Genomic DNA, 72,089 nt, shown 5'->3' with positions numbered 1-72,089 from the left:
CTAGAGGGGCTTTGTGACACTACAGGAATTGCTGGAAGAGGGAAAATCCAGGCTGAATTGGACAGAGCATTTGTTCTCTTGGGAAAATTACAAGGCCAAACTGATGTTTTGGCTACAAATGTTACAACTCTGGACTTAGCAGTAAAGAGCATTGTTGAATCTGATAAGGATGCGAAACAGGAAGCCTATTCAACTGGACAAATAGAGAAACCTGAGAGTCTTGAGAATATGGAGAAGGAGACATATGTTGCCCCTGAAGAAAAGGAAGGAGGAGCTGCAATGCTGCAGATGTTAAAGGAGAGTTGTACTTTGAGGCCTGACATGATGGCAATAAAAGAAAATAAAAGTTTGATGTGGAAAGCCTGGCCTGAATTGGATAGTGGAGAACTGAGAGATCTTCTTATGAGGAGATCTGAAGACCGAAGGATTATAAATTTGATTAAGGTGGAAGTTGGAGCTTTGGGGTCATTTGGACTTGAAAGGAGCATGAAACTAGATTTGGAGTACCCCATAGGCTTTATTCTTAAATATGGAGGTCTGGCTGGAAGAAACATGGATCCTGTTGGGCCGGAGCCCCTCCGAGATTTGGGGTTTAACACTAAGGACAATCAAAAAGACCGGCAGAGAGGAATTGAGAGAGAATTAAGTGCCTCGGAGTGAGATCTCCAGGCTAAACAGAAAATTGAGACTGATGGTCATTTGTTGGGGACTGAAACCGGGGAAAGGGTGGGTGGTGTTTAGGAATCCAAAGGGTATACAATTATAATTTGTTCTGCTTTTATTTGGTTTCGCTATTTGTATGGAAATTGGGAAAGTTGTGGAAGGGAAATTTTGGTCGACTTTAGGAAAAATATTTAAGAATGAATAATGAGGTATAAGTATTGATGTTGAAGTTTGGATAAGTTAAAATTGGTTTTTAAAATGGGTTAAATTAAAGGAAAATAAGGTTTGTAAAATAAATGGAGGAAATGGAAGAAAGTAGAAAAATAAAATAACAATGTTAGAATAAATTATTAAATTAAAGTGGAGAAATAAGTTAAGGACTTGCTGAATTGACAATTTAAATTGGAATACAAGAAGGGGAGGTGTGAGGAGGTCTGAGAAACAAGTTATAAGAAAATAAGTAATTGAAACTTTATGTGTTTTGTTTATTTTTTTGTGTATGATTTATGAAAATGCCAATAAATATTCATTAAAAAAAAAAAAGTACAGGAGACTTCCGCAATTCCTTTCACAGAACTGCAGTTTCCAGCGTGGTTTAACAATCAGTCCCACTTTCCAGGGAACTCTGTGCATTGTATTGTAGTAAACAAAAATTGCCCTTTTCCCTTATCCAAGAGCCCATATAGAGTCCTTACATAGGTTCCCTATTGGTAGGAGAAAATAACAGAGGCCAACCAGAGAATATTGAGAAGCAAAGCAGCTAGTAAGCTTGATCTTTATTGATCTGTTGCAACAGGGTGCTCCCCTCACCCGCAGGAGAGGAGGAGGACCCAGAAAAATGGCGTGCAAGGCCTTATAAAGACTTTTGAAATTGCCACCCTGTAGATCAAGACCACCCCCAGAAACATCATACATACATCACAGAAGGGGTGTAACCTAAGACAACCCCTCAGATACATCTCACCTACATCACAGAAAAGGCGGTCTGAAACAGAAATTTGAATGGAGTCTCCTTCTTTGGAGATCTTTAAGCAGAGGCTTGACAACCATATGTAAGGAGTGCTCTGATGGTGTTTCCTGCTTGGCAGGGGGTTGGACTCGATGGCCCTTGTGGTCTCTTCCAACTCTATGATTCTATGAATATTGTTTTTCTCCTGTTGTTGTTTGTCTCCTGTCTGGCAGGTTACTTGATTGGATTGCCTGGGGAGCCTGGCTAGTCTTTTGTAATGATAAATACTTAGTTCCTGGGCCACGGCACAGGCTCACACCCTATTCATATCTTAAATGTGTCCTTAAGGCAGGATTTGTGAGGAAAGAGACAATGGGGAGGTTTCCCACTTTGACCTTGCAGAGAAAACATTTGGTCAGTTTAGGAATCAAAATGGTTCCAGGTTGGCCTTCTTGTGCTGATCTATGTATGTGCTTGGTTGGTACACTTAGGAACATTACCATATATCTAAGACCATAAAATTCCTATCACAGTAGCTGTGTGAGGAGAATAGCAGGAGTCTCTTCACAACCCTCTGCGCTCTTACCAAACTACAGCTCCCCGAGTTCTTTGGGGGAAACCAGAACTGTTTAAAGTGGTATTGTACTGTTTTAAGATGGATGGTGGGAATGTGGCCAAACAGGAACCATTCTTTGCAAGCTAACATGATCCAGGACTTGCTCACACTACTTCTCCTATGTCTTCCACTTGTCTCATGCTTAAACGCTTGGGTCAGAGGAGTTTTTTGTTTCACTTTTCTTGGGGAAACCCATTAAGGTAAAGGTAAAGGGACCCCTGACCATTAGGTCCAGTCGTGACCGACTCTGGGGTTGCGGCACTCATCTCGCTTTATTGGCCAAGCGAGCCGCTTCTGGCGAACCAGAGCATCACACGGAAACGCCGTTTACCTTCCCGCCGGAGCGGTACCTATTTATCAACTTGCACTTTGACGTGCTTTCGAACTGCTAGGTTGGCAGGTGAAGGGACCAAGCAACGGGAGCTCACCCCGTCACGGAGATTCAAACCGCCGACCTTCTGATCGGCAAGTCCTAGGCTCTGTGGTTTAACTCACAGCGCCACCCGCGTCTCTTATTTACCGCTGAATCAGAATGAATGGGGTTTGTTGCGATTCACTGTTAAACAGCCAGGTTTTCCCAGGAAAAGCAGCAGGGTAAATGAAAACCCTTCCACGCTGATGCCCAGAAAAGAAAGGTCCATCAGAAGTGTGTAAGAGCCCTTATTTGGAGCTGAAGTTTTGATGGACTAGAGAAGCCCCTTCATCATTTACAGGGACTGCAGGGATATGCAGACAGAGGGTGTATTGAACCTTTGGTCCTCTGGATGTTACTGAATTACAACTCCCATCAGCCCCAGCTAGGGGGCCCAAAACTTCCACCGCACCCAGCGTTAATTTCATTCGTTCATTTTAATAACTTATATACCACTTGTTGTTGTTGTTTATTCGTTTAGTCATGTCCGACTCTTCGTGACCCCATGGACCAGAGCATGCCAGGCACTCCTGTCTTCCACTGCCTCCCGCAGTTTGTTCAGACTCATGCTGGTAGCTTCGAGAACACTGTCCCACCATCTCGTCCTCTATCGCCCCTTCTCCTTGTGCCCTCCATCTTTCCCAACATCAGGGTCTTTTCCAGGGGGTCTTCTCTTCTCATGAGGTGGCCAAAGTATTGGAGCCTCACCATCACAATCTGTCCTTCCAGTGAGCACTCAGGGCTGATTTCCTTAAGAATGGATAGGCTGGATCTTCTTGCAGTCCATGGGACTCTCAAGAGTCTCCTCCAGCACCATAATTCAAAAGCATCAATTCTTCGGCGATCAGCCTTCTTTATGGTCCAGCTCTCACTTCCATACATCAATACTGGGAAAACCATAGCTTTAACTATACGGACCTTTGTTGGCAAGGTGATGTCTCTGCTTTTTAAAATGCTGTCTAGGTTTGTCATTGTTTTCTCCCAAGAATCAGGCGTCTTTCATTTCGTGACTGCTGTCACCATCTGCAGTGATCATGGAACCCAAGAAAGTAAAATCTCTCACTGCCTCCATTTCTTCTCCTTCTATTTGCCAGGAGGTGATGGGACCAGTGGCCATGTTGTTAGTTTTTTTGATGTTGAGCTTCAGACCATATTTTGCGCTCTCCTCTTTCACCCTCATTAAAAGGTTCTTTAATTCCTCCTCACTTTCTGCCATCAAGATTGTGTCATCTGCATATCTGAGGTTGTTGATATTTCTTCCAGCAATCTTAATTCCGGCTTGGGATTCATCCAGCCCAGGCTTTCTCATGATGAATTCTGCATATAAGTTAAATAAGCAGGGGGACAATATACAGCCTTGTCGTACTCCTTTCCCAATTTTGAACCAATCAGTTGTTCCATATCCAGTTCTAACTTTAGCTTCTTGTCCCACATAGAGATTTCTCAGGAGACAGATAAGGTGATCAGGCACTCTCATTTCTTTAAGAACTTTCCAAAGTTTGCTGTGGTCAACACAGTCAAAGGCATTTGCACAGTCAACGAAGGAGAAGTAGATGTCTTTCTGGAACTCTCTAGCTTTCTCCATAATCCAGCACACTGCCTTGCCGTGGCAAAGGGGCTTGAATGACTCAGAGAAGCTAGGAGCTATGCCGTGCAGGGCCACCCAAGATGGACAGGTCATAGTGGAGAGTTTTGACCACACGTGATCCACTCGGAGCAGGAACTGGCAAGCCACTCCAGTATCCCTGCCAAGAAAACTCCATGGACAAAGACAACAGGCATATACAGTGGTACCTCGGGTTACATACACTTCAGGTTGCATACGCTTCAGGTTAGACTCCGCTAACCCAGAAATAGTACCGTGGGTTAAGAACTTTGCCTCAGGATGAGAACAGAAATCGCACGACGACGGCGCGGCAGCAGCAGGTGGCCCCATTAGCTAAAGTGGTGCTTCAGGTTAAGAACAGTTTCAGGTTAAAAACGGACCTCCGGAACGAATTAAGTACATAACCAGAGGTACAACTGTTCCACTTGGTACAACAAAATATTGAAGTGGTTCACGCAATGTACAATGATGGCATCACAAATGAAAAGGAACGACAGAGCATCAAAATGCAATTAGAACCCATTAAGCAAAACATTAATACATTCATAGGGAAATACTGTATTTTTCGCTCTATAGGACGCACCGGACCATAGGGCGCACTTAGGGGGGGGTTTTGGGGGGGGGAATAAAGAAAAAAAATGTATTCCCCCCCCCCACAGCCCCAAAGAGCAAAGAAGCGAAAGCCTACATTCACTCCATAGGACGCACACACATTTCCCCTTCATATACAGTAATGCCTGTGGTCTATTACAATGCTTCTATAAAAAAAGGGCATAGTGCCCATGTTTAAACCCTAAACTGTGGTTAATCTTAACTGCAGCTTGTTTCTTGCAAACAGTATAGGAAAAAATACAACCATATATAGATGGGGGTTAGGTTGTAGTGTATGGAGGAAGCCTGTTTAACGTGAGGCCCTTCCTCATAGCTCTCTGGGTATGGGAATCTTCCTAATATCTTGGGGTGTCTCTGCTACATATCCTGTATTCTCTTACAGAGTTGGGAAACCTGTATCTGTGAACCATGGAGAACCAATGCCACAAGAAACCTGACTGGGAAGACCTGGAACTCATTAATGAAGTGATAGAGGTGAAATAATCAAGAACTAAAGGCCAATGGCCCATCTAGTCCAGCATCCTGTTCTCCCAGTGGCCAAACAGGGGTACAAGAGCCCTCTCCTCTTCTGTGGTCTCCCCACACTCGTATTAAGAAAAATTTACTACCTCTAAGTGTGGAAGCAGGGGATAGCCATCATGGCTAGTAGTCATTGATAGACTTCTCCTCCATGAATATGCCCAAGAATATTTTCAAGCCATCCAAGTTGGTGGCCATTTAGTTCCCATTTGCTAGTGTGCTGCCAAGGGGTGGGAGTGGGGCCAGGGGTTGAGTTCCCAGTCCCTCTAATGCTTGAGAAGGAGATGTGCAGGCCACAATAGATTAGATACGGTTGCCTCTTCCATATGGTCTGTCTAGTCTTCAGTCTAGTCTTCAGCAAGAGACTCCACATGTGATGTCTTCAGGGTCTGGAGGTCCTGGAGAGCGCTGGGGGTGCCAGTCTCAATATAGCTGCTATGGCGGGTGGAAGGAGCAAGACCCTTTAGGGGGCATTAATGCTGTGAGCCCCTCCATCAGAGGCTCAGGTTGCATAGATGTGTAAATAAACTATTGATCATTAAGATACCACACTCTCAGCTGTCCCTCATTTTGAGGAAATCGAACCCTCTGTAAGCTCCTGGAAACCTGGAATGCCACACCATTTGGAGATTGGGTGTGTGTGCAATAAATGGGTATACTTTAAATGTGTGATATGTAAACAAGCACATCCCTGATTTCTCACTTGTAGAATGTGAGTGAAAGATAGAGATGATGGGAGGTTGTTGCTCCAGCTTGAACAATAGGCTCCTATTGAAATTATTCCTTTCTTCTGTTTCTGGTGATATAGGAGGAGAGGGAGGCGGCTGCAAATTTCCTCACTGCAGGCCAGGCTCCATCTTCAGTTGAGCAGAGGCAGCTGCAGAATGAAACCCAGGAGGAAGAGGATGATGGGGAGGGCAGGATTTGGGGTAAGTTCAGACTCCCCCTATCCTGCTATACGTGCCAAACCCACCTACCCATTTGCCCTTTCCCCACACCTGACTAAAGGCCTCCTTTTATTTCTCACCCCCTTGCATATGCTTCCCCAGCTCACCTGGGCTGGCCAGCTGTTCCACATGCTTCGGTTGGCATGGCCACCTACTGGTCACCACATGAGAATGAAGGAGAACGTTGTGCGATGTTCTCAACGGGGCCTGAGCACAAAGAGATGAATGAGAATGTTATGCAGAGAACTCAGGTGGAAGAGAGACCCTATCAATGCAGCCGATGTGGAAAAAGCTTCAAACACAAGCCGAACTTTTATGCACACCAAAGAGTTCACACAGGAGAGGCCCCCTATTTATGTATGTGGTGTGGGAAAAGCTATAAGACCAGCTCATACCTTGTTCTGCATGAAAGAAGTCACACGGGAGAGAAGCCCTATAAATGTGAGGAATGTGGAAGAAGCTTCAGTCGTAAGTCAGTCCTTGCCTCGCACCAAGTAACCCACACTAAAGAGAAGCCTTATCAATGCTCAGAATGTGGGCAGAGCTTCAGTCACAAGTGCAACTTGAACGTACACCAGAGAACCCACAAAGGGGAGAGGCCACACAAATGCTCAGAATGTGGCAAGTGTTACATTACCCGATCCAACCTTACAGTTCATCAAAGAATCCACACCGAAGAGAAGCCTTATCAATGCTCAGAATGTGGGCAGAGCTTCAGTCACAAGTGTAACTTCAACGTACACCAGAGAACCCACACAGGGGAGAGGCCATACAAATGCTCAGAATGTGGCAAGAGTTACATTACCCGATCCAACCTTAGGAAGCATGAAAGAATCCACACGAAAGAGAAGCCTTAAAAATGCTCAAAATGTGGTCAGAGCTTCGATTATAGCTCACATCTCAACACACACCAGAGAACCCATGAAGTGGAGAAAACATACAAATGCTCAAACTGCGACAAGGACTTTACTTCTCCATTTGATCTCATTAAACATAACAGGATGCACATTGAAGAAGGACCTTACAAATGCTCAGAATGCGGAGAGAGCTTCAGATGCATCACCTCCCTTATGGAACATCAGAGAATTCATAGAGGAGAGGAGCCAGATTTTGGCCTCAGCCATGCTTCTGAACCAAGTCTTGTTGAACATAATGTAACCCGCCCTGAAAAGAAATGTTTCGTATGTTCCATTTGTTCCAGAACATTTGGGTGTAGCGGAAGCCTTGGGTTACACCAACTGAAACATAAATAGGAGACATCGCAGAGCTTCTCAGGCTGAAGCAAGACCCTTTTTTAAATATCTAATTAATCAGCACAAGACAATTCCCACTAAATAACCCACAAGTGTGGGGAAAGCTTTTATGATAGTGCACTCATTTCACGTCAGTTTAATCGGCACAAGACAGCAATGGAGAGGCAGAGAGATCTTGCAAATGCTTCTCTTTCTCCATTCTTCTACTTCAGTGTATTACTCCAATAACAATTACTTCTTTTTAAATGCATGTTTTACTTGGGACTTGCTTCAATAAGTATTTTAATGTGTTTGCTCTATTCATCAATAAATTTTGTATGTTTTTTATTCCTTTTGCTTCTCTTTTTATTACTCTTGCCCCCTGTCGAGGTTGCAGTTTTAAACATACTGCTCTGGTTATGAAATAATTTGTTTAATAAACAGCTTTCCTCATTGCACATGGTTGTGGAAGCTCTGGCTTGTAATGCAATCTGTCTTCCCCAAGCCAGTCCTACATTTCTTTTTTTTAAAAAAGTTCATATGTGGACAATATATAAAAATTAAATTTAAATGTTAAAAAACAACAGGTAAAGGTAAAGGGACCCCTGACCATTAGGTCCAGTCGTGACCGACTCTGGGGATGCGGCGCTCATCTCGCTTTACTGGCCGAGGGAGCCGGCGTGCAGCTTCCAGTTCATGTGGCCAGCATGATGAAGCCGCTTCTGGTGAACCAGAGCAGCGCACGGAAACGCTGTTTACCTTCCCGCCAGAGCGGTACCTATTTATCTACTTGCACTTTGACGTGATTTCGAACTGCTAGGTGGGCGGGAGCTGGGACCGAACAACGGGCGCTCACCCCATTGCGGGGATTCAAACCGCGATCTTCTGATCGGCAAGTCCTAGGCTCTGTGGTTTAACCCACAGCGCCACCAGTGTCCCTTTAAAAACAAAACATAACATTATGGCTATAAATCAAAGTGCAGGAGGGGAAAGAGGGAATCTTGGACTCTCAGCTGCCTGGTTGTTGGTCTTGGCTCAGTTTTCCTCCCTGTGAACTTCATTTCCCAGCAGCCTTTGCAAAACTTTCTGAGATTACCAGCAGCTGGCCCTATTTACCTGAACATGTGCACAGCTGGGGGAGAATAAGTCTGGGATGCAGGAGGCGAGTCATAATGCAGCACCACCTGTGTAAAGCTCAAGAGAAAACGTCATGGGATCCTGTAGGAGAAGCTTAACATAGAGTTCCCATTTCTGCTCTGCTTCCTGGGAGCTGACATCCTAGTTTTAATATTTCAGCCCTACAGTGGTGTTTTGGGGCTGAATTGTAGATCTACATTCCTGGGTGAGCTAAAGGAATTCTTTCATTTCTCCAGAGAAAAAGAGAAGCTGAACAAGTGAGTTGCCTGATGGTGGGGATGCAAATTGGTGAGGAAAGGGTGGTTGCAACAGGCAACAGACCTTAGTTCATATGCACTATACTGAAAAGAAAAAGCCACAAAGGGGGTGAATGTATCCGGGAATGTGAGATCAGTAGTGAGGAGGGGTTTTCCAATTTAGTTTGAGTTTCCTTTTCTTCTTGCTCGATCATTTTCAGAAAAGGAGCTTTGGCATTCAATGTTTCCATCACTAGATGTGCCCTTGAAGCAGGAATATCCCTAATTTTTTAAGGCTGCCCTTTGGGGGGAGCTGGAGCTCAAAGTCCCTGCCAGGAAGTAGGGCCATCCTTTGGAGTAGGTGTGCTTTGCCGGTGTAATAAATGACCACATTCACGTCATCCTTTAAAAGGTACCTCTTTAAACAGTCCTGGCTTCCTCCAAAGAATACGGGGAGCTGTACCTTGATAAAAGTACAGGAGACGCCCGCAATTCCCTTCACAGAACTGCAGTTTCCAGCGTGGTTTAACAATCAGTCCCACTTCCCAGAGAACTCTGTGCATTGTAGCTGTGTGAGGAGAATAGCAGGAGTCTCTTCACAACCCTCTGCGCTCTTACCAAACTACAGCTCCCCGAGTTCTTTGGGGGAAACCAGGACTGTTTAAAGTGGTATTGCACTGTTTTAAGATGGATGGTGGGAATGTGGCTAAACAGGAACCATTCTTTGCAAGCTAACATGATCCAGGACTTGCTCACACTACTTCTCCTATGTCTTCCACTTGTCTCGTGCTTTATACGCTTGGGTCTGATGAGTTTTTTGTTTCACTTTCCCATTATTTACCGCTGAATCAGAACGAATGGGGTTTGTTGCAATTCACTGTTAAACAGCCACTTTTTCCCAGGAAAAACAGGAGGGTATATGAAAACCCTTCCACGCTGATGCCCAGAAAAGAAAGGTCCATCAGAAGTGTGTAAGAGCCCTTATTTGGAGCTGAAGTTTTGATGGACTAGAGAAGCCCCTTCATCATTTACAGGGACTGCAGGGATATGCAGAAAGAGGGTGTATTGAACCTTTGGTCCTCTGGATGTTACTGAATTACAACTCCCATCAGCCCCAGCCAGGGATTGTGGATGTTGTAGTCCAGCACCATCCAGGGGGCCCAAAACTTCCACCGCACACAGCGTTAATTTCATTCGTTCATTTTAATAACTTATATACCACTTGCTGTTGTTGTTTATTCATGTCCGACTCTTCGTGACCCCCTGGACCAGAGCACGCAAGGCACTCCTGTCTTCCACTGCCTCCCGCAGTTTGGTCAAACTCATGCTGGTAGCTTCGAGAACACTGTCCAACCATCTCGTCCTCTATCGTCCCCTTCTCCTTGTGCCCTCCATCTTTCCCAACAGCAGGGTCTTTTCCAGGGAGTCTTCTCTTCTCATGAGGTGACCAAAGTATTGGAGCCTCAGCTTCACAATCTGTCCTTCCAGTGAGCACTCAGGGCTGATTTCCTTAAGAATGGATAGGTTGGATCTTCTTGCAGTCCATGGGACTCTCAAGAGTCTCCTCCAGCACCATAATTCAAAAGCATCCATTCTTCGGCGATCAGCCTTCTTTATGGTCCAGCCCTCACTTCCATACATCACTACTGGGAAAACCATAGCTTTAACTATACGGGCCTTTGTTGGCCAGGTGATGTCTCTGCTTTTTAAGATGCTGTCTAGGTTTATCATTGTTTTTTCCCCAAAAAGCAGGCGTCTTTTAATTTCGTAACTGCTGTCACCATCTGCAGTGATCATGGAGCCCAAGAAAGTAAAATCTCTCACTGCCTCCATTTCTTCCCCATCTATTTGCCAGGAGGTGATGGGACCAGTGGCCATGATCTTCGTTTTTTTGATGTTGAGCTTCAGACCATATTTTGCGCTCTCCTCTTTCACCCTCATTAAAAGGTTCTTTAATTCCTCCTCACTTTCTGCCATCAAGGCTGTGTCATCTGCATATCTGAGGTCATTGATATTTCTTCCGGCAATCTTAATTCCGGCTAGGGATTCATCCAGCCCAGCCTTTCGCATGATGAATTCTGCATATAAGTTAAATAAGCAGGGAGACAATATACAGCCTTGTCGTACTCCATTCCCAATTATGAACCAATCAGTTTTTCCATATCCAGTTCTAACTTTAGCTTCTTGTCCCAAATGGAGATTTCTCAGGAGACAGATAAGGTGATCAGGCACTCCCATTTCTTTAAGAACTTGCCAAAGTTTGCTGTGGTCGACACAGTCAAAGGCATTTGCATAGTCAACGAAGGAGAAGTAGATATCTTTCTGGAACTCTTTAGCTTTCTCCGTAATCCAGTGCACTGCCTTGCCATGGCAAAGGGGCTTGAATAACTCAGAGAATAGCTATGAGCTATGCCGTGCAGGGCCATGGTCTGATGGACAGGTCATAGTGGAGTTTTGACCAAACGTGATCCACTTGGAGCAGGAACCGGCAAGCCACTCCAGTATCCCTGCCAAGAAAACCCCATGAACAAAGACAACAGGCATATACAGTGGTACCTCGGGTTACATACGCTTCAGGTTAGACTCCGCTAACCCAGAAATAGTACCGTGGGTTAAGAACTTTGCCTCAGGATGAGAACAGAAATCGCACGACGACGGTGCGGCAGCAGCAGGAGGCCCCACTTGCTAAAGTGGTGTTTCGGGTTAGGAACAGTTTCAGGTTAAGAACGGACCTCCGGAATGAATTAAGTATGTAACCAGAGGTACAACTGTTCCACTTAGTACAACAAAATATTGAAGTGGTTCACACAATGTACAATGATGGCATCACAAACGAAAAGGAACGACAGAGCATCAAAATGCAATTAGAACCCATTAAGCAAAACATTAATACATTCATAGGGAAATACCGTATTTTTCGCTCTATAGGGCGCACCTAGGTGCTTTTTGGGGGGGAGGGGAATAAAGAAAAAAAATATTTTCCCCCTCCCCCAGCCCCAAAGAGCAAAGAAGCGAAAGCCTGCATTCGCTCCATAGGACGCACACACATTTCCCCTTCATATACAGTAATGCCCGTGGTCTATTACAATGCTTCTATATAAAAAAGGCATAGTGCCCATGTTTAAACCCTAAACTGTGGTTAATCTTAACTGCAGCTTGTTTCTTGCAAACAGTATAGGAAAAAATACAACCATATATAGATGGGGGTTATGTTGTAGTGTATGGAGGAAGCCTGTTTAACGTGAGGCCCATCCTCATAGCTCTTTGGGTGTGGGAATCTTCCTAATATCTTGGGGTGTCTCTGCTACATAGCCTATATTCTCTCACAGAGTTGGGAAACCTGTATCTGTGAACCATGGAGAACCAATGCCACAAGAAACCTGACTGGGAAGACCTGGAACTCATTAATGAAGTGATAGAGGTGAAATAATCAAGAACTAAAGGCCAATGGCCCATCTAGTCCAGCATCCTGTTCTCCCAGTGGCCAAACAGGGGTACAAGAGCCCTCTCCTCTTCTGTGGTCTCCCCACACTCGTATTAAGAAAAATTTACTACCTCTAAGTGTGGAAGCAGGGGATAGCCATCATGGCTAGTAGTCATTGATAGACTTCTCCTCCATGAATATGCCCAAGAATATTTTCAAGCCATCCAAGTTGGTGGCCGTTTAGTTCTCATTCGCTAGTGTGCTGCCAGGGGAGTTGTGGTGGGTCCACGGGTTGAGTTCCCTGTCCCTCTTGTGCTTGAGAAGGGGATGTGCAGGCCACAATAGATTAGATAAGGTTGCCTCCTCCATATGGTCTGTCTAGTCTTCAATCTAGTCTTCAACAAGGGACTCCACAAGTGATGCCTTCAGGGTCTGGAGGTCCTGGGGAGCCTGGAATACCACACCATTTGGAGATTGGGTGTGTGTGCAATAAATGGGTATACTTTAAATGTGTGGTATGTAAACAAGCACATCCCTGATTTCTCACTTGTAGAATGTGAGTGAAAGATAGAGATGATGGGAGGTTGTTGCTCCAGCTTGAACAATAGGCTCCTATTGAAATTATTCCTTTCTTCTGTTTCTGGTGATATAGGAGGAGAGGGAGGCGGCTGCAAATTTCCTCACTGCAGGCCAGGCTCCATCTTCAGTTGAGCAGAGGCAGCTGCAGAATGAAACCCAAGAGGAAGAGGATGATGGGGAGGGCAGAATTTGGGGTAAGTTCAGACTCCCCCTATCCTGCTATATGTGCCAAACCCACCCACCCCTTTGCCCTTCCCCCACACCTGACTAAAGGCCCTCCTTTTATTTCTCACCCCCTTGCATATCCCCCCCCCCCCAGCTCACCTGGGCTGGCCAGCTGTTCCACATGCTTCGGTTGGCATGGCCACCTACTGGTCACCACATGAACTGCAGAGCGTGACAATACCTTACATTCTTATTTATCTAGGAAGGGAAGAAAACCAGGAATTCTGCCAATGCATTCACAATAAGTGATTTTGTTTCATAAGAAAATGAATCCCTGTCCCAGGTTATACAAGCGCTTGTATCCTAATTGTTCTGCCAGAGCATGCAAACCAGCAAACACATCAAATTTCAGCAGTATACTGTTGTTTAATTCCAGTAAACTAATTCTGAAGCCATTAATATTCCCTTCACTCTCTTAAACTCCTGCTTTAGAGGAAAGGAAAGATCTGCTGGTCAAGGTGTCTTTCGGCAGCATATTCTAACACACAAAGCGGAAATAAATAAGTCGCACTATGGGAGACAAACAATTTTAATGAATTCAATGACACCACAACACATTTAGGGGAGAGCCAAAGGAAGGCTTGCTTCTCCTTTGCTGACCCATAAAGTATTTCTCGCCTTTATTTCAGCAGGTGATACGCAGGTGACTGAGAAAGAAGGAGAATGTTGTGCGGTATCATCAGTGGAGCCTGAGCACAAAGAGATGAACGGGAAGGATATACAGGAAACTCAGGTGGAAGAGAGACCCTACCAATGCAGCCAATGTGGAAAAAGCTTCAAATACAAGTCAAAACTTCATCGACACCAAATAGTTCACACAGGAGAGGCCCCCTATATATGTAAGCAGTGTGGGAAAAGCTATAAGAACAAGACGTCCCTTATTAGGCATGAGAGAAGTCACACGGGAGAGAAGCCCTATAAATGTGAGGTGTGTGATAAAAGCTTCAGGTACAAGCCAAACCTTGCCCTACACCAACTCGAGACCCATGGACTACATAGGGTTGCCTCTTCCATATTGTTTTGTCTAGCCCTCAACAAGGGATTCCACATGTCTTCAGGGTCTGAAGGTCCTGGGGAGCACTGGGGGTGCCCGCCTCAAAATAGCTGCTATGGCGGGTTGGAGAAGCAAGGCCCTTTAGGGGGGCATTAATGCTGTGAACCCCTCCATCGGAGCTCAGGTTGCATAGATGTGTAAATAAACCATTTATTATCAAGATACCACTGTCTCAGCTATCCCTCATTCTGAGGAAACCGAGCCCTTGGTAAGTGCATGGAACCCCTGGGAATACCGCACCACTTGGAGATTGGGTGTGGGTGCAATAAATGGGCACACCTTAAATGTGTGGTGTGAACAAACACAGCCCTCATTTCTCACTTGCAGAGGGTGAGTGAAAAAGATGGTGTGGACTGTTGCTCCAGCTATTGAAAGGATTCCTTTCTGCTGTTTCAGTTGATACCGGAGGAGAAGGAAGAGGAGGCTGCAAATCTCCCTGATGCAGGCCAGGCTCCAGTTTTACTTGAGCAGAGGCAGCTGCAGAAGGACAACAAGGAGAATGAGGAGGGCAGGATTGTAGGCAAGTTCGGTCTTCCCCTACCCCTTTGCCCTCCCCCCCCCACTTGACTAAAGCCCCTCCCTTTTGTATCTCACCTCCTTGCATATTCCCCCCCCCTCCTGCAGTTCACCTGGGTCAGCCACCTGTTCCTCATGCTGCAGTTGGCATGGCCCCCTACTGGTCACCACATGAACTGCAGAGCGTGATAATACCTTACATTCTTATGAATCCAGGAAGGCAAGTTAATCTGGAATTGTGCCAATACATTCAGAATACCTGATTATCTTCCATAAGAAAATAAAACCCTGTCTTGGGTTAGACAAGAACGTGGATCCTAATTGTTCCACCAGAGCATGCAAACCAACAAACACATCAAACTTCAGCAGTATAAAAAAGGTAAAGGGACCCCTGAACATTAGGTCCAGTCGTGACCGACTCTGGGGTTGCGGTGCTCATCTCGCTTTATTGGCCGAGGGAGCCGGCGTACAGCTTCTGGGTCATGAGGCCAGCTTGACTAAGTCACTTCTGGAGAACCAGAGCAGAGCACGGAAACGCCGTTTACCTTCCTGCCGGAGTGGTACCTATTTATCTACTTGCACTTTGACGTGCTTTCGAACTAGTAGGTTGGCAAGAGCAGGGACTGAGCAACAGGAGCTCACCCCATTGCGGGGATTCGAACCGCTGACCTTCTGATCGGCAAGGCCTAGGCTCTGTGGTTTAATCCACAGTGCCACCCACATATACTATTGTTTAATTCCAGTAAACTACAAGTCATTCTTAAACCATTAATATTCCCTTCAATCTCTTAAGCTCCTGCTTTAGAGGAAAGGAAAGATCTGCTGGGCAAGGTGTCTTTCAGCAGGATATCCCAACAGACATAGGGGGAAATAAATAACTCGCACTACGGGAGACAGACAATTTCAATCAATGAAATGAGACATTTAGTAGAGAGCCAACGGAAGCTTTCCTTCTCCTCTGGGGTCCCATCAAGACTTTCTCCACTTTATATCAGCAGGTGATATGCAGGTAACTGAGAATGAAGGAGAACGTTGTGCGATGTTGTCAACGGGGCCTGAGCCCAAAGAGATGAACGAGAATGTTATGCAGAGAACTCAGGTGGAAGAGAGACACTATCAATGTAGCCGATGTGGAAAAAGCTTCAAACACAAGCCGAACGTTTATGTACACCAAAGAGTTCACACAGGAGAGGCCCCCTATTTGTGTATGTGGTGTGGGAAAAGCTATAAGACCAGCTCATCCCTTGTTCTGCATGAAAGAAGTCACACGGGAGAGAAGCCCTATAAATGTGAGGAATGTGGAAGAAGCTTCAGTCGTAAGTCAGTCCTTGCCATACACCAAGTAACCCACACTAAAGAGAAGCCTTATCAATGCTCAGAATGCGGGAAGAGGTTCCGTCAAAAGTTCAGCTTGAAAGTACACCAGAGAACCCACAAAGGGGAGAGGCCATACAAATGCTCAGAATGCGGCAAGAGTTACATTACCCGATCCAACCTGAAGATCCATCAAAGAATCCACACAAAAGAAGAGCCATATAAATGCTCAGAATGTGGGCAGAGCTTCAGTCAAAAGAGCAACTTCAACGTACACCAGAGAACCCACACAGGGGAGAGGCCATACAAATGCTCAGAATGTGGCAAGAGTTACATTACCCGATCGAACCTTAGGAAGCATGAAAGAATCCACACGAAAGAGAAACCTTAAGAATGCTCAAAATGTGGTCAGAACTTCGATCGTAGCACACATCTCAACACACACCAGAGAACCCATGAAGTGGAGAAGACATACAAATGCTCAAAATGCGACAAGGACTTTACTTCTCCATTTGATCTCATTAAACATAACAGGATGCACATTGAAGAAGGACCTCACAAATGCTCAGAATGCAGAGAGAGCTTCAGATGCAGCACCTCCCTTATGGCACATCAGAGAATTCATAGAGGAGAGGAGCCAGACTTTGGCCTCAGCCATGCTTCTGAACCAAGTCTTGTTGAACATAATGTGACCTGCCCTGAAAAGAAATGTTTTGTATGTTCCATTTGTTCCAGCACATTTGGGTGTAGCGGAAGCCTTGGGTTACACCAACTGAAGCATAAATAGGAGACATCGCAGAGCTCCTCAGGCTGCAGCAAGACCCTTTTTAAAATATCTAATTAATCAGCACAAGACAATTCCCACTAAGTAACCCACAAGTGTGGGGAAAACTTTTATGATAGCGCACTCATTTCACGTCAGTTCAGTCGGCACAAGACAGCAATGGAGAGGCAGAGAGATCTTGCAAATGCTTCTCTTTCTCCATTCTTCTACTTCAGTGTATTACTCCAATCACTGGTACTTCTTTTTAAATGCATGCTTTACTTGGCACTTGCTTCTGTAAGTATTTTAATGTGTTTGCACTATTCATCAATAAATTTTGTATGTTTTTTATTCCTTTTGCTTCTCTTTTTATTACTCTCGCTCCCTGTCAAGGTTGCAGTTTTAAACATACCGCTGTGGCTATGAAATAATTTGTTTAATAAACAGCTTTCCTCATTGCACATGGTTGTGGAAGCTCTGGCTTGTAATGCAATCTGTCTTCCCCAAGCCAGTCCTTCTTTTCTTTTTTTAAAAAAAGTTCATATGTGGACAATATATAAAAATTAAATTTAAATGTTAAAAAAAACAGGTAAAGGTAAAGGGACCCTGACCATTAGGTCCAGTCGTGACCGACTCTGGGGATGCAGCGCTCATCTTGCTTTATTGGCTGAAGGAGCCGGCATACAGCTTCCGGTTCATGTGGCCAGCATGACTAAGCCACTTCTGGCGAACCAGAGCAGCGCACGGAAACGCCGTTTACCTTCCCACCGGAGCAGTACCTATTTATCTACTTGCACTTTGACATGCTTTCGAACTGCTAGGTGGGCGGGAGCTGGGACCGAACAACAGGAGCTCACCCCATTGCGGGGATTCAAACCGCGATCTTATGATCCGCAAGTCCTAGGCTCTGTGGTTTAACCCACAGCACCACCAGTGTCCCTTTAAAAACAAAACATAACATTATGGCTATAAATCAAAGTGCAGGAGGGGAAAGAGGGAATCTTGGACTCTCAGCTGCCTGGTTGTTGGTCTTGGCTCAGTTTTCCTCCCTGTGAACTTCATTTCCCAGCAGCCTTTGCAAAACTTTCTGAAATTACCAGCAGCTGGCCCTATTTACCTGAGCATGTGCACAGCTGGGGGAGAATACAACTGGGATGCAGGAGGCGAGTCATAATGCAGCACCACCTGTGTAAAGCTCAAGAGAAAATGTCATGGCATCCTGTAGGAGAAGCTTATCGTAGATTTCCCATTTCTGCTCTGCTTGCCGGGAGCTGACATCCTAGTTTTTAGTATTTCAGCCCTGCAGTGGTGTTTTGGGGCTGAATTGTAGATCTACATTCCTGGGTGAGCTAAAGGAATTCTTTCTTTTTTTTTTTAAAGCAATTTATTGGGTTTTACAGTAAAAAATAAACATAATAAGCAATGTAACATTTATCTTAACATAGTTTCACATTTTCTTTGGACTTCCTCACATCTCCCGCTCCCACTTTCATCGTTGTAACATTTTGTCAGCAATTTATCATCTTATTTAAATTCTTATATCCCTTCTTTATTTCATAATCTTATAATTCTCGAAAGGAGCTAAGTTTTCACAGTCTTACTTATTTTCTTAAAAACTTCTAAATTTAGTGGTGCTCAGTTATTTTAGTCTAGCATCTTATTTAGCATTCACTCAAATTACAATGCTTTTGTAAATAGTTCTTAAATTTCTTCCAATCCTCCTCAATCCTCTCTTCTCCCAGGTCACGAATTCTGCCGGTCATTTCAGCCAGTTCCATGTAGTCTATCAGTTGCATCTGCCATTCTTCCAGTGTGGGTAGATCTTGAGTTTTCCAGTGTTTTGCGAGAAGTAACCTTGCTGCTGTTGTTGCATACATAAAAAAGAGCTAAAGGAATTCTTTCATTTCGCCAGAGAAAAAGAGAAGCTGAACAAGTGAGTTGCCTGATGGTGGGGATGCAAATTGGTGAGGAAAGGGTGGTTGCAACAGGCAACAGACCTTAGTTCATATGCACTATACTGAAAAGAAAAAGCCACGAAGGGGGTGAATGTATCCGGGAATGTGAGATCAGTAGTGAGGAGGGGTTTTCCAATTTAGTTTGAGTTTCCTTTTATTCTTGCTCGATCATTTTCAGAAAAGGAGCTTTGGCACTCAATGTTTCCACCACTAGATGTGCCCTTGAAGCAGGAATAGCCCTAATTTTTTTAGGCTGCCCTTTGGGGGGAGCTGGAGCTCAAAGTCCCTGCCAGGAAGTAGGGCCATCCTTTGGAGTAGGTGTGCTTTGCCGGTGTGAATAATGACCGTATTCATGCCATCCTTTAAAAGGTACCTCTTTAAACAGTCCTGGCTTCCTCCAAAGAATACGGGGAGCTGTACCTTGATAAAAGTACAGGAGACGTCCGCAATTCCCTTCACAGAACTGCAGTTTCCAGCGTGGTTTAACAATCAGTCCCACGTCCCAGAGAACTCTGTGCATTGTAGCTGTGTGAGGAGAATAGCAGGAGTCTCTTCACAACCCTCTGCGCTCTTACCAAACTACAGCTCCCCGAGTTCTTTGGGGGAAACCAGGACTGTTTAAAGTGGTATTGCACTGTTTTAAGATGGATGGTGGGAATGTGGCTAAACAGGAACCATTCTTTGCAAGCTAACATGATCCAGGACTTGCTCACACTACTTCTCCTATGTCTTCCACTTGTCTCGTGCTTTATACGCTTGGGTCTGATGAGTTTTTTGTTTCACTTTTCTTGGGGAAACCCATTATTTACCGCTGAATCAGAACGAATGGGGTTTGTTGCAATTCACTGTTAAACAGCCACTTTTTCCCAGGAAAAACAGGAGGGTATATGAAAACCCTTCCACGCTGATGCTTAGAAAAGAAAGGTCCATCAGAAGTGTGTAAGAGCCCTTATTTGGAGCTGAAGTTTTGATGGACTAGAGAAGCCCCTTCATCATTTACAGGGACTGCAGGGATATGCAGAAAGAGGGTGTATTGAACCTTTGGTCCTCTGGATGTTACTGAATTACAACTCCCATCAGCCCCAGCCAGGGATTGTGGATGTTGTAGTTCAGCACCATCCAGGGGGCCCAAAACTTCCACCGCACACAGCGTTAATTTCATTCGTTCATTTTAATAACTTATATACCACTTGCTGTTGTTGTTTATTCATGTCCGACTCTTCGTGACCCCCTGGACCAGAGCACGCAAGGCACTCCTGTCTTCCACTGCCTCCCGCAGTTTGGTCAAACTCATGCTGGTAGCTTCGAGAACACTGTCCAACCATCTCGTCCTCTATCGTCCCCTTCTCCTTGTGCCCTCCATCTTTCCCAACAGCAGGGTCTTTTCCAGGGAGTCTTCTCTTCTCATGAGGTGACCAAAGTATTGGAGCCTCAGCTTCACAATCTGTCCTTCCAGTGAGCACTCAGGGCTGATTTCCTTAAGAATGGATAGGTTGGATCTTCTTGCAGTCCATGGGACTCTCAAGAGTCTCCTCCAGCACCATAATTCAAAAGCATCCATTCTTCGGCGATCAGCCTTCTTTATGGTCCAGCCCTCACTTCCATACATCACTACTGGGAAAACCATAGCTTTAACTATACGGGCCTTTGTTGGCCAGGTGATGTCTCTGCTTTTTAAGATGCTGTCTAGGTTTATCATTGTTTTTTCCCCCAAAAAGCAGGCGTCTTTTAATTTCGTAACTGCTGTCACCATCTGCAGTGATCATGGAGCCCAAGAAAGTAAAATCTCTCACTGCCTCCATTTCTTCCCCATCTATTTGCCAGGAGGTGATGGGACCATTGGCCATGATCTTCGTTTTTTTGATGTTGAGCTTCAGACCATATTTTGCGCTCTCCTCTTTCACCCTCATTAAAAGGTTCTTTAATTCCTCCTCACTTTCTGCCATCAAGGCTGTGTCATCTGCATATCTGAGGTCATTGATATTTCTTCCGGCAATCTTAATTCCGGCTAGGGATTCATCCAGCCCAGCCTTTCGCATGATGAATTCTGCATATAAGTTAAATAAGCAGGGAGACAATATACAGCCTTGTCGTACTCCATTCCCAATTATGAACCAATCAGTTGTTCCATATCCAGTTCTAACTTTAGCTTCTTGTCCCAAATAGAGATTTCTCTGGGGACAGATGAGGTGATCAGGCACTCCCATTTCTTTAAGAACTTGCCAAAGTTTGCTGTGGTCGACACAGTCAAAGGCATTTGCATAGTCAACGAAGGAGAAGTAGATATCTTTCTGGAACTCTTTAGCTTTCTCCGTAATCCAGTGCACTGCCTTGCCATGGCAAAGGGGCTTGAATAACTCAGAGAATAGCTATGAGCTATGCCGTGCAGGGCCATGGTCTGATGGACAGGTCATAGTGGAGTTTTGACCAAACGTGATCCACTTGGAGCAGGAACCGGCAAGCCACTCCAGTATCCCTGCCAAGAAAACCCCATGAACAAAGACAACAGGCATATACAGTGGTACCTCGGGTTACATACGCTTCAGGTTAGACTCCGCTAACCCAGAAATAGTACCGTGGGTTAAGAACTTTGCCTCAGGATGAGAACAGAAATCGCACGACGACGGTGCGGCAGCAGCAGGAGGCCCCACTTGCTAAAGTGGTGTTTCGGGTTAGGAACAGTTTCAGGTTAAGAACGGACCTCCGGAATGAATTAAGTATGTAACCAGAGGTACAACTGTTCCACTTAGTACAACAAAATATTGAAGTGGTTCACACAATGTACAATGATGGCATCACAAACGAAAAGGAACGACAGAGCATCAAAATGCAATTAGAACCCATTAAGCAAAACATTAATACATTCATAGGGAAATACCGTATTTTTCGCTCTATAGGGCGCACCTAGGTGCTTTTTGGGGGGGAGGGGAATAAAGAAAAAAAATATTTTCCCCCTCCCCCAGCCCCAAAGAGCAAAGAAGCGAAAGCCTGCATTCGCTCCATAGGACGCACACACATTTCCCCTTCATATACAGTAATGCCCGTGGTCTATTACAATGCTTCTATATAAAAAAGGCATAGTGCCCATGTTTAAACCCTAAACTGTGGTTAATCTTAACTGCAGCTTGTTTCTTGCAAACAGTATAGGAAAAAATACAACCATATATAGATGGGGGTTATGTTGTAGTGTATGGAGGAAGCCTGTTTAACGTGAGGCCCATCCTCATAGCTCTTTGGGTGTGGGAATCTTCCTAATATCTTGGGGTGTCTCTGCTACATAGCCTATATTCTCTCACAGAGTTGGGAAACCTGTATCTGTGAACCATGGAGAACCAATGCCACAAGAAACCTGACTGGGAAGACCTGGAACTCATTAATGAAGTGATAGAGGTGAAATAATCAAGAACTAAAGGCCAATGGCCCATCTAGTCCAGCATCCTGTTCTCCCAGTGGCCAAACAGGGGTACAAGAGCCCTCTCCTCTTCTGTGGTCTCCCCACACTCGTATTAAGAAAAATTTACTACCTCTAAGTGTGGAAGCAGGGGATAGCCATCATGGCTAGTAGTCATTGATAGACTTCTCCTCCATGAATATGCCCAAGAATATTTTCAAGCCATCCAAGTTGGTGGCCGTTTAGTTCTCATTCGCTAGTGTGCTGCCAGGGGAGTTGTGGTGGGTCCACGGGTTGAGTTCCCTTTCCCTCTTGTGCTTGAGAAGGGGATGTGCAGGCCACAATAGATTAGATAAGGTTGCCTCCTCCATATGGTCTGTCTAGTCTTCAATCTAGTCTTCAACAAGGGACTCCACAAGTGATGCCTTCAGGGTCTGGAGGTCCTGGGGAGCCTGGAATACCACACCATTTGGAGATTGGGTGTGTGTGCAATAAATGGGTATACTTTAAATGTGTGGTATGTAAACAAGCACATCCCTGATTTCTCACTTGTAGAATGTGAGTGAAAGATAGAGATGATGGGAGGTTGTTGCTCCAGCTTGAACAATAGGCTCCTATTGAAATTATTCCTTTCTTCTGTTTCTGGTGATATAGGAGGAGAGGGAGGCGGCTGCAAATTTCCTCACTGCAGGCCAGGCTCCATCTTCAGTTGAGCAGAGGCAGCTGCAGAATGAAACCCAAGAGGAAGAGGATGATGGGGAGGGCAGAATTTGGGGTAAGTTCAGACTCCCCCTATCCTGCTATATGTGCCAAACCCACCCACCCCTTTGCCCTTCCCCCACACCTGACTAAAGGCCCTCCTTTTATTTCTCACCCCCTTGCATATCCCCCCCCCCCAGCTCACCTGGGCTGGCCAGCTGTTCCACATGCTTCGGTTGGCATGGCCACCTACTGGTCACCACATGAACTGCAGAGCGTGACAATACCTTACATTCTTATTTATCTAGGAAGGGAAGAAAACCAGGAATTCTGCCAATGCATTCACAATAAGTGATTTTGTTTCATAAGAAAATGAATCCCTGTCCCAGGTTATACAAGCACTTGTATCCTAATTGTTCTGCCAGAGCATGCAAACCAGCAAACACATCAAATTTCAGCAGTATACTGTTGTTTAATTCCAGTAAACTAATTCTGAAGCCATTAATATTCCCTTCACTCTCTTAAACTCCTGCTTTAGAGGAAAGGAAAGATCTGCTGGTCAAGGTGTCTTTCGGCAGCATATTCTAACACACAAAGCGGAAATAAATAAGTCGCACTATGGGAGACAAACAATTTTAATGAATTCAATGACACCACAACACATTTAGGGGAGAGCCAAAGGAAGGCTTGCTTCTCCTTTGCTGACCCATAAAGTATTTCTCGCCTTTATTTCAGCAGGTGATACGCAGGTGACTGAGAAAGAAGGAGAATGTTGTGCGGTATCATCAGTGGAGCCTGAGCACAAAGAGATGAACGGGAAGGATATACAGGAAACTCAGGTGGAAGAGAGACCCTACCAATGCAGCCAATGTGGAAAAAGCTTCAAATACAAGTCAAAACTTCATCGACACCAAATAGTTCACACAGGAGAGGCCCCCTATATATGTAAGCAGTGTGGGAAAAGCTATAAGAACAAGACGTCCCTTATTAGGCATGAGAGAAGTCACACGGGAGAGAAGCCCTATAAATGTGAGGTGTGTGATAAAAGCTTCAGGTACAAGCCAAACCTTGCCCTACACCAACTCGAGACCCATGGACTACATAGGGATGCCTCTTCCATATTGTTTTGTCTAGCCGTCAACAAGGGATTCCACATGTCTTCAGGGTCTGAAGGTCCTGGGGAGCACTGGGGGTGCCCGCCTCAAAATAGCTGCTATGGCGGGTTGGAGAAGCAAGGCCCTTTGGGGGGGGGCATTAATGCTGTGAACCCCTCCATCGGAGCTCAGGTTGCATAGATGTGTAAATAAACCATTTATTATCAAGATACCACAGTCTCAGCTGTCCCTCATTCTGAGGAAACCGAGGCCTCGGTAAGCGCATGGAACCCCTGGCAATACCGCACCACTTGGAGATTGGGTGTGGGTGCAATAAATGGGCACACCTTAAATGTGTGGTGTGAACAAACACAGCCCTAATTTCTCACTTGCAGAGGGTGAGTGAAAAAGATGGTGTGGACTGTTGCTCCAGCTTGAACAAAAGGTTACTATTGAAAGGATTCCTTTCTGCTGTTTCAGTTGATCCCGGAGGAGAAGGAAGAGGAGGCTGCAAATCTCCCTGATGCAGGCCAGGCTCCAGTTTTAGTTGAGCAGAGGCAGCTGCAGAAGGAAAACAAGGAAAACAAGGAGGGCAGGATTGTAGGCAAGTTCCGTCTTCCCCTACCCCTTTGCCCTCCCCCCCACCCCTTTGACTAAAGCCCTACAGTTTATATCTCACCTCTTTGCATATCCCCTCCCCCTGCAGTTCACCTGGGTCAGCCACCTGTTCCTCATGCTGCAGTTGGCATGGCCACCTACTGGTTACCACATGAACTGCAGAGCGTGAAAATACCTTCCATTCTTATGTACGGTATCTAGGAAGGCAAGATAATCTGGAATTGTGCCAATGCATTCAGAATACCTGATTATCTTCCATAAGAAAATAAAATTCTGTCTTGGGTTAGACAAGGACATGGATCCTAATTGTTCCACCAGAGCATGCAAACCAACAAACACATCAAACTTCAGCAGTATAAAAAAGGTAAAGGGACCCCTGACCATTAGGTCCAGTCATGACCGACTCTGGGGTTGCAGCGCTCATCTCGCTTTATTGGCCGAGGAAGCCAGTGTACAGCTTCTGGGTCATGGGGCCAGCTTGACTAAGCCACTTCTGGCAAACCAGAGCAGAGCACGGAAACGCCGTTTACCTTCCCGTCTGAGCGGTACCTATTTATCTACTTGCACTTTGGCGTGCTTTCGAACTAGTAGGTTGGCAGGAGCAGGGACTGAGCAACAGGAGCTCACCCCATCGCAGGGATTCAAACCGCTGATCTTCTGATTGGCAAGGCCTAGGCTCTGTGGTTTAACCCACTTTGCCACCCGCATATAAAGGTAAAGGTAAAGGTACCCCTGCCCGTACGGGCCAGTCTTGACAGACTCTAGGGTTGTGCACCCATCTCACTCAAGAGGCCGGGAGCCAGCGCTGTCCAGAGACACTTCCGGGTCACGTGGCCAGCGTGACATCGCTGCTCTGGTGAGCCAGAGCCGCACACGGAAACGCCATTTACCTTCCTGCTAGTAAGCGGTCCCTATTTATCTACTTGCACCCAGGGGTGCTTTCGAACTGCTAGGTTGGCAGGCGCTGGGACTGAGCAACGGGAGCGCACCCCGCCACGGGGATTCGAACCGCCGACCTTTCGATCGGCAAGCCCTAGGTGCTGAGGCTTTTACCCACAGCGCCACCCGCGTCCCGCCACCCGCATATACTGTTGTTTAATTCCAGTAAACTACCGGTCACTCTTAAACCATTAATATTCCCTTCAATCTCTTAAGCTCCTGTTTTAGAGGAAAGGAAAGATCTGCTTGGCAAGGTGTCTTTCAGCAGCATATTCTAACAGACATAGGGGAAATAAATAACTTGCACTATGGGAAATAGCCAAGTTCAATGAATGAAACCACACATTTAGTAGAGAGCCAACGGAAGCTTTCCTTCTCCTCTGGGGTCCCATCAAGACTTTCTCCCCTTTATTTCAACAGATGATATGCAGGTAACTGAGAACGAAGGAGAACGTTGTGTGATGTTGTCAACGGGGCCTGAGCACAAAGAGATGAACGAGAATGTTATACAGGGAACTCTGGTGGAAGAGAGACCCTATGAATGTAGCCAATGTGGAAAAAGCTTCAAACGAAGGTCGAACCTTTATGAACACCAAAGAGTTCACACAGGAGAGGCCCCCTATTTATGTATGTGGTGTGGGAAAAGCTATAAGACCAGCTCATCCCTTGTTCTGCATGAAAGAAGTCACACGGGAGAGAAGCCCTATAAATGTGAGGAATGTGGAAGAAGCTTCAGTCGTAAGTCAGTCCTTGCCTCGCACCAAGTAACCCACACTAAAGAGAAGCCTTATCAATGCTCAGAATGTGGGCAGAGCTTCAGTCAAAAGTTCAGCTTGAAAGTACACCAGAGAACCCACACAGGGGAGAGGCCATACAAATGCTCTGAATGTGGCAAGAGTTACCTTACTCAACCCAACCTTACGGTGCATCAAAGAATCCACACCGAAGAGAAGCCTTATCAATGCTCAGAATGTGGGCAGAGCTTCAGTCAAAAGAGCAATTTGAAAAAACACCAGAGAACCCACACGAAAGAGAAGCCTTAAAAATGCTCAAAATGTGGTCAGAGCTTCGATTATAGCTCACATCTCAACACACACCAGAGAACCCATGAAGTGGAGAAAACATACAAATGCTCAAAATGCGACAAGGCTGCAGCAAGACACTTTTTAAAATCTCCAATTAATCAGCACAAGACAATTCCCACGAAATAACCCACAAATGTGGGGAAAGCTTTTATGATAGTGCACTCATTTCACGTCAGTTTAATCGGCACAAGACAGCAATGGAGAGGCAGAGAGATCTTGCAAATGCTTCTCTTTCTCCATTCTTCTACTTCAGTGTATTACTCCAATCACTGGTACTTCTTTTTAAATGCATGCTTTACTTGGCACTTGCTTCTATCAGTATTTTAATGTGTTTCCTGTATTCACGAATAAAGTTTGTAGGTTTTTACCCCTTTTGCTTCTCTTTTTATTACTCTGGCCCCCTGTCGAGGTTGCAGTTTTAAACATACTGCTGTGATTATAAAATAATTTGTTTAATAAACAGCTTTCCTCATTGCTCATGGTTGTGGAACCTCTGGCTTGTAATGCAATCTGTCTTCCCCAAGCCAGTCCTTCTTTTCTTTTTTTAAAAAAAGTTCATATGTGGACAATATATAAAAATTAAATTTAAATGTTAAAAAACAACAGGTAAAGGTAAAGGGACCCCTGACCATTAGGTCTAGTCGTGACCAACTCTGGGGATGCGGCGCTCATCTCGCTTTACTGGCCGAGGGAGCCGGCGTACAGCTTCCTGGTCATGTGGCCAGCATGATGAAGCCGCTTCTGGCGAACCAGAGCAGCGCACGAAAACGCTGTTTACCTTCCCGCTGGAGTGGTACCTATTTATCTACTTGCACTTTGACGTGATTTCGAACTGCTAGGTGGGCAGGAGCTGGGACCGAACAACGGGAGCTCACCCCATTGCGGGGATTCAAACCACAACCTTCTGATCGGCAAGTCCTAGGCTCTGTGGTTTAACCCACAGCGCCACCCACGTCTTGGCACACTTCGACGAGAGGCTGCCGGTGGTGCTAGCATGCGACGCCTCACCCTATGGCATTGGAGCTGTCCTGGGGCACCAACTCCCGGATGGAAGAGAGGTACCGGTGGCGTACTTTTCCCAGACACTCAACACAACCGAGCGGAACTACTCGCAAATCGACAAGGAGGGTCTGGCAATCGTAAAGGGAGTAAAAAAATTCCATGATTTCTTGTACGGGCGGCCCTTCACCGTGGTGACTGACCACAAGCCGTTGCTTGGCTTGTTTGCCCCCGAAAAGCAGACCCCCCAAGTGCTGTCTCCTCGCGTCCTCAGGTGGTCAATTTTCCTTGCCAGCTACCAGTATGCACTGATTCACCGACCATTCAGCTCATAGTGGTGAGGAGGAATGAATAAATGTCCCCTCACAGTATCTGCTTTATATACATTATTTACACAATGGGCTGCACATGATTGGCTAATTCTGGAATTCTACTGTAAGCCAATCAGGTTGTGGATTCACTTCTATCTGGAGCAGGATTGGGTGGTTCCTGCCAACCAATCATACTGCTGCATTGTTCTAGGACCAATCAGACTGCTGCATTCTGAATCCTATTGTTCTAGGACCAATCAGACTGCTGCCTTTTGGATCCTATTGTTCTAGGACCAATCAGACTGCTACAGTTTGGATCCTATTCAACTCAGTACATAACATTCTTACAGGTGGCATGCAGTTGACTGAAGCTGAGGGAGAACCACACAGCAAATTTGGACCTCAGGATGAAGAGATGAGTGAAAACCTGACATTGCAAGATGGACGAAGGAGGCTAGGGGGAAGCCCCATAGCGGAGAGGGGAGAAGGTGCTTCTCTTTCTCCAACACTCATTGCACAGCAAAACCCATTCAAATGTTCCAAGTGCAAAGAGAGTTTTTATTCAAAGTTTGATCTTCTTATACATCAAAGACTCTGCACAGCAGAGACACCCTTTAAATGTGTGTTGTGTGAGAAAGGTTTCAGAGAGAGTTCAAGCTTTAGTTGCCACCTGAAAACTCACACTGAGGAGAGACCTTTCAAATGCCGTAAATGTGGGGAGACCTTCAAGCTGGGTTCACAACTTATTCTGCATCGAAGAACCCACACTGCAGAGAGGCTTTATGAATGCTCAGAGTGTGGATGGAGATTCAGATCCAGCAATTTCCTGAAAGCTCATCAGAGGAGCCATACCGGGGAGTAGCCAGACTGTGGCACCAGCTATGCTTCTCAGTCAAGACTTGTATAAATATAAACCAACCTCCCCCAAAAAAAACGTTTTGTATGGGTGTCAAATGAGTTTCCATTTTGACACAAGCCTTGCAATACTTGGAGTAATCCATAAGGTGGAGGGGGCCACAGAAACGATGAGTGTAGCAAGAACTGTGAAGATAGCTCAAATACATGAGTGTAAGAGAGGCAGCCAATGGGATAACTGTTTAGAATGTGGAAAGGTTGTGCATGCCTTATTTCACACTGAAGAATGCACAGAGGGCAAATATTGTCAATGGGACATCTTAGTACTTGTACGTGAGCAGATGGGGTCCTGCCTTGAGTGCCCTGGGAAGGCAATTAAATGCAACATTGTGCATGCTTACCTTCTGCGGAACTCCCTGCCTCAGTTTTTATGGATCTTGGCTGGTTTTAATTCTTTTAGTGGAAGGATTTTAACCAATTCTAGTTGCTCATTAAGTTTCCTATGGGAGGAATCAAACTCAAAATAAAAAGGTAGGCATGGCTATAGGAAGTTAACTCCACACAGAAGAGAGAGCTGTTCCAAAACCTTCTGTTTCTCCATTCTTAAATTGACATTTATGTTATTCCCATAAACATTTCTCTTTTTGAAATGCATGTTTTATCTGGGAATTGCTTCTGTAAATATCAGAATGCCTTTGCCAATAAAATTTGTTGTGTTTTTCTTCTGTTTCTATATGTGATACATTTGTCACTTTAAGGCTGCCATGTTAAACACCCTGTAAGTATATGTTGGTGCATTGTTTAAGATATTTAACTACTGCTATTCTGGCAAACCTTTACAATGTGGTTTACATGAAGATACTAAACAATAAATTTCAGTGAGAGCTTGCCAAGACAAACTACCTGGGGAAAGTCTAGACCTCTCTTCTTTCCTCAGGGCCAGCTGGTTCTGGAATAGCTCTGTGGTGCTGCTGGCTGGGGAAGTGGAGGTCTCAGTTGGAGCACAGGATTGAGACTGCAGAGTAGTGTGGAATTTGAAACCCATTTAGCACGACACTTTGTGTTAACATGCCGTGAACAAGGGTATTCATAACATGGGAGAATGGCTATATCAAACCTAGGGCCTGTTCAGTGTTTCCTTCTCAGTCACAAAGTCGGTCAGTCAGTCGATCACAAAGTGTGAGTTCAGCATGATAATGAGTGGTTGTCATATGTCTGGAATTTCCCAGACATAGCCGGGATTCAGCCATCGGAAACTGTGTCTGGGCAGAAATCCCTGAAATGTCTTTGGGCAAGACTAAAAAAAGCTCAACATCTTTTGTGTCCAGATTTTGAAATATGGCAAACCTACAATAATGATACTCTCCTGCTTTTGTCCTCCTGTGGGAAGCCTATTTAATCTTGCTATCACTTCCCACAGTCACCAGTCACACCACGGTGCAGCATGGGCGGAGGCCACGGGGCGGTTGCTGCCTCAATACAGCTATGCGCTTGCTTCACTGGGCTCAGCTCAAAATGGCTTCTACAGGTGAACCAGGAAGTGACCTCTCCAGACGATGGAATTACTCTTCTTATCTGTGTCACTGCGATCTCCTGGTTGACGTGGACACCGTTAGGCAGCTGAATGCGCATGCATGCTCCATCTGTTTCCCTCCCACCCACCGCTCTAGGCAGACCCGGATGCTAGAAACCTACGCTACGCCACTGCAGCCACATGCCCAAAGCATGATTTCCGCACAATAAACATTCCTAGCCGTGGTGGCTATGCTCTGGAAGCAGTATATGTTTCTGAGTACCAGCTTCTGGTAGCTGAAGGAGTGGAGAATGCTCTTGCGCTCAGGTCTTGCTTGCAGGATTCCTGTTGGGAAATCAAGTTGGCCACTGAGAACAGGATGCGGGACTAGACAGGTCAGCGGCCGGATCCAGCAGGCTCTTCGCATGTTCTTTGGTCTGTGTTCTCCACAAACAGTTATGCAGAGATGTACCTCCTTGGCAACAAGAGGCAACATGGAGCCCTCGTCACTCGGAATTTTATTAATCTTTTTGTTTTACAATTTAGAATATTCATTTATACAACCTTAAAATATCAGTGATTTCCCTTCTCCTCTTTCCATGGTTCATTTTACATAGCATAAATCCCTGCATATTTTATATAAACTAAACCATTCAGTATTTCATTATTACTTCCATCAAAACTTATTTACGCGGTTGAATTTATCTTAATGCTGCCAATGTTTTCAAATACACTCAATTCCCCCCCCACACACATATTCAATGAACATTCTCCAATCTTCTTTAAACAAATGTTCCTGTTGATCTCTTATTCTATATGTTAAGTCTGCAAGCTGCACATATTCCATCAGTTTAAGTTGCCATTCTTCTTTAGTTGGGACCTCGCTCATTTTCCATTTTTCGGCTAACAAAACACAGGCCACAGTAGTGGCATACATAAATAACCTTTTTTGACACCTGGGAATTTCCATCTGAATTATCCCCAACAAAAAGGACTCTTGTTTTGGGGGGAAAGTACTTATAACCATCCCCCCCCCAATTCATTATAAATTATTATCCAATACTCTTTTACCCTCATCGCATCTCCAACACTTATCTGATTCAGTCTTATACATCTTAGCAAGCCTACTTGGAGTTAAATACCATCATTGAATGACTGAATTCTTGATAGACCCATTCATGTAGGATACAGGTGCTTCCCTTTTGATGCTAGCCATTCCTATATTGCATGATAGCGAATTCTGTATTTCTACACTGCACATATCATAAAATACCAATGTGGTGGACAATGCTAAATACACCATTTAAAAAACCATAGAGGCAAATGTTCAGGCATGCCAACTAGAATAAAATCTATTGTGGGGGCCAAAGCGACCTCAGCCCCTAGGAGTACTTTTAGCTCAGTATACGTTTGCCACCTCAGTCTGTTTTGAGAATTTGTTTTGAGACGGAGCAATACTACTCATTGTAGCACATCCTGTGTTACAGAATTCTCTGCTGCAAAATGTTTTGGTGGCCATTGGCTTAAACAGCTTCAAGGGGGGATATTTAAATTCCTGGAGGATAAGAGGTAATAATCTTAATAGCTCAATAGTACCACCATTTATAGTGGGACGCAGGTGGCGCTGTGGTCTAAACCACTGAGTCTCTGGGCTTGCTGATCAGAAGGTTGGCGGTTTGAATCCCCGCAATGGGGTGACCTCCTGTTTTTCGGTCCCAGCTCCTGCCAACCTAGCAGTTCGAAAGCACGTCAAAAGTGCAAGTACATAAATAGGTACCACTCCGGCGGGAAGGTAAACGGCGTTTCCGTGCGCTGCTCTGGTTTTGCCAGAAGCGGCTTAGTCATGCTGGCCACATGACCCGGAAAAACTGTCTGTGGACAAATGCCGGTTCCCTTGGCCAGTAGAAGAAAAAGAAGAAGAGGAGTTTGGATTTGATATCCTGCTTTATCACTACCCGAAAGAGTCTCAAAGTGGCTAACATTCTCCTTTCCCTTCCTCCCCCACAACAAACATTCTGTGAGGTGAGTAGGGCTGAGAGACTTCAGAGAAGTGTGACTGGCCCAAGGTCACCCAGCAGCTGCATGTGGAGGAGTGGAGATGCGAACCCGGTTCACCAGATTACGAGTCTACTGCTCTTAACCACTACACCACACTGGCTCTCAGTAAAGCGAGATGAGCGCCACAACCCCAGAGTCATTGGCAACTGGACTTAACTGTCAGGAGTCCTTTACCTTTACTTTTTTTTACCACCAATTTTTCAATAGCAGATGCTGAAGACATGGGATGCTAAACTTGATGGATTTCATATTTTATTTTTATTTTTTAATGTTCCTATGTTGGCAATATATGAAAATAAATTCAATTTTAAGTTTTAAAAAAGAATAGGAAGGCTATAACTCAAAGTACAAGAGGAAAGAGTCTTTCTCTCTCAGCTGCCATGTTGCTCTTCCTGGATCAGTTTTCCTCTCTATGAACTTCAATTCCCAGCAGACTTTGCAAACAAAGAGCAGCTGGCCTCATTTACCTGAGCATGTGCACAGCTGGGGGAGAGTAATTATGGGATGCAAGAGGCGAGTCATAAATTCAGCACCACCTATCTAGAGCTCAAGAAAAAACATCATGGTATCCTGTAGGAGAAGCTTAACATAGAGTTCCCATTTCTGCTCTGCTTCCTGGGTGCTGACATCCTAGCTTTTAATCTTCCACCCGCAGAGTGAGTGCTGCATTGGGGCTGGATAGTAGACCCATTTTCCTTTCTACTTTCCTGGGTGAGTTAAAGGAATTCTTTCATTTCTTCAGAGGAGGATGGAAGCTGAATCTGGGAGGTGCCTAGTGGTGGCAGTGGGATTTGGTGAGGAAAGTGTTGTTGCAACAGGCAACAGAATTTAGTTCATACCCACTATATTGAGAAGAAAAAGCCACTAAGTTCTGCCCTAAATTGTGGTAGATCTTAATTACTGCTGGTTGCTTGCAAACTGTATAGAAAAAAATACATGCAGACATGGGGTTCATGGGGTTCATGGGACGTGGGTGGTGCTGTGGTCTAAACCACAGAGCCTCTTGGGCTTGCTGATCGGAAGGTCGGTGGTTCGAATCCCCCACGACGGGGTGAACTCCCGTTGCTCTGTCCCAGCTCCTGCCAACTTAGTAGTTTGAAAGCATGCCAGTGCAAGTAGATAAATAGGTACCGCTGTGGCGGGAAGGTAAACAGACTTTCCATGTGCTCTGGTTTCCATCACGGTGTTCCATTGTGCCAGAAGTGGTTTAGTCCTGCTGGCCACATGACCTGGAAAGCTGTCTGTGGACAAACACAGTCTCCCTAGGCCTGAAAGCGAGATGAGCGCCACAACCCCATAGTTGCCTTTGACTGGACTTAACCGTCCTGGAGTCCTTTACTCCCCCCCCCCAATGGTTTAGCATTTGGAGGAAGCCTGTTTCACATGAGGCCCTTCCTCATAGTGCTCTAGGTGTGGGAATCTCCCTAATATCTTTGGTGTCTCTGCTACATATCCCATATTCTCTTACAGAGTTGGGAGACCTGTATCTGTGACCCATGGGGGACCAATTCCACATGCGACCTGAATTGGATCAAGCTCTGGATGACATTGATGAAGTGATACTCCTGGAACTCGTTAATGAAGTGATACACTCTTTACAGGTGAAATAATCAAGAACTAAAGGCCAATGGTCCATCTAGTCCAGCATCCTGGTCTCCCAGTGGCCAAACAGGGGCAAATAACATCTGGGTACAAGAGCCCTCTCCTCTTCTGTGGTCTCACAACACTCGTACTAAGAAAAAAATACTACCTCTTAAGTGTGGAAGCAGGGGATAGCCATCATGGCTAGTAGTCATTGATAGACTTCTCCATGAATATTTTCAAGCCATCCAAGTTGGTGGCCGTTTAGTTCACAATCGCTAGTGTGCCACCAGGGTGGTGGTGGGGCCAGGGGTTGAGTTCCCTGTCCCTCTTGTGCTTGAGAAGGGGATGTGCAGGCCACAATAGATTAGATAAGGTTGCCTCTTCCATATGGTCTGTCTAGTCTTCAGCCTATTCTTCAGCAAGGGACTCCACATGTGATGTATTCAGGGTCTGGCGGTCCTAGGGAGCCCTGGGGGCGCCCGTCTCAAAATAGCTACTATGGTGGGTGGGACAAGCAAGAACTTTTAGGGGGTGTTAATATTGTGAGCCCCTCCATCAGAGGCGCAGGTTGCATAGATGTGTAAATAAACCATCTATCATCAAGATACCACAGTCTCAGCTGTCCCTCATTCTGAGGAAACCAAACCCTCAGTAAGTGCCTGGAACCCCTTGAATACCACACTACCGTGAGATGGGGTGGTGTGTAATAAATGGGCATACTTTAAATGTGTGGTGTGTAAACAAACACAGCCCTAAATCCTCACTTGCAGAGGGAGGGTGAAATATAAAGATGATGGGGGCAGTTGCTCCAGCTTGAACAATAGGTTCCTATTAAAATGATTCCTTTCTTTTGTTTCTGGTGATATTGGAGGTGAGGGAGGCGGCTGCAAATTTCCTCACTGCAGGCCATGCTCCATCTTCAGTTGAGCAGAGGCACCTGCAGAATGAAACCCAGGAGGAAGATGATGATGATGATTGGGAGGCGGCTGCAAATTTCCTCACTGCAGGCCAGGTTCCATCTTCAGTTGAGCAGAGGCAGCTGCAGAATGAAACCCAGGAAGAAGATGAAGATGGTGATGGTGATGGGGAGGCGGCCGCAAATTTCCTCACTGCAGGCCAGGCTCCATCTTCAGTTGAGCAGAGGCAGCTGCAGAATGAAACCCAGGAGGAAGATGAAGATGGTGATGGTGATGGGGAGGCGGCTGCAAATTTCCTCACTGCAGGCCAGGCTCCATCTTCAGTTGAGCAGAGGCAGCTGCAGAATGAAACCCAGGAGGAAGAGGATGATGAAGAGGGCAGGATTGGGGGTAAGTTCAGACTCCCCCCTATCCTGCTATACGTGCCAAACCCACCTACCCATTTGCCCATCCTTCTCCTTTGCTGACCCATAAAGTATTTCTCGCCTTTATTTCAGCAGGTGATACGCAGGTAACTGAGAAAGAAGGAGAATGTTATGCGGTATCATCAACGGGACCTGAGCACAAAGAGATGAACGGGAACAGTATACAGGAAACTCAGGTGGAAGAGAGACCCTATCAATGCAGCCAGTGTGGAAAAAGCTTCAAACACAAGTCGAACCTTTATCGACACCAAAGACTTCACACAGGGGAGAGACCCTATATATGTAAGCAGTGTGGGAAAAGCTTTAAGCGCAACTCGTCCCTTATTGAGCATGAAAGAAGTCACACGGGAGAGAAGCCCTATAAATGTGAGGTGTGTGATAAAAGCTTCAGGTACAAGCGAAACCTTGCCCTACACCAAGTAACCCACACTAAAGAGAAGCCTTATAAATGCTCAGAATGCGGGCAGAGCTTTGGCCTAAAGAGAAGCTTGAAAGTACACCAGAGAACCCACATAGGGGAGAAGCCATACAAATGCTCAGAATGTGGCAAGAGTTACACTACTCAATCCAACCTGAAGAGCCATCAAAGAATCCACACAAAAGAAGAGCCATATAAATGCATGGAATGTGAACAGAGCTTCAGATTTTGCACACAGCTTACCAGACACCAGAGTACCCACACAGCAGATAAACCATTCAAGTGCTCAGAGTGTGGTAAGGATTTTGATTGTAAATCGAAGCTTAATAGTCACACAAGAATACACACCAAAGAGAACCCTTATAAATGCTCAGAATGTGGGCAGAGCTTCGATCATAGCACACAGCTTACCGAACATGAGAGCATCCACAAAGGAGAGAATCCATACAAGTGCTCAGACTGTGGTAAGGAGTATAGTAGTAGATCAAAGCTTGTTAAACACCAAAAAATCCACACCAAAGAGAAGCCTCATAAGTGCTCACAATGTGAGCTGGCCTTCCAGTTCAGCACGCAGCTCATAACACATCAGAGAACCCATGTAGTGGAGAGAACGTACAAATGCTCAAAATGCGACAAGGACTTTACTTCTCCATTTGATCTCATTAAACATAACAGGATGCACACTGAAGAAGGACCTCACAAATGCTCAGAATGCGGAGAGAGCTTCAGGTGCAGCACCTCCCTTATGGCACATCAGAGAATTCATAGAGGAGAGGAGCCAGATTTTGGCCTGAGCCATGCTTCTGAACCAAGTCTTGTTGAACATAATGTAACCCGCCCTGAAAAGAAATGTTTTGTATGTTCCATTTGTTCCAAAACATTTGGGTGCAGCGGAAGCCTTGGGTTACATCAACTGAAGCATAAATAGGAGACATCGCAGAGCTTCTCAGGCTGAAGCAAGACCCTTTTTAAAATATCCAATTAATCAGCACAAGACAATTCACACTAAATAACCCACAAGTGTGGGGAAATCTTTTATGATAGCGCACTCATTTCACGTCAGTTTAATCGGCACAAGACAGCAATGGAGAGGCAGAGAAATGTTGCAAATGCTTCTGTTTCTCCATTCTTCTACTTCATTGTATTTTTCCTGTCATGGTACTTCTTTTTAAATGCATGTTTTACTTGGCACTTGCTTCAATAAGTATTTAAATGTGTTTGCTCTATTCATCAATAAATTTTGTATGTTTTTTAATTCTTTTGCTTCTCTCTTTATTACTCTTGCCCCCTGTCAAGGATGCAGTTTTAAACATACTGCTGTGATTATGAAATAATTTGTTTAATAAACAGCTTTCCTCATTGCTCATGGTTGTGGAACCTCTGGCTTGTAATGCAATCTGTCTTCCCCAAGCCAGTCCTTCTTTTCTTTTTTTAAAAAAAGTTCGTATGTGGACAATATATAAAAATTAAATTTAAATGTTAAAAAAAACAGGTAAAGGGACCCCTGACCATTAGGTCCAGTCGTGACCGACTCTGGGGATGTGGCACTCATCTTGCTTTATTGGCCAAGGGAGCAGGCGTACAGCTTCCGGTTCATGTGGCCAGCATGACTAAGCCACTTCTGGAGAACCAGAGCAGCACACAGAAACGCCTTCCCGCCGGAGCGGTACCTATTTATCTACTTGAACTTTGACGTGCTTTTGAACTGCTAGGTGGGCAGGAGCAGGGACCGAGCAACGGGAGCTCACCCCGCGCAGGGATTTGAACCGCCGGCCTTCTGATCGGCAAGTCCTAGGCTCTGTGGTTTAACCCACAGCGCCACCCGTGTCCCTTTAAAAAACAAACAAACCAGGAAGGCAATAAATCAAAGTGCAAGAGGGGAAAGAGGGAGATAATCAAGAACTAAAGGCCAATGGCCCATCTAGTCCAGGATCCTCTTCTCCCAGTGGCCAAACAGGGGTACAAGAGCCCTCTCCTCTTCTGTGGTCTCCCCACACTCGTATTAAGAAAAAAATACTACCTCTAAGTGTGGAAGCAGGGGATAGCCATCATGGCTAGTAGTCATTGATAGACTTCTCCTCCACGAATATGTCCAAGAATATTTTCAAGTCATCCAAGTTGGTGGCCGTTTAGTTCCCATTTGCTAGTGTGCTGCCAGGTGGTATGAGTGGGGCCAGGGGTTGAGTTCCCTGTCCCTCTAGTGCTTGAGAAGGAGATGTGCAGGCCACAATAGATTAGATAAGGTTGCCTCTTCCATATGGTCTGTCTAGTCTTCAGTCTAGTCGTCAGCAAGGGACTCCACATGTGATGCCTTCAGGGTCTGGAGGTCCTGGAGAGCGCTGGGGGTGCCAGTCTCAAAATAGCTGCTATGGCGGGTGGAAGGAGCAAGACCCTTTAGGGGGCATTAATGCTGTGAGCCCCTCCATCAGAGGCTCAGGTTGCATAGATGTGTCTATGCACTATCGATCTATCGATCATTAAGATACCACACTCTCAGCTGTCCCTCATTTTGCGGAAACCAAACCCTCTGTAAGCTCCTGGAAACCTGGAATACCACACCATTTGGAGATTGGGTGTGTGTGCAATAAATGGGTATACTTTAAATGTGTGGTATGTAAACAAACACATTCCTGATTTCTCACTTGTGGAATGTGAGTGAAAGATAGAAATGATGGGAGGTTGCTGCTCCAGCTTGAACAATAGGCTCCTATTGAAATTACTCCTTTATTCTGTTTTGGGGGCTGCAGAATGAAACCCAGGAGGAAGATGATGGTGATGGGGAGGCGGCTGCAAATTTCTTCACTGCGGGCCAGGCTCCATTTTCAGTTGAGCAGAGGCAGCTGCAGAATGAAACCCAGGAGGAAGAGGATGATGGGGAGGGCAGGATTTGGGGTAAGTTCAGACTCCCCCTATCCTGCTATAAGTGCCAAACCCACCTACCCCTTTGCCCTTTCCCCACACCTGACTAAAGGCCTCCTTTTATTTCTCACCCCCTTGCATATGCTGCCCCAGCTCACCTGGGCTGGCCAGCTGTTCCACATGCTTCGGTTGGCATGGCCACCTACTGGTCAGCACATGAACTGCAGAGCGTGACAATACCTTACATTCTTATTTATCTAGGAAGGGAAGAAAACCAGGAATTGTGCCAATGCATTCACAATAAGTGATTTTGTTTCATAAGAAAATGAATCCCTGTCCCAGGTTATACAAGGACTTGTATCCTAATTGTTCTGCCAGAGCATGCAAACCAACAAACACATCAAATTTCAGCAGTATACTGTTGTTTAATTCCAGTAAACTAATTCTGAAGCCATTAATATTCCCTTCACTCTCTTAAACTCCTGCTTTAGGGGAAAGGAAAAATCTGCTGGTCAAGGTGTCTTTCAGAAGCATATTCTAACAGACATAGGGGAAATAAATAAGTTGCACTCTGGGAGAGAATCAATTTTAATGAATTAAATGACACCACAACACATTTAGGGGAGAGCCAAAGGAAGGCTTGCTTCTCCTTTGCTGACCCATAAAGTATTTCTCGCCTTTATTTCAGCAGGTGATACGCTGGTAACTGAGAAAGAAGGAGAATGTTGTGCGATGTCGTCAACGGCGCCTGAGCACAAAGAGATGAACGGGAACGGTGTACAGGAAACTCAGGTGGAAGAGAGACCCTATCAATGTAGCCAATGTGGAAAAAGCTTCAAATACAAGTCAAAACTTCATCGACACCAAATAGTTCACACAGGAGAGGCCCCCTATATATGTAAGCAGTGTGGGAAAAGCTATAAGAACAGCTCGTCCCTTATTAGGCATGAAAGAAGTCACACAGGAGAGAAGCCCTATATATGTAAGCAGTGTGGGGAAAGCTTCTGGAACAAGCCAAACCTTGCCCTACACCAACTAACCCACACAGGGGAGAGGCCACACAAATGCTCAGAATGTGGCAAGAGTTACACTACTCAAGCCTACCTTAAGGTGCATCAAAGAATCCACACAAAGGAAGAGCCATATAAATGCTTGGAATGTGAACAGAGCTTCAGATTTAGCATACAGCTTACCAGACACCAGAGTACCCACACAGCAGATAAACTATTCCAGTGATCAGATTGTGGTAAGTCGTTTAATTGTAACTCAAACCTTAATAGACACAAAAGAATCCACACCAAAGAGAAGCCTCATAAATACTCACAATGTGAGCAGGCCTTCCAGTTCAGCACACAGCACATAACACATCAGAGAACCCATGTAGTGGAGAGAACGTACAAATGCTCAAAATGCGACAAGGACTTTACTTCTCCATTTGATCTCATTAAACATAACAGGATGCACATTGAAGAAGGACCTCACAAATGCTCAGAATGCGGAGAGAGCTTCAGGTGCAGCACCTCCCTTATGGCACATCAGAGAATTCATAGAGGAGAGGAGCCAGATTTTGGCCTCAGCCATGCTTCGGAACCAAGTCTTGTTGAACAAAATGTAATGCGCCCTGAAAAGAAATGTTTTGTATGTTCCATTTGTTCCAGAACATTTGGGTGCAGCAGAAGCCTTGGGTTACATCAACTGAAGCATAAATAGGAGACATTGCAGAGCTTCTCAGGCTGAAGCAAGACCCTTTTTAAAATATCCAATTAATCAGCACAAGACAATTCCCACCAAATAACCCACAAATGTGGGGAAAGCTTTTATGATAGCGCACTCATTTCACGTCAGTTGAATCGGCACAAGACAGCAATGGAGAGGCTGAGAGATCTTGCAAATGCTTCTGTTTCTCCATTCTTCTACTTCAGTGTATTACTCCAATCACTGGTACTTCTTTTTAAATGCATGTTTTACTTGGCACTTGCTTCTAGAAGTATTTTAATGTGTTTGCCATATTCACGAATAAAGTTTGTAGGTTTTTACCCCTTTTGCTTCTCTTTTTATTACTCTTGCCCCCTGTCGAGGTTGCAGTTTTAAACATACTGTTGTGATTATGAAATAATTTGTTTAATAAACAGCTTTCCTCATTGCTCATGGTTGTGGAACCTCTGGCTTGTAATGCAATCTGTCTTCCCCAAGCCATTCCTTCTTTTCTTTTTTTAAAAAAAGTTCATATGTGGACAATATAATAATAATAAAACCTTTATTGCATTAGCATACAGCCATAGCAAAATAAGACAAAAATACTAGAGACAAGCAACCAAACAAAATTCAAAGCGATATTACTGGCGTAATGACATTTAAATTACCCTAAGACAATAATGTAAAGATTTAGTTGCCAGCGCCAAGAATCTAAAATGCGGATGTATATAAAACATAAAATGGCCCCAAAATAGGCTCGGCACATTGGGTTGAAAAAGTAATAAAAAGAATTAAAACAGGTCCAGGTCTAGGACTCACTACCCAGTCAGAGTAGCCCTGAGTTTCAGAGCCTGCACTATAAAGATTGCCACCCCACGTGAAATTTGGGGATTTGCGTCCACAAGAAGCGATTTCAAACAGTCTTCCTTAGATGTAATGGTGGACGGGATCAAGAGGAGGAGCTTAGGTCTTATTGGCTCATAAATAGGGCAGTAGAAAAAGAAATGTATGAAGTCCTCTACTTCATTCATTGTGCATGGACATAAACTCTGAGTAATAGGGGTCTTAGAGTAAATCCCCTGCAGGAAGGCCGTGGGTATAGAATGGAAACGGGCCATAGTAAACGCTCTTCTCAAATTGGGCTCCGTCAGGTCTATCAAGTAGTTGGCAAGTGATCTTACCACTTTCACTTTAGGGAGCCACATGGAGAGGCGAGCTGTAGTGGACTGTGCCCGGTCCATGGCCTCGTCTCTTGTAAGAATCCAGGCCCGGATTTTATGTTGGTCCCAAGATGACAGCGTGTCGAGATCTGGGAGGGAGTAGCGTGCAGTAATAGTCTCCATGGCCTTGGACCATTTGTTGGTATGAGAACAAGTTAAAAAGGCTTGCCTAGCTAGTAGGGAACCTGGGGCATTGATTAATTTACAATAAAAACTAATGATTCTAATGTGGGCTCTCGCAACAATGGAGGGGAGGCCCAGTTCTGTTCTTAACTGTGCAGCAACTGAGCCCTTGGGGAGGCCCAGTATCTTTCGTGCAAAAGAGTTTTGCAGAATCTCCAGCCGTTGTAGTGTTTTTAAATTCCACCCCCAGATTTCAACCCCATACAGTAACATCGGGAGGACTTTGCTGATAAATGCTTTTCTGATTGGTGGAACCAACTGGCCGCCTTCTGCATAGAAGAATTTCTCCAAAGCTTTGATGGTTCTACGGGCAGCCAGGATGGTCATATTTAGGTGAGCTGACCAGCTAAGCCCATGCTGAAAAGTGATACCCAAATACTTGAATGCTGAACAATATTCAATAGAGTGGCCCTCAAAATTCCAGAAAGGCTTCCGAGTTTTCATGCCAAAAGTAAGAATTTTGGTTTTGGCGAAATTGATTTTGAGGGAGTTGGTGTCACAATATGTCATGAGCCCTCTGAGCATGTTGTTTAAGCCCTGCTTGGTTAAAGACAGTATCACCATGTCGTCCGCATAGAGTAATATGGGGATCTTGAGCTGTTGTAAAGAGGGGGCAGATTGATTTAGGGCCTTCATGGTTGTAACGATGTCATTGATGTAGAAATTGAATAGAAAAGGGGCCAAGAGGCAGCCCTGTTTGACCCCTTTATTCAGAGGGAAAGGATCAGATAGAGCTCCCAGAGGGCCGAATTTTACTCTGGCCGATATGTCATTATGAATTTCCATAAGAAGGTGGAGGAGTCTCTTATCTATGTTAGTGTAACTAAGCTTCTGCCATAGCCTATCTCTGGGGATGGAGTCAAAGGCGGAGGTCAGGTATGTGGACAATATATAAAAATTAAATTTAAATGTTAAAAAACAACAGGTAAAGGGACCCCTGACCATTAGGTCCAGTCGTGACCGACTCTGGGGATGTGGCGCTCATCTTGCTTTATTGGCCGAGGGAGCAGGCGTACAGCTTCCGGTTCATGTGGTCAGCATGACTAAGCCGCTTCTGGAGAACCAGAGCAGCACACAGAAACGCCTTCCCGCCGGAGCGGTACCTATTTATCTACTTGAACTTTGACGTGCTTTTGAACTGCTAGGTGGGCAGGAGCAGGGACCGAACAACAGGAGCTCACCCCGCCGCAGGGATTCAAACCGCCGACCTTCTGATCAGCAAGTCCTAGGCTCTGTGGTTTAACCCACAGCGCCACCCGTGTCCCTTTAAAAAACAAACAAACCAGGAAGGCTATAAATCAAAGTGCAAGAGGGGAAAGACGGAATCCTTGACTCTCAGCTGCCTGGTTGTTGGTCTTGGGTCAGTTTTCCTCCCTGTGAACTTCATTTCCCAGCAGCCTTTGCAAAACTTTCTGAAATTACCAGCAGCTGGCCCTATTTACCTGAGCATGTGCACAGCAGGGGGAGAATAAGTCTGGGATGCAGGAGGCGAGTCATTATATAGCACCACCTGTGTAAAGCTCAAGAGAAAACGCCATGGGATCCTGTAGGACAAGCTTAATGTAGATTTCCCATTTCTGCTCTGCTTCCTTGGAGCTGACATCCTAGTTTTTAATATTTCAGCCCTGCAGTGGTCTTTTGGGGCTGAATTGTAGACCTACTTTCCTGGGTGAGCTAAAGGAATTCTTTCAGTTCTCCAGAGAAAAAGAGAAGCTGAACAAGTGAGTTGCCTGATGGTGGGGATGCAATTTGGTGAGGAAAGGGTTGTTGCAACAGGCAACAGACTTTAGTTCATACGCACTATACTGAAAAGAAAAAGCCACGAAGGGGGTTAATGTATCTGGGAATGTGAGATAAGTAGGGAGGAGGGGTTTTCCAGTTTAGTTTGAGTTTCCTTTCTTTCTTGCTTGATGATTTTCAGAAAAGGAGCTTTGGCATTCAATGTTTCCATCACTAGATGTGCCCTTGAAGCAGGAATATCCCTAATTTTTTTAGGCTGCCCTTTGGGGGGAGCTGGAGCTCAAAGTCCCTGCCAGGAAGTAGGTTACTTGATTGGATTGCCTGGGGAGCCTGGCTAGTCTTTTGTAATGATAAATACTTAGTTCCTGGGCCAGGTCACAGGCTCACACCCTATTCATATCTTTAATGTATCCTTAAGGCAGGATTTGTGAGGAAAGAGTCAATGGGGAGGTTTCCCACTTTGACCTTGCAGAGAAAACATTTGGTCAGTTTAGGAATCAAAATGGTTCCAGGTTGGCCTTCTTGTGCTGATCTATGTATGTGCTTGGTTGGTACACTTATGAACATTACCATATATCTAAGACCATAAAATTCCTATCACAGTAGCTGTGTGAGGAGAATAGCAGGAGTCTCTTCACAACCCTCCCCGCTTTTACCAAACTACAGCTCCCCGAGTTCTTTGGGGAAAACCAGGACTGTTTAAAGTGGTATTGTACTGTTTTAAGATGGATGGTGGGAATGTGGCCAAACAGGAACCATTCTTTGCAAGCTAACATGATCCAAGACTCGCCCACACTACTTCTCCTATGTCTTCCACTTGTCTCATGCTTAAACGCTTGGGTCAGAGGAGTTTTTTGTTTCACTTTTCTTGGGGAAACCCATTAAGGTAAAGGTAAAGGGACCCCTGACCATTAGGTCCAGTCGTGACCGACTCTGGGGTTGCGGCGCTCATCTCACTTTATTGGCCAAGGGAGCCGCTTCTGGCGAACCAGAGCATCACACGGAAATGCCGTTTACCTTCCCCCCAGAGCCGTACCTATTTATCTACTTGCACTTTGATGTGCTTTCGAACTGCTAGGTTGGCAGGAGCAGGGACCAAGCAACGGCAGCTCACCCCGTCACAGAGATTCAAACCGCCGAACATCTGATCGGCAAGTCCTAGGCTCTGTGGTTTAACCCACAGCGCCACCCGCGTCTCTTATTTACCACTGAATCAGAATGAATGGGGTTTGTTGCTATTCACTGTTAAACAGCCAGGTTTTCCCAGGAAAAGCAGCAGGGTAAATGAAAACACTTCCACGCTGATGCTTAGAAAAGAAAGGTCCACCAGAAGTGTGTAAGAGTGCTTATTTGGAGCTGAAGTTTTGATGGACTAGTGAAGCCCCTTCATCATTTACATGGACTGCAGGGATATGCAGACAGAGGGTGTATTGAACCTTTGGTCCTCTGGATGTTACTGAATTACAACTCTCATCAGCCCCAGCCAGGGATGATGGGTGTTGTAGTCCAGCATCATCCAGGGGGCCCCAAACTTCCACCGCACCCAGCGTTTATTTCATTTGTTCATTTTAACAACTTATATACCACTTGTTGTTTATTCGTTTAGTCATGTCCGCCTCTTTGTGACCCCCTGGACCAGAGCACGCCAGGCCCTCCTGTCTTCCACTGCCTCCCGCAGTTTGGTCAAACTCATGCTGGTAGCTTCGAGAACACTGTCCAACCATCTCGTCCTCTGTCGTCCCCTTCTCCTTGTGCCCTCCATCTTTCCCAGCATCAGGGTCTTTTCCAGGGAGTCTTCTCTTCTAATGAGGTGGCCAAAGTATTGGAGCCTCAGCTTCAGGATCTGTCCTTCCAGTGAGCACTCAGGGCTGATTTCCTTCAGAATGGATAGGTTTGATCTTCTTGCAGTCCATGGGACTCTCAAGAGTCTACTCCAGCACCATAATTCAAAAGCATCAATTCTTCGGCGATCAGCCTTCTTTAGCGTCCACCTCTCACTTCCATACATCACTACTGGGAAAACCGTAGCTTTAACTATACGGGCCTATCTTGGCCAGGTGATGTCTCTGCTTTTTAAGATGCTGTCTAGGTTTGTCATTGCTTTTCTCCTAAGAAGAATTTCGTGGCTGCTGTCACCATCTGCAGTGATCACGGAGCCCAAGAAAGTAAAATTTCTCACTGCCTCCATTTCTTCCCCTTCTATTTGCCAGGAGGTGATGGGCCCAGTGGCCATGATGTTAGTATTTTTGATGTTGAGCTTCAAACCATATTTTGCACTCTCCTCTTTCACCCTCATTGAAAGGTTCTTTAATTCCTCCTCACTTTGTGCCATCAAGGTTGTGTCATCTGCATATCTGAGGTTGTTGATATTTCTTCCGGCAATCTTAATTCCGGCTTGGGATTCATCCAGCCCAGCCTTTCACATGATGAATTCTGCATATAAGTTAAATAAGCAGGGAGACAATATACAGCCTTGTCATACTCCTTTCCCAATTTTGAACCAATCAGTTGTTCCATATCCAGTTCTAACTTTAGCTTCTTGTCCCACATAGAGATTTCTCAGGAGACAGATGAGGTGATCAGGCACTCCCATTTCTTTAAGAACTTGCCAAAGTTTGCTGTGGTCGACACAGTCAAAGGCATTTGCATAGTCAGCGAAGGAGAAGTAGATGTCTTTCTGGAACTCTTTAGCTTTCTCCGGAATCCAGCGCACTGCCTTGCCGTGGCAAAGGAGCTTGAATAACTCAGAGAAGCTATGAGCTATGCCGTGCAGGGCCATGGTCTGATGGACAGGTCACAGTGGAGAGCTTTGACCAAACGTGATCCACTCGGAGCAGGAACTGGCAAGCCACTCCAGTATCCCTGCCAAGAAAACTCCATGGACAAAGACAACAGGCATATATAGTGGTACCTCGGGTTACATACGCTTCTGGTTACATACGCTTTACGTTAGACTCAGCTAACCCAGAAATAGTACCGTGGGTTAGGAACTTTGCCTCAGGATGAGAACAGAAATCGCACGATGGCGGCTTGGCAGCAGGAGGAGGCCCCATTAGTTAAAGTGATGCTTCAGGTTAAGAACAGTTTCAGGTTAAGAACGGACCTCCGGAACGAATTAAGTACATAACCAGAGGTACAACTGTTCCACTTAGTACAACAAAATATTGAAGTGGTTCACACAATGTACAATGATGCTATCACACGCAAAAAGGAACGACAGAGTATCAAAATGCAATTAGAACCTATTAAGCAAAACATTAATACATTCATAGAGAAATAATGCCCGTGGTCTATTACAATGCTTCTATAAAAAAGAGGCATAGTGCCCATGTTTAAACCCTAAACTGTGGTTAATCTTAACTGCAGCTTGTTTCTTGCAAACAGTATAGGAAAAAATACAACCATATATAGATGGGGGTTATGTTATAGTGTATGGAGGAAGCCTGTTTAACGTGAGGCCCTTCCTCATAGCGCTCTGGGTGTGGGAATCTTCCTAATATCTTGGGGTGTCTCTGCTACATATCCTATATTCTCTTACAGAGTTGGGAAACCTGTATCTGTGAACCATGGGGAATCAATGCCACAAGAAACCTGACTGGGAAGACCTGGAACTCATTAATGAAGTGATACACTCTTTAGAGGTGAAATAATCAAGAACTAAAGGCCAATGGCCCATCTAGTCCAGGATCCTCTTCTCCCAGTGGCCAAACAGGGGTGCAGGAGCCCTCTCCTCTTCTGTGGTCTCCCCACACTCGTATTAAGAAAAAAATACTACCTCTAAGTGTGGAAGCAGGGGATAGCCATCATGGCTAGTAGTCATTGATAGACTTCTCCTCCATGAATATGTCCAAGCATATTTTCAAGCCATCCAAGTTGGTGGCCATTTAGTTCCCATTTGCTAGTGTGCTGCCAGGGGGTGGGAGTGGGGCCAGGGGTTGAGTTCCCTGTCCCTCTAATGCTTGAGAAGGAGATGTGCAGGCCACAATAGATTAGATAAGGTTGCCTCTTCCATATGGTCTGTCTAGTCTTCAGTCTAGTCTTCAGCAAGGGACTCCACATGTGATGCCTTCAGGGTCTGGAGGTCCTGGAGAGCGCTGGGGGTGCCAGTCTCAAAATAGCTGCTATGGCGGGTGGAAGGAGCAAGACCCTTTAGGGGGCATTAATGCTGTGAGCCCCTCCATCAGAGGCACAGGTTGCATAGATGTGTAAATAAACTATCGATCATTAAGATACCACACTCTCAGCTGTCCCTCATTTTGAGGAAACCAAACCCTCTGTAAGCTCCTGGAAACCTGGAATACCACACCATTTGGAGATTGGGTGTGTGTGCAATAAATGGGTATACTTTAAATGTGTCATATGTAAACAAGCACATCCCTGATTTCTCACTTGTGGAATGTGAGTGAAAGATAGAGATGATGGGGGCAGTTGCTCCAGCTTGAACAATAGGCTCCTATTGAAATTACTCCTTTATTCTGTTTTGGGGGCTGCAGAATGAAACCCAGGAGGAAGATTATGGTGATGGGGAGGCGGCTGCAAATTTCTTCACTGCAGGCCAGCCTCCATCTTCAGTTGAGCAGAGGCAGCTGCAGAATGAAACCCAGGAGGAAGATTATGGTGATGGGGAGGCGGCTGCAAATTTCTTCACTGCAGGCCAGCCTCCATTTTCAGTTGAGCAGAGGCACCTGCAGAATGAAACCCAGGAGGAAGATTATGGTGATGGGGAGGCGGCTGCAAATTTCTTCACTGCAGGCCAGCCTCCATCTTCAGTTGAGCAGAGGCACCTGCAGAATGAAACCCAGGAGGAAGATTATGGTGATGGGGAGGCGGCTGCAAATTTCTTCACTGCAGGCCAGGCTCCATCTTCAGTTGAGCAGAGGCAGCTGCAGAATGAAACCCAGGAGGAAGAGGATGATGGGGAGGGCAGGATTTGGGGTAAGTTCAGACTCCCCCTATCCTGCTATATGTGCCAAACCCACCTACCCCTTTGCCCTTTCCCCACACCTGACTAAAGGCCTCCTTTTATTTCTCACCCCCTTGCATATGCTGCCCCAGCTCACCTGGGCTGGCCAGCTGTTCCACATGCTTTGGTTGGCATGGCCACCTACTGGTCACCACATGAACTGCAGAGCGTGATAATACCTTACATTCTAATTTATCTAGGAAGGGAAGCAAACCTGGAATTGTGCCAATGCATTCACAATAAGTGATTTTGTTTCATAAGAAAATGAATCCCTGTCCCAGGTTATACAAGGACTTGTGTCCTAATTGTTCTGCCAGAGCATGTTGTTTAGTCGTGTCCGACTCTTCGTGACCCCATGGACCAGAGCACGCCAGGCACTTCTGTCCTCCACTGCCTCCTGCAGTTTGATCAAACTCATGCTGGTAGCTTCAAGAATACCATCCAACCATCTCATTCTCTGTCGTCCCCTTCTCCTTGTGCCCTCCATCTTTCCCAACATCAGGGTCTTTTCCAGGGAGTCTTCTCTTCTCATGAGGTGGCCAAAGTATTGGAGCCTCAGCTTCACGATCTGTCCTTCCAGTGAGCACTCAGGGCTGATTTCCTGAAGAATGGAGAGGTTTGATCTTCTTGCAGTCCATGGGACTCTCAAGAGTCTCCTCCAGCACCATAATTCAAAAGCATCAATTCTTCGGCGATCAGCCTTCTTTATGGTCCAGCTCTCACTTCCATACATCACTACTGGGAAAACCATGGCTTTTACTATACGAACCTTTGTTGGCAAGGTGATGTCTCTGCTTTTTAAGATGTTGTCTAGGTTTGCCATCGCCTTTCTCCCAAGGAGCAGGCGTCTTTTAATTTCGTGACTGCTGTCACCATCTGCAGTGATCATGGAGCCCAAGAAAGTAAAATCTCTCACTGCCTCCATTTCTTCCCCTTCTATTTGCCAGGAGGTGATGGGCCCAGTGGCCATGATCTTCGTTTTTTTGATGTTGAGCTTCAGACCATATTTTGCGCTCTCCTCTTTCACCCTCATTAAAAGGTTCTTTAATTCCTCTTCACTTTCTGCCATCAAGGTTGTGTCATCTGCATATCTGAGGTTGTTGATATTTCTTCCGGCAGTCTTAATTCCTGCTTGGGATTCATCCAGCCCAGCCTTTCGCATGATGAATTCTGCATATAAGTTAAATAAGCAGGGAGACAATATACAGCCTTGCCGTACTCCTTTCCCAATTTTGAACCAATCAGTTGTTCCATATCCAGTTCTAACTTTAGCTTCTTGTCCCACATAGAGATTTCTCAGGAGACAGATGAGGTGATCAGGCACTCCCATTTCTTTAAGAACTTGCCATAGTTTGCTGTGGTCTACACAGTCAAAGGCTTTTGCATAGTCAATGAAGCAGAAGTAGATGTCTTTCTGGAACTCTCTAGCTTTCTCCATAATCCAGCGCATGTTTGCAATTTGGTCTCTGGTTCCTCTGCCTCTTCTAAATCCAGCTTGCACTTCTGGGAGTTCTCGGTCCACATACTGCTTGAGCCATCCTTGTAGAATTTTAAGCATAACCTTGCTAGCATGTGAAATGAGTGAAATTGTGCAGTAGTTGGAGCATTCTTTGGCACTGCCTTTCTTTGGGATTGGGATGTAGACTGATCTTCTCCAATCCTCTGGCCACTGCTGAGTTTTCCAAACTTGCTGGCATATTGAGTGTAGCACCTTAACAGCATCATCTTTTAAAATTTTAAACAGTTCAGCTGGAATACCATCACTTCCACTGGCCTTGTTATTAGCAATGCTTTCTAAGGCCCATTTGACTTCACTCTCCAGGATGTCTGGCTCAAGGTCAGCAACCACACTACCTGGGGTGTACGAGACATCCATATCTTTCTGGTATAATTCCTCTGTGTATTCTTGCCACCTCTTCTTGATGTCTTCTGCTTCAGTTAGGTCTTTACCACTTTTGTCCTTTATTATGGTAATCTTTGTACGAAATGTTCCTTTCATATTTCCGATTTTCTTGAACAGATCTCTGGTTCTTCCCATTCTGTTGTTTTCCTCTATTTCTTTGCATTACTCGTTTAAGAAGGCCTTCTTGTCTCTCCTTGCTATTCTTTGGAAATCTGCATTCAATTTCCTGTATCTTTCACTATCTCCCTCGCATTTTGCTTGCCTTCTCTCCCCCGCTATTTGTAAGGCCTCATTGGACAGCCACTTTGCTTTCTTGCATTTCTTTTTCATTGGGATGGTTTTAGTTGCTGCCTCCTGTATAATGTTGTGAGCCTCCACCCATAGTTCTTCAGGCACTCTGTCCAGCAAATCTAAATCCTTAAACCTGTTCCTCACTCCCACTGTGTATTCATAAGGGATTTGGTTTAGATTGTATCTTACCTGTCCAGTGGTTTTTCCTACTTTCTTCAGTTTAAGCTTGAATTTTGCTATAAGAAGCTGATGATCTGAGCCACAGTCAGCTCTAGGTCTTGTTTTTGCTGACTGTATAGAGCTTCTCCATCTTTGGCTGCAGAGAATATAATCAATCTGATTTCGATGTTGCCCATCTGGTGATGTCCATGTGTAGAGTCGTCTCTTGTGTTGTTGGAAAAGCGTGTTTGTGATGACCAGCTTGTTCTCTTGACAGAACTCTATTAGCCTTTGCCCTGCTTCGTTTTGATCTCCAAGGCCAAACTTGCCACTTGTTCCTTTTATCTCTTGATTCCCTACTTTAGCATTCCAATCCCCTATAATGAGAAGAACATCCTTCTTTGGTGTCACTTCTATAAGGTCTTGTAAGTCTTCATAAAATTGGTCAATTTCAGTTTCTTCAGCACCAGTAGTTGGTGCATAAACTTGGATTACTGTGGTGTTAAAAGGTCTGCCTTGGATTCGTATCGAGATCATTCTATCATTTTTGAGACTGCATCCCAGTACAGCTTTCGCCACTCTTTTGTTGACTATGAGGGCCACTCCATTTGTTTTACGGGTTTCTTGCCCACAGTAGTAGATATAATAGTCATCCGAACTGAATTCGCCCATTCCCGTCCATTTTAGCTCACTGATGCCCAGGATGTCAATATTTATTCTTGCCATCTCATTTTTGACCACATCCATCTTACCCAGGTTCATGGTTCTTACATTCCAGGTTCCTATGCAATATTTTTCTTTACAGCATTGGACTTTCCTTTCGCTTCCATGCATATCCACAACTGAGCGTCCTTTCGGCTTTGGCCCAGCCACTTCATCAGCTCTGGATCTACTTGTACTTGTCCTCCGCTCTTCCCCAGTAGCATGTTGGACACCTTCCAACCTGAGGGGCCCATCTTCCAGCGTCATAACTTTTATATGCCTGTCTTTGTCCATGGAGTTTTCTTGGCAGGGATACTGGAGTGGCTTGCCGGTTCCTACTCCAGGTGGATCACGTTTGGTCAAAAATCTCCACTATGACCTGTTCATCTTGGGTGCCCTGCTCGGCATAGTTCATAGCTTCTCTGAGTTCTTCAAGCCCCTTCGCCACGGCAAGGCAGTGATCCATGAAGGGGTCTGCCAGAGCATGCAAACCAACAAACATCAAATTTCAGCAGTATACTGTTATTTAATTCCAGTAAACTAATTCTGAAGCCATTAATATTCCCTTCACTCTCTTAAACTCCTGCTTTAGGGGAAAAGAAAAATCTGCTGGTCAAGGTGTCTTTCAGCAGCATATTCTAACAGACAAAGGGGAAATAAATAAGTCGCACTATGGGAGACAAACAATTTTAATGAAATTCAATGACACCACAACACATTTAGGGGAGAGCCAAACGACGGCTTGTTTCTCCTTTGCTGACCCATAAAGTATTTCTTGCCTTTATTTCAGCAGGTGATACGCAGGTAACTGAGAAAGAGGGAGAATGTTATGCGATATCTTCAATGGGGCCTGAGCACAAAGAGATGAACGGGAAGGGTATACAGGAAACTCAGGTGGAAGAGAGACCCTACCCTACGTCGCTTGTTCTGCATGAAAGAAGTCACACGGGAGAGAAGCCCTATAAATGTGAGGTGTGTGATAAAAGCTTCAGGTACAAGCCAAAACTTGCCCTACACTAACTCTAAACCCATGGACTACATAGGGTTGCCATTTCCATATTGTTTTGTCTAGCCCTCAACAAGGGATTCCACATGTCTTCAGGGTCTGAAGGTCCTGGAGAGCACTGGGGGCGCCCGCCTCAAAATAGCTGCTATGGCGGGTGGAAGGAGCAAGACCCTCTGGGGGGCATTAATGCTGTGAGCCCCTCCATCGGAGCTCAGGTGGCTTAGATGTGTAAATAAACCATCTATCATCAACATACCACAGTCTAAGCTGTCCTCATTCTGAGGAAACTGAGCCCATGGTAGGCGCATGGAACCCATGGGAATACCGCACCACTTGGAGATTGGGTGTGTGTGCAATAAATGGGCACACCTTAAATGTGTGGTGTGAACAAACGCAGCCCTAATTTCTCACTTGCAGAGGGTGAGTGAAAAAGATGGTGTGGACTGTTGCTCCAGCTTGAACAAAAGGTTGCTATTGAAAGGATTCCTTTCTGCTGTTTCAGTTGATACAGGAGGAGAAGGAAGAGGAGGCTTCAAATCTCCCTGATGCAGGCCAGGCTCCAGTTTTACTTGAGCAGAGGCAGCTGCAGAAGGAAAACAAGGAGAACGAGGAGGGCAGGATTGTAGGCAAGTTCCATCTTCCCCTACCCCTTTGCCCTCCCCCCCACTTGACTAAAGCCCCACCATTTATATCTCACCTCCTTGCATATCCCTTCCCCCTGCAGTTCACCAGGGTCAGCCACCTGTTCCTCATGCTTTGGTTGGCATGGCCACCTACTGGTCACCACATGAACTGCAGAGTGTGATAATACCTTACATTCTTATGTACGGTATCTAGGAAGGCAAGATAATCTGGAATTGTGCCAATGCATTCAGAATACCTGATTATCTTTCATAAGAAAATAAAACCCTGTCTTGGGTTAGACAAGGACGTGGATCCTAATTGTTCCACCAGAGCACGCAAACCAACAAACACATCAAACTTCAGCAGTATAAAAAAGGTAAAGGGACCCCTGACCATTAGGTCCAGTCGTGACCGACTCTGGGGTTGCGGCGCTCATCTCGCTTTATTGGCCGAGGGAGCCGGCGTACAGCTTCTGGGTCATGGGGCCAGCTTGACTAAGCCACTTCTGGTGAACCAGAGCAGAGCACGGAAACGCCGTTTACCTTCCCGCCAGAGCGGTACCTATATATCTACTGGCACTTTGGCGTGCTTTCGAACTAGTAGGTTGGCAGGAGCAGGGACTGAGCAACAGGAGCTCACCCCATCGCAGGGATTCAAACCGCTGACCTTCTGATCGGCAAGGCCTAGGCTCTGTGGTATAACCCACAGTGCCCACCCGCATATACTGTTGTTTAATTCCAGTAAACTACTGGTCATTCTTAAACCATTAATATTCCCTTCAATCTCTTAAGCTCCTGCTTTAGAGGAAAGGAAAGATCTGCTGGGCAAGGTGTCTTTCAGCAGCATATTCTAACAGACATAGGGTTAATAAATAACTTGCACTATGAGAGATAGCCAATTTCAATGAATGAAATGACACATTTAGTGGAGAGCCAACGGAAGCTTTCCTTCTCCTTTGGGGTCCCATCAAGACTTTCTCCCCTTGATTTCAGCAGATGATATGCAAGTAACTGAGAATGAAGGAGAACGTTGTGCAATGTTCTCAATGGGGCCTGAGCACAAAGAGATGAACGAGAATGTTATGCAGAGAACTCAGGTGGAAGAGAGACCCTATCAATGTAGCCGATGTGGAAAAAGCTTCAAACACAAGCCGAACGTTTATGCACACCAAAGAGTTCACACAGGAGAGGCCCCCTATTTATGTATGTGGTGTGGGAAAAGCTATAAGACCAAGACGTCCCTTGTTCTGCATGAAAGAAGTTACACGGGAGAGAAGCCCTACAAATGTGAGGAATGTGGAAGAAGCTTCAGTCGTAAGTCAATCCTTGCCACGCACCAAGTAACCCACACGGAAGAGAAGCCTTATAAATGTTCAGAATGCGGGCAGAGCTTCAGCCAAAAGTTCAACTTGAAAGTACACCAGAGAACCCACACAGGGGAGAGGTCATACAAATGCTCAGAATGTGGCAAGAGTTACCTTACTCAACCCAACCTTACGGTGCATCAAAGAATCCACACGGAAGAGAAGCCTTATAAATGCTCAGAATGTGGGCAGAGCTTCAGTCAAAAGAGCAATTTGAAAGTACACCAGAGAACCCATGAAGTGGAGAAAACATACAAACGCTCAAAATGCGACAATGACTTTACTTCTCTGTTTGATCTCATTAAACATAACAGGATGCACATTGAAGAAGGACCTCACAAATGCTCAGAATGCGGAGAGAGCTTCCGGTGCAGCACCTCCCTTATGGCACATCAGAGAATTCATAGAGAAGAGGAGCCAGGTTTTGGCCTGAGCCATGCTTCTGAACCAAGTCTTGTTGAGCATAATGTAACGCGCCCTGAAAAGAAATGTTTTGTATGTTCCATTTGTTCCAGAACATTTGGGTGCAGCGGAAGCCTTGGGTTACATCAACTGAAGCATAAATAGGAGACATCGCAGAGCTTCTCAGGCTGAAGCAAGACCCTTTTTAAAATATCCAATTAATCAGCACAAGACAATTCCCACCAAATAGCCCACAAGTGTGGGGAAATCTTTTATGATAGTGCACTCATTTCACGTCAGTTTAACCGGCACAAGACAGCAATGGAGAGGCAGAGAAATGTTGCAAATGCTTCTGTTTCTCCATTCTTCTACTTCAGTGTATTACTCCAATCACTGGTACTTCTTTTTAAATGCATGTTTTACTTGGCACTTGCTTCTAGAAGTATTTTAATGTGTTTGCTGTATTCACGAATAAATTTTGTAGGTTTTTACCCCTTTTGCTTCTCTTTTTATTACTCTCGCTCCCTGTCAAGCTTGCAGTTTTAAACATACTGTAACAACGTTTATTAAACAGGTTTTCTCATTGCACATGGTTGTAGAACCTCTGGCCTGTGGGCCAATCTGTCTTCCCTATTTCCCTTCTTATTCCCTTCTTATTTTTAATGTTCCTATGTGGAAAATATATGAAAATAAATTTTGGATTTAAATTTTAAAAGAGAACAGGAAGGCTAGGAATCAAAATGCAAGAGGAGAGAGAGGGAATCTTTCTCTCTCAGCTGCCTGGTTGTTGGTCTTCGCTCAGTTTTCCTCCCTGTGAACTTCATTTCCCAGCAGCCTTTGCAAATCCCTCAGAAACAATCAGCAGCTGGCCCCATTTACCTGAGCATGTGCACAGCTGGGGGAGAATAAGTCTGGGATGCAAGAGGCAAGTCATAAATTCAGCACCACCTGTCTAGAGCTCAAGAGAAAATGTCATGGGATCTTGTAGGACAAGCTTAACATAGAGTTCCCATTTCTGCTCTGCTTCCTGGGTGCTGACATCCTAGCTTTTAATCTTCCACCCCCAGAGTGAGTGCCGCATTGGGGCTGGATAGTAGACCCATTTTCCTTTCTACTTTCCAGCCCCAGGAGGAACATGGGGAGAATTCGCACAATATACCTACATACTTCAGCTAACACACTATTGTGTGGCAACACACAGTTTAGAAAACTCTGGGTTAATGTATCTGGGAGTGGGAGGCGGAAGGAGGGCTTTCCCGAGTTTAGTTTCAGTTTCAGTTTCCCTTCTTTCTTGCTTGATCATCTTCCGTAAAGGAGCTTTGGCATTCAATGTTTCCTTATTTGGAGGTGTCCTTGAAGCAGGAATATTAGGTTTGAATACTGCACTGCTGGGGAGCTGGACCTCAAAGTCCCTGCCAGGAAGCAGCAGCATCCTTAGGAGTAGGTGTACTTTGCCAGTGTAAAAAAAAAAAATGACCACATTAATGCCATACTTTTAAAGGTACCTCTTTAAACAGTCCTGGCTTCCTCCAAGCATTCATTTCATTCATTCATTTTACTAACGTATATACCGCTTGCTACAGCAAAATACTGAAGCAGTTGACACAATGTACAATGATCCCCTCTCAAGCCTAAAACCAAGAACAGATTGTCAAAATATAGTAAGAGCCAATCAATCAAAACATTAAGATGGAATAATGCCTGTGTTCTATTACAATGCTTCTTTAGATAAAGCCATAGGGCCCATATTTAAACCCGTATTTGCGGTTGATCTTAACTACTGCTTGTTCCTTGCAAAATGTATAGAAAAGAATACAGTGGTACCTCGGGTTAAGTACTTAATTCGCTCCGGAGGTCTATTCTTAACCTGAAACTGTTCTTAACCTGAAGCACCACTTTAGCTAATGGGGCCTCCCGCTGCCGCCGGAGCACGATTTCTATTCTCATCCTGAAGCAAAGTTCTTAACCTGAGCTACTATTTCTGGGTTAGCGGAGTCTGTAACCTGAAGCATATGTAAACCGAGGTACCACTGTACATGCACAAATAGATGAGGGTCATGGTGTAGTGTTTGGAGGAAATCTGCTTTGGCCGAAGAGGCCAAAGAAATTGCTACAGCGTCTGTTGCAGAGGTTAAAGAGGTTCAAGGGAAGATACTACCGTTACATAAACAACTTGAAGACCATAGGTTAACCCTGTCTATGATTGAGTTGAAAGAGAAACTAGTGAATTTAAGGGTCAGAGCAGTACCTGAAGTGGAGAAGGACAATTTAGTTGATTTTCTTACGCAGGAATTCTCAGATTTTTGGAATCCAGAATTGGTAAAAGACAGTTTCAAAATAGTGAATGCTTTTAGACTTGGAAAAGCAGGAGGAAAGAAGGTGAGAGACTGTTTGATTACTCTCCGAACAAAAGAAGAGAGGGATAAGATCTTGGGTTTGCATTTCCAGAAGACACTGGAAATACATCAGACAAGAGTGGAGATATTTAAGGACATTCCGAAACACCTTCTGGATCTCAGATCTAACTATAAAGACCTGGTTACTTTGTTGAAAAGTAATAGAATTAACTTCAGGTGGGAATTTCCTCAAGGCCTATCCTTTAGTTACAAAGGAAAGAAGAGGAAAATAAGATCGGAAGACGACAAAGACAAATTCTGGAGAGACCACGGAGAAGACCTACAAAAGAAAGTTACAGGAGAGCTAAGAACAATTGCAAGAGAAGCTTTAGACATACCAGGACTATCTCTGGAACTAAAAGACCGCCTGAAAAACGTGATACCACCGACGGAACAGGAACAGGCACTAGGTGCCGTTGGAGGAGAACCAAAATAATCACATCATGGCCCTGCAACTATTAACCTGGAACTGTCATGGTCTGAATTCCCCTCAGAAAAGGAAATCAGTGTTTCATTTATTAAAAAAGGAACAATTGGACTTGATCTGTCTACAAGAAACACATATAACAAGATTACACAAGAAACTGTTGATAAATAAAAGACTTGGTCAGGAGTTTATTTCATCGGACAAAGTTAAAAAAAGAGGGGTTGTGATTTATGCAAAGGACAGACTATCACCGAAATTTATTTTTAAAGATGACCAAGGAAGATTTGTGGCAATTGAAATTCAAACACAAGGAGAAAAATTTTTGATAGTAGGAATCTACGCACCAAATGATGGGAAATCTGAATTTTTCAAGAAGTTGCATGAGACCCTGATGGAATATTTGGATTACAATATGATTTTGATGGGAGATATGAATGGAGTGGTATCTACATATATGGACAAGGCACAAAGACAGGTAGTCACTAAGGATGGTAGACTACCGAAAACCTTTTTTGACATGACAGACAACTTGGACTTAGTTGATATTTGGAGAATAAGAAACCCCATGGCTAAAGAGGGAACCTTCTTTTCTGAAGCCAAAATGACATGGACAAGAATTGACCAAATTTGGATAACTAGAGGAATGGCACCTAAGACAAGAAAGGTGGAAATCTGCCCGAAAACTTGTTCCGACCATAATGCTGTCAAGATGGAAATGAGATTAACACCAACTGGCTCCTTTAGATGGAAGATGAATGACACCTTATTTAGAGATGAAGAAGTACTTAAGAAGGCCCAAAAAACCTTGAGAGACTATTTTGAGATAAATTTGAGCACCAATGTGGAGAAAAGAGTAATCTGGGACGCAAGTAAAGCGGTCATGAGAGGGTTCCTAATACAACAGAACGCAGTAAAGAAGAGAATTCAAAATGAGAAGAAGGATAAGATATTGGACAAAATAAAGGAAAGTGAAAAAAGACTGAGAGTTAACCCAAATTCTCAAGAGATTTTGAGAGAGTTAAAGTTATATCAAGTACAATATATGAAAATGATGAATCAGGAAATAGAATGGAAAATTAAACAAATGAGACAAAAGACATTTGAGTCGGCTAATAAATGTGGTAAATTGTTGGCATGGCAAATGAAAAAGAGACAAAAACTAAATACAGTCACGAATTTAGAAGTGGAAGGAAGAAATATACAGAACCCCGCAGAGATTAGAAATTGTTTCCAGAGGTACTTTAAACGATTATATACCCAAGGGCCATTGAAAGTAACAGATTTAGATCAATTTTTGAAAACAAATGGATTACAAAAAATATCTCGAGAATAAACTAATCTTGAATTACAAAATAACTGAACAGGAAATAGAAGGTGCCATTCAAAATATGCAATTGGGTAAATCTCCAGGACCAGATGGTTTGACTTCTAGATACTATAGATTCTTGAAAGAATGGTTAATACAACCTTCGAAAGAGGTCTGCAATGAAATAATGGAGGGGAAAAGAGCACCAGAGTCGTGGAAAGAAGCATATATTACACTTGCACCGAAAACAGAGACTGAAAAGACACAGCTTAGGAACTACCGCCCTATATCATTACTTAATGTGGATTACAAAATTTTTGCTGACATTTTGGCCAAGAGATTTAAAAAAGTGTTGATGGAAGAGATTCATAAAGACCAAGCGGGCTTTCTCCCAGGAAGACATCTGTCTGACAATTTGAGGAATATAATTGATATTCTGGAAAAACTAGAAGTGAATATAAACACTAAAGCAGTTTTGATATTTGTGGACGCGGAGAAAGCCTTTGACAATATTTCATGGAACTTTATGAAGAAGAATCTACAGGGTATGGGGGTAGGCCAAGGCTTTGAGAATGGTATAAGTGCAATTTATTCAGAACAAAAGGCTAAATTAATTGTAAATAATGTGGTGACGGAAGAACTTAAAATTGAAAAAGGGACACGACAAGGTTGCCCAATCTCCCCACTTCTTTTTATTTCGGTCCTGGAGGTTTTGCTGAACATGATTAGAAGGGACCAGTTGGTCAAAGGTATACAGGTCGGAGCTAAACAGTACAAACTGAGAGCATTTGCAGATGATTTAGTATTGACGTTACAGGAGCCAGAATCTAGTACTAAAAGAGTTTTAGAATTGATTCAAGAATTTGGTCAAGTTGCAGGATTTAAATTGAACAAAGTAAAAACTAAGGTTTTAGAGAAAAATCTAACATCAATGGAGAAAGAGAGGTTTCAGAATATGACAGGTTTAACAGTGGTTAAGAAAGTGAAATACCTGGGGATCAACATGACAGCAAAAAATGGGAATTTATTTAAAGATAATTATGAAAAATGTTGGGCTGAAGTGAAAAAAGATTTAGAAATTTGGTCAAATTTGAAGCTTTCACTGCTGGGCTGTATTGCTGCGATAAAAATGAATGTATTGCCTAGAATGTTGTTTTTGTTTCAAACTTTGCAAATTGTGGACAAAATGGATTGTTTCAAGAGGTGGCAGAAAGATATTTCTAGATTTGTCTGGCAGGGCAAGAAGCCTAGAATAAAATTTAAAATACTAACGGAAGCAAAGGAAAGAGGTGGATTTGCCCTGCCAGACCTCAAACTTTATTATGAATCAGCAGCTTTTTGCTGGCTGAAAGAATGGCTGCTTCTTGAAAACACTGACATTTTGGATCTAGAAGGTTTTAACAATGTATTTGGATGGCATGCATATCTGTGGTATGATGAGGTAAAAGCACATAAAGCATTTAAAAACCACATTGTCAGGAAAGCACTGTTTAATGTTTGGATAAGATATAAGGATTTATTAGAAAACAAAACTCCAAGGTGGCTGTCACCAATGGAAGTGAAAGCCTTGAAAAAGCTCAATATGGAGGTCAAATGGCCGAAATATTGGGAAATTTTGGAACAAGATGGAGATAGACTGAAATTGCAGAGCTTTGAAAAACTAAAAAACAAAGTGCGAGACTGGCTTCATTATTTTCAGATAATGGAGGCATTTAAATTGGACAGGAAAATTGGCTTCCAGGTGGAAAGATCAAAATTAGAAACTGAACTGTTAGAACCCAAAACTAAGAATTTGTCAAGAATGTATAACTTGCTGCTGAAATGGAACACTCAGGATGAAACGGTAAAATCTGCTATGATTAAATGGGCACAAGATGTTGGACATAACATTATGTTTGCTGACTGGGAACAGTTATGGACCACAGGTATCAAATTTACGGCATGTAATGCCCTAAGAGAGACTATTATGAAAATGATATACAGGTGGTACATAACCCCAGTCAAGCTTGCAAAAATCTATCATTTGCCCGATAATAAATGTTGGAAATGTAAAGAAACTGAAGGTACATTTTTTCACCTTTGGTGGACGTGCCCAAAGATTAAGGCTTTCTGGGAAATGATATATAATGAATTTAAAAAGGTATTTAAATATACCTTCTTGAAGAAACCAGAGGCATAGTCTCCTGGGCATAGTCGGCCAAACGGTGTTAAAAAAGGATAGAACTTTCTTTATGTACGCAACAACAGCAGCAAGAATACTCATCGCAAAGTATTGGAAGACACAAGAGCTTCCCACACTGGAGGAATGGCAGATGAAACTGATGGATTATATGGAACTGGCGGAAATGACTGGCAGAATCCGTGACCAGGGAGAAGAGTCGGTGGAGGAAGATTGGAGGAAATTCAAAGATTATCTGCAGAAACATTGCAAAATTAAAGAATGTTAGAGTGATGTTGGATTGAAAATAAGCGGCTTCTAGCTATACAGGCTTTAAAGTTATATATAGATTAAGATTAAGGATTAGGATTAAAAAAGTTAAAGGAAATGGAAATTTGGTTTTTAAGAGGTAAAAATTTAATGTTATTGTCAGGGGTTCAGGAGCAGAGGCAAGGGCAAGGGAGGAAACAGAGAGCGAGGGGGAGGAGGCAGAAGAAAAGATGAGTGATGACGACGACCCGAGATCTCCGAGTCTTTCCAGTGAATCAGAAGATTCACAGAAAGGAGCACCAGTGGCCAGGGCAAGGGGGGAGCCTAGGGGGACACCCCAGGAAGATAGAGCCAGAGGGGACTCAGAGGGGAGCAGTTGGAAATCGGGACCAGCGTCACCGCCAGAGAGCAGGGAAGAGGAAGGGCGCCAGGGATCAAGCGCTGGCAGCTCACAACAGGGGGGAGGGCACGAGTCAGGAGTGGCCACACCTCCATCGGGGAGCGAAGAAACGGTCAGACGGAAGGTGGAAGGTTGGGCGCGCGCGACAAGTTCAAATGCACAGGAAGGTGGCGCAGTAGGCAGCCCGGAAAGGGAGCCAGGTCCTAAAGCCCGCCGAAAGGAGGGAGAAGAGTCAGGGGGGTCAGCGTCAGCGTCAGAGGAATCCCGGAAGGAAGAGACCCCGGGGGGCAGAGGGACCCAGAGAAGAACAGTCAGGCGGAAAAGGTGGAGCAAGGCTAGGATATTAAGTTGGTGTACAAGGGGCGGAGACTCAGATGGAGCTTCGCCGATCTAACCATTAGACGTAGGGTTGCACGCAGCAGCTTGAGAATGGAAACTGTAACTCAATAAAGACTTTTATTTAATGATCGCTGGCTAGCGTGATCCTCTGTGAGCTAGGATCTGGAAGCAACTCTGACAGTAAGCTCCATCTCATGAATTGTGGGCATCTACAGCCTCGCGGAGAGGAGAGAAAGCGGGTGCCTACTAGCGAGCTCACGAACGGCAGACAACATGACGGCCGAACAGCAGATAGTGGAACTCAGAGAAGCAGTGTCGCGCCTGAATGCCGAGGCTCTTGCATCCAGGAAGAGAGAGGAGGACGCAGCTGCCGCCTACAGGGATCTCCAGGTCAGGTTGGAAGTGCTTACGAAGCAAGGGCAACTGACACCCAAACCGGAGGGGATTGGGTTGGGGAGACGAACAGGCGGTTTGGTCTCTCACTTCGATGGGAATTTGCAACAGTACCCCAACTTTAGAGCAGATGTAATGTGTGCACTGCAACTGCTGAACAAAGACTTTAGAGATGAGCAAGAGAAGGTGGGATTCATCATGTCCCATTTGCATGGAGATGCTAAAGCATGGCTGCGCAATTTGTGGAGAGATAAGGATCCGGCGCTCCAAAACGCGGATGCCTTTATTAAAGCGATGGATGGGTGCTTTTTGTCAAGCATTGACGTGGATCTTGCTCGGCAGCAGATACATGGACTGAAGCAAGGGAGGGCCAGCGTAAGGCAGTACCATGCCCGCTTTTTCGCTTTGGTCAGTGCTCTGGAATGGGACAGAGATTCGGTTCCTGTAAGAGACCTGTTTTGGGAGGGATTGCACGGCTCGGTTAAAGATGAAATTGCGAGGGGGGAGAGACCCCGGACCACGCAGGAGATCGTTCAGAGGGCGCTGGCGGTGGGGGTGCGGCTGGAAGGACGTCCGTGGAGCAGTGGCGAAGGGCGTGGAGGGCGCGAACCAGCCAGGGGCTCCTCCTTCCTTCCCAGAGAAGCAGCGCGTGCGCAATCCACGCCTCCGCCAGGAGGAGGAGCGGAACCTATGGAGGTTGGAGGTGCAAGGGCTCAGTCAGCAGCCAGAGCCCTAGCACCGGCAGCAGTGAAAGCGAAGCCTCCTAGAGGGAACAGGAAGTGTTACATCTGCGATGATCCACAGCATATGGCGAAAGAGTGTCCCCAGAGGCTCCACAAGCACACTGCAGCCTCAGCAATGGTAACTGCAGCAACGCAGCAAGGACAACCACAGCAGGGAAACGACGGAGTCTGGTTGGAAGAGGCACTGGGGCCCAGCCAGACGTGTCAGTGAAGCAGTCCCCAGAGATTTTACAGCCCATGGACCCCCTCCCGCCCAAACCGGTAGTGAGGCTCACCGCGTCGCTCCAGCTGCCCAATGGAATCACCATGGACGTGCCAATCACCATTGACTCCGGAAGCAATGCGGACTTTATAGGGCAGGACTTTGTCGACCGGCACGCTATACAGTTGCTGCCTGCCACGCTGCCCCTGCAGGTTGTCACGGTGGATGGCAGGGAGCTGCTAGGGGGGCAAGTGGTGAAGCAGACGCCACCAATGGTGATGCGACTTGGGAATCACAGGGAAATCATCAGCTTCAATGTCACTCAACTATCGGACACGCCCATTGTATTGGGCATGAGTTGGCTGGACAAGCACAGCCCGACGCTCGCTTGGTACCAGAGGCAGCTGACCTTCGGCTCTTCCTTTTGCGCTGAACACTGCATCGTGCCCAGGCAGGAAGGAGAGGAAGAGGAGTCACAGCTGCAGCTAGGCACGCTGCAAGCGGTTCCCCACAAGTACGCAGAATTTTTGGAGGTTTTCTGCGAGAAGGAGGCAGACAGGCTACCCCCCCACAGACCATATGACTGCAAAATTGACCTGCTGCCGGGGGCGGCGCTGCCCAAAGGGAAGCTGTATTCCATGTCTGAGGACGAACTGCAGGAACTCAAAGAGTTCATAGATCATAATTTGGAGCGCGGTTTCATCCGAGAGTCCAAGGCAGCGGGGGGCAGTCCGGTATTCTTTGTTAAGAAGAGGGACACGCCCCAAAAAAGACTTGTAGTGGACTTTCGCATCTTGAACAGTGTGACCAAGCCATCGGACTTCCCCATGCCCCGAATCGACGACCTCCTCGCAAAGGTACGGAAGGGCAGAGTGTTCACCAAGTTGGACCTGCGAGGGGCATACAACCTCATTCGCATGCGGGAAGGAGATGAGTGGAAGACAGCCATGTTCACGCCCCTGGGCACCTACGAATATAGAGTTATGCCTTTTGGATTGCAAAATGGCTCCCACGTTTTTCAAGCTTTCATGCATCACGTGTTGGCGGGGCTCCTCTACAAGACGTGCGTCTGTTTCTTGGATGACATCCTGATCTTTTCGGAATCGCAGCAGGAGCATGACAGACACGTCAAGGAAGTGCTGAGCAGGCTACAGCAACATAGGCTTTACGCCAAGCTGGAGAAGTGCCAATTCGACGTGACGGAGGTGGATTTCCTGGGCTACAAGTTGTCTGATAAAGGGCTCGCCATGGACAGCGCCAAGGTCCGAGCAGTGTTGGATTGGAAAAGCCCACGCAACCGGAAGGAGGTCCAACGGTTTGTCGGCTTCGCGAACTTCTATCGCAAGTTTATCAAAGGCTTTGCGATGCAGACAGCGGCCATCACGGACACGCTCAGCTCCAAGAAAAAGAAGTTCATCTGGACAGAGCAGGCGGAGCAGTCCTTTCAGGCACTCAAGCGTCTCTTCGCGTCGGAAGAGCAGCTGCTTCATGTCAACCCCAGCAGGCCGATGAGGGTGGAGACAGACGCTTCAGACAGAGCCGTGGGAGCAGTCCTGCTGCAGAAAGACCCGCAGGGGGTTTGGAGGCCGGGAGCGTTTTACTCAAGGAAGCTCAGCAAGTCCGAACAGAACTACACCATCTGGGACAGGGAGTTGCTGGCCATTCATGCAGCGTTCAAAGCGTGGAGGCACTTCCTGATCGGCGCCAAGCACACGGTGCAGGTCTGCACGGACCACAAGAATCTAGAGCACTGGCGCACGGCACAGTTCCTGAACCAGAGGCAGATACGTTGGGCTGAGTTCTTTGCGAATTTCGACTTCCGAATAGAATATGTCCCGGGGGACACCAACATCATGGCGGATGCTCTCTCCCGTAAGCCACAGTATCTGGAGGAGGCAACGCCAGCGGCCGCCATGCACATCTTCGCACCGACAGTGTGGGCGTGCGCGGCGGCAACAGTTGACCTGGATGCGGTGCGACGAGCGTTGCAGGATGACTCCTTCGCGCAAGCAAAGATGGCAGAGGTGCACAGGGGCACGGCAGCGACCGACGAGTTCCAGCTGCGAGATGGTTTGCTCATCCGTAAAGGGGCCATCTACGTGCCGGGAGACGAACTTCGCGCCAAGGTACTGCAGCAGCTGCACGACGCGCCCACTGCCGGGCACTTTGGCAAGGAGAAGGCGGTGGAATTAGTAGCCAGAGACTTCTGGTGGCCCGGAATGAGAGGGGAAGTCGCGGACTACGTGGCGAGGTGTGACACCTGCCAGAGGGCCAAACCAGTGCACAGACCGCCGGCCGGACTGCTGGAACCGCTGCAAACTCCATTCGAACCATGGGAGAGAGTGGCCCTGGACTTTGTCACGGATCTGCCCAGCTCGAGGGGCAAGACGGCTGTGCTGGTGGTGGTGGACTTGTTCTCCAAGATGGCACATTTCATTCCGTGTGCGAAGGTGGCCACGGCGGAACAAACCGCCAAACTGTTCATAGACCACGTGTTCAAGGTTCACGGTCTGCCGCGGTCTATTCTGTCCGACCGAGGGCGACAGTTCATCTCGAACTTCTGGCAGAGGCTGATGGGCTTCCTGAACGTCAAGATCAACCTGGCGTCGGCTAGACACCCGCAGACCAACGGGCAAGCGGAGCGGGTCAATGCCATCATGCAGCAGTACCTGAGATGTTATGCGAATCAACAGCCTGCGACGTGGGTGGATTACCTGCCTCTCGCCGAGTTCGCCTACAACAACACGAAGCACGTGTCCACGGGGGTCACGCCGTTCTTCGCCAACAACGGGAGGCACCCCAGAACCTTCCCGGGACTGGAAAGAATGGGGGAGGGGGAGCCGCAGACAGCAGATGCGTTCGCGTCGGAGTTGCAGGAGGTCCACGATCAGCTGCGGCGGCACCTGGAGCTGGCTAAACACGCATACAAGGTACAAGCGGACAAACACAGAAGGGTTGGCGAAGAGATCCATGTGGGAGACTGGGTCTGGTTAGCAGCCCACGCAGTGCCGGCCAGGTCGTTGGCGAAGAAGAAACTAGGGCATAAACAACTGGGGCCCTACCAAGTCGAAGAACAGGTCAACCCGGTGGCTTTCAGGCTGGCTCTTCCGGAGGGTTCCAGAATGCATCCGGTGTTCCACAGATCGGTGCTCACTCCCTACAAGGCACCTCACAGGTTTCAGGAACCAGGAACGGCACCGGGTCCGCTCCGAGAGAGAACCGGGCAAGGGGGAGTGGCACAGGAGGAGCGCATCAACGAAGTCACGGAGATTTTGGACTCCAGATGGGGGGAAGAGGGGGTAGAATACCTTCTCGCCAAGGAGGGCACCCCGGCCAGTGCCAACAGCTGGGTGCCGGGCTACGCTTTAGACGAACCTCTGCTCAAAGAAGAGTTTCATGCCCTCTTCCCACACAGGCCAATGCCAGCAGACTTTTTCGACGACTGGCTTTTCACGCCCACGCTTTCAGCCAGCACGTTCCGGGGGTTCGACTCGGACGAGGAACCGACACGAGACGCCCGTTCCCCGGAGGGGTCACCCTCGGGATCTGCTTCAGAACCCTCGTATTGGTGGGATGATCGACCAGAGGAGCAGTTCCGCAGAAGGTGGCTGGAGGGTCCAGGACGAGCAACGTCTCCAGAGAACGAGGGAGAGATGGACATGGACGTTTTCGGGGACGACCCGGGTTTCGAGCACGGCGGCACAGAGATGGAAGCGGAGGTGACCGTCGTCAACGAGAGCAGGGAGGAAGAACCGGAAGACTTCGGATGGCGGCCCGCCACGGGAAGCGAACTGTATCCGACATTCGTCCCCCTGACACAGCAGCACCCAGATCCCGCACCGGAAGGAGGGGAGGGGGGAAGAGGGGGCTTCGAGGGGGGGATGGATGTCAGGGGTTCAGGAGCAGAGGCAAGGGCAAGGGAGGAAACAGAGAGCGAGGGGGAGGAGGCAGAAGAAAAGATGAGTGATGACGACGACCCGAGATCTCCGAGTCTTTCCAGTGAATCAGAAGATTCACAGAAAGGAGCACCAGTGGCCAGGGCAAGGGGGGAGCCTAGGGGGACACCCCAGGAAGATAGAGCCAGAGGGGACTCAGAGGGGAGCAGTTGGAAATCGGGACCAGCGTCACCGCCAGAGAGCAGGGAAGAGGAAGGGCGCCAGGGATCAAGCGCTGGCAGCTCACAACAGGGGGGAGGGCACGAGTCAGGAGTGGCCACACCTCCATCGGGGAGCGAAGAAACGGTCAGACGGAAGGTGGAAGGTTGGGCGCGCGCGACAAGTTCAAATGCACAGGAAGGTGGCGCAGTAGGCAGCCCGGAAAGGGAGCCAGGTCCTAAAGCCCGCCGAAAGGAGGGAGAAGAGTCAGGGGGGTCAGCGTCAGCGTCAGAGGAATCCCGGAAGGAAGAGACCCCGGGGGGCAGAGGGACCCAGAGAAGAACAGTCAGGCGGAAAAGGTGGAGCAAGGCTAGGATATTAAGTTGGTGTACAAGGGGCGGAGACTCAGATGGAGCTTCGCCGATCTAACCATTAGACGTAGGGTTGCACGCAGCAGCTTGAGAATGGAAACTGTAACTCAATAAAGACTTTTATTTAATGATCGCTGGCTAGCGTGATCCTCTGTGAGCTAGGATCTGGAAGCAACTCTGACAGTTATATTATATTAAGATTAAGGATTGGGATTAAAAAAGAGGGAAAGAAACTGCTGGACAAACAAATTGAAATGGAATACAAAAGAAGGAGGTATGAGGGGGTCCAGAAAATAAGTAAATTTAAAAATGGTGATGAAAAGGTGGTATTGTTTTTAACTGTTTTCTTTTTTGTCTTTTGTTTTTTGGTTTTTTTTGGATTATGTATTGTGTATTTTTGAATTGTGTATTTTTCTTTTTTCTTTTTAATTTTTTTATTGATGTGTTCTTTTTATTGGAAATCTTAATAAATATCATTTAAAAAAAAAAAACAACAGAAGGTCGGTGGTTTGAAACCCCGCGACGGGGTGAGCTCCCGTTGCTCGGTCCCTGCTCCTGCCAACCTAGCAGTTTGAAAGCACGTCAAAGTGCAAGTAGATAAATAGGTACTGCTGCAGCGGGAAGGTAAACGGCGTTTTCGTGCGCTGCTCTGGTTCGCCAGAAGCGGCTTAGTCATGCTGGCCACATGACCCGGAAGCTGTACGCCGGCTCCCTTGGCCAATAAAGCGAGATGAGCGCCGCAACCCCAGAGGTGGTCATGACTGGACCTAATGGTCAGGGGTCCCTGCATTGTAGGGGACAATTCCAGTAAGCTATCGGTAATTCTTAAGCCATTAATATTCCCTTCAATCTCTTAACCTCCTGCTTTAGAGGAAAGGAAAGATCTGCTGGGCAAAGTGTCTTTCAGCACATTATTTTAAAAGATATAGGAGGAAATAAATAAGTCGCACTATGGGAGACAATCAATTTAAATGAATGAAATGACACATTTAGTGGAGAGCCAACGGAAGCTTTCCTCCTCCTTTGGGGTCCCATCAAGACGTTCTCCCCTTTATTTCAGCAGATGATATGCAGGTAACTGAGAATGAAGGAGAACATTGTGCGATGTTGTCAGCGGAGCCTGAGCACAAAGAGATGAATGAGAATGTTATACAGGGAACTCAGGTGGAAGAGAGACCCTATCATTGTAGCGAATGTGGGAAAAGCTTCAAACGCAGGTCGAACCTTTATGAACACCAAAGAGTTCACACAGGAGAGGCCCCCTATTTATGTATGTGGTGTGGGAAAAGCTATAAGACCAGCTCATCCCTTATGAGGCATGAAGGAAGTCACACGGGAGAGAAGCCCTATAAATGTGAGGAATGTGGAAGAAGCTTCGGTCATAAGTCGAACCTTGCCATACACCAAGTAACCCACACTAAAGAGAAGCCTTATAAATGCTCAGAATGCGGGCAGAGCTTCAGTCAAAAGTCCAACTTGAACGTACACCAGAGAACCCACACAGGGGAGAGGCCACACAAATGCTCAGAATGTGGCAAGAGTTACATTACCCGATCCAACCTTAGGCTGCATCAAAGAATCCACACGAAAGAGAAGCCTTAAAAATGCTCAAAATGTGGTCAGAGCTTCGATCATAGCACACATCTCAACACACACCAGAGAACCCATGTAGTGGAGAAAACATACAAATGCTCAAAATGCGACAAGGACTTTACTTCTCCGTTTGATCTCATTAAACATAACAGGATGCACATTGAAGAAGGACCTCACAAATGCTCAGAATGCGGAGAGAGCTTCAGGTGCAGCACCTCCCTTATGGCACATCAGAGAATTCATAGAGGAGAGGAGCCAGATTTTGGCCTGAGCCATGCTTCTGAACCAAGTCTTGTTGAACATAATGTAACGCGCCCTGAAAAAAAATGTTTCGTATGTTCCATTTGTTCCAGAACATTTGGGTGCAGCGGAAGCCTTGGGTTACATCAACTGAAGCATAAATAGGAGACATCGCAGAGCTTCTCAGGCTGAAGCAAGACCCTTTTTAAAATCTCCAATTAATCAGCACAAGACAATTCCCACCAAATAGCCCACAAGTGTGGGGAAATCTTTTATGATAGTGCACTCATTTCACGTCAGTTTAACCGGCACAAGACAGCAATGGAGAGGCAGAGAAATGTTGCAAATGCTTCTGTTTCTCCATTCTTCTACTACAGTGTATTACTCCAATCACTGGTACTTCTTTTTAAATGCATGTTTTACTTGGCTTCTAGAAGTATTTTAATGTGTTTGCTGTATTCACGAATAAATTTTGTATGTTTTTACCCCTTTTGCTTCTCTTTTTATTACTCTTGCCCCCTGTCAAGGTTGCAGTTTTAAACATACTGTAACAACGTTTATTAAACAGGTTTTCTCATTGCACATGGTTGTAGAACCTCTGGCCTGTGGGCCAATCTGTCTTCCCTATTTCCCTTCTTATTCCCTTCTTATTTTTAATGTTCCTATGTGGAAAATATATGAAAATAAATTTTGGATTTAAATTTTAAAAGAGACCAGGAAGGCTAGGAATCAAAATGCAGGAGGAGAGAGAGGGAATCTTTCTCTCTCAGCTGCCTGGTTGCTGGTCTTGGCTCAGTTTTCATCCCTGTGAACTTCATTTCCCAGCAGCCTTTGCAAATCCCTCAGAAACAATCAGCAGCTGGCCCCATTTACCTGAGCATGTGCACAGCTGGGGGAGAAGAAGTCTGGGATGCAAGAGGCAAGTCATAAATTCAGCACCACCTGTCTAGAGCTCAAGAGAAAACATCATGAGATCCTGTAGGAGAAGCTTAACTTAGAGTTCCCATTTCTGCTCTGCTTCCTGGGCGCTGACATCCTAGCTTTTAATCATTCACCCCCAGAGTGAGTGCTGCATTGGGGCTGGATAGTAGACCCATTTTTCTTTCTACTTTCCTGGGTGAGTTAAAGGAATTCTTTCATTTCTTCAGAGGAGGATGGAAGCTGAATCTGGGAGGTGCCTAGTGGTGGCAGTGGAGTTTGGTGAGGAAAGTGTTGTTGCAATAGGCAACAGACTTTGGTTCAAGCCCACAATATTAAGAAGAAAAGGGTGTTACTGTACAGGTTTCGAAACTTTGCATGTTAATGACAATGCCTTTTAGACATGTATCATTTTTCGATGCAGCAATTCAGTTTTTCTAGCAAACTGCAGGTTAAACTAACCCCTTTCCAGCCCCAGGAGGAGCATGGGGAGAATTCGCACAATATACTACATACTTCAGCCAACACATTATTGTGTGGCGACACACAGTTTAGAAAACTCTGGGTTAATGTATCTGGGAGTGGGAGGCGGAAGGAGGGGCTTTCGCAAGTTTAGTTTCAGTTTCAGTTTCCCTTCTTTCTTGCTTGATCATCTTCCGTAAAGGAGCTTTGGCATTCAATGTTTCCTTATTTGGAGGTGTCCTTGAAGCAGAAATATTAGGTTTGAAGACTGCACTGCTGGGGAGCTGGACCTCAAAGTCCCTGCCAGGAAGCAGCAGCATCCTTAGGAGTAGGTGTACTTTGCCGGTGTAAAAAAAAATAATGACCACATTAATGCCATACTTTTAAAGGTACCGCTTTAAACAGTCCTGGCTTCCTCCAAGCATTCATTTCATTCATTCATTTTACTAACGTATATACCGCTTGCTACAGCAAAATACTGAAGCAGTTGACACAATGTACAATGATCCCATCTCAAGCCAAAAGCAAGAACAGATTGTCAAAATATAGTAAGAGCCAATCAATCAAAACATTAAGACTGGAATAATGCCTGTGGTCTCTTACAATGCTTCTTTAGATAAAGCCATAGGGCCCATATTTAAACCCGTATTTGCGGTTGATCTTAACTACTGCTTGTTCCTTGCAAACTGTATAGAAAAGAATACAGTGGTACCTCGGGTTAAGTACTTATTTTGTTCCGGAGGTCTCTTCTTAACCTGAAACTGTTCTTAACCTGAAGCACCACTTTAGCTAATGGGGCCTCCCGCTGCCGCCGAGCCGGCGGAGCATGATTTATATTCTCATCCTGAAGCATAGTTCCTAACCCGAGGTACTATTTCTGGGTTAGTGGAGTCCGTAACCTGAAGCATATGTAACCCGAGGTACCACTGTACATGCTCAAATAGATGAGGGTCAGGGTGTAGTGTTTGGAGGAAATCTGATTAAGGCAGGCATCCCCAAACT

Source organism: Podarcis pityusensis, assembly GCF_964106645.2.
Source record: "Podarcis pityusensis genome assembly, chromosome: 2".
Lineage (NCBI taxonomy): Eukaryota > Metazoa > Chordata > Lepidosauria > Squamata > Lacertidae > Podarcis > Podarcis pityusensis.
This window is presented reverse-complemented; position numbering follows the sequence as displayed.